The following is a 72,089-nucleotide window of genomic DNA, read 5'->3' as shown; positions in this document are numbered from 1 at the left end:
TCTTTGCACCTGGGTAGTACCAGGACCCTTGTGCCCTGGACTGCACTGTCTGCCCTATGACCCAAAACTAAAATGAGCTTTGCGACGAGATGCGGACATTCCTCATGTTGCTGTTCCCTCTGGTCCGTTCCCAGGTTGGGTTAATCTCATTAATGTAGTAAAACATTAAACCTATGAACCAAACAATCCTTTAATATACTTATTATATAACTCAACATGTTCATATATAGCCCTTAATTAGGCATCATATGTTGATAATATTAAATTAATATAATTACAAGATTTAAGAATATTCTCAGATAATAAGGAATTACTATAAATATAATAACTCTTTCTCTCTTTATGAGTGTGTTTGGTGTAATAGTTCTATTGTAGTTTAGTTTAATATTATTTAATTATAAATACCCACAATATTAATTAGAGTCTCTACTTTAGAGGCTGAGATATACTATTCTATCAGTGTACAACACATGGTAAATAATAATAAATACAAAATTATCTTTTATCTTTTATTTTGTAAACTATTTTATCTTATAAGGAGTATAGAGAATATGTCTTAATTTAATGATATTTACTATTAATTTGATTTCTATACAATTGATAAGTGCTTGAATGTTCATATTTTCTATCACAAATTAATGCACTTAGCTTGTCCGTTTTGGCAAATTGTGTGTTAATTAGTAATTAGTTCATCTCTTGTGAGTGTCCAGGCTGTAGATCATGAGCTCGAAATAATATGAGCAAAAAGGAAGCAAATCAGAGTGGAAATCAGGCAAAAAAATAAAGTTTCAAAGGAGTACACGAGGGTCCACACGACCCTATATAATCCAAGCAGTGAAGAGCAATGATACTCCTTCCTGATTTCAGAGAAACCTAAGGACTACACGGGAGTTGCACAGAACCCCATATACTAAGGGGTGTATTGTATTAGTATACGATGTTGTAGCAGAACATTATACTATAACATCATATTGTAGTATCCAAAGAACAACACGACCCCAACACAGGCCATGTAAATTTAGACGACCCCGTGTTATTGAGGGTCAACCTCGTGTTCCCCTTAGGAATTTTCAAAGTATGGGCCCCCGTGTGGACCCCGATATTTGGGTCCGATTCTTAGATTATAAAAGGACTAACACTATGGATTTTGGGATCTTTTGGTAAGGGTTTTGGCAATGATTCAAGGGGGTCTTTTAGGGGTTCTTAGAGGAAATTTTGGACAATCTTCTTGGGCATTGAAAGCACCTCCTAGAGGAGAGATCCTTGGTTGCTCTTCAGTGAAGATATTGGCAACCTAGCGTGGAGAAGAATGTGAAGCACAAGGGGTTTACTTAATCATGTTTTTAATGTCTTTGGTATTCCATTCAATTATATTCTGCTTCTTCATTATATAGGAGGTAATCCTTCTAGAGTATTTGAACATTGATAAAACCTAGGATGTAATCTTGTATTAGACTTTAGATATCGGCTAAAAGCAACAGTACAACTCAAAAATAAAATATATTATCAAACAAGAATGATATGATTGATAAGTGCTTGTGTATAACTAATACGAAGTATTCTTTTCTTACATTGAGCATTACTTTTCTCAGATTTTATAGCTTATTCATGTGTATATGTGTTCTTTTATGCATGTAGGGTTATGGAGACAATTGTGGAAGAAAAGAACCAAAAGTAGATCGTGGATGCATTTGTTGATGAAGTTCTTGGATTGAACAAACGTGAAGACACAAGTTGTGCTCAAAGACATGTGGATGTGTGCCAACCTCCATTGTGCTCAAGCAAATACGCAAAGTGGAGGGGCACAAAGGCAGTCACACTCATGTTTTCCCACTTGTGCAATACTAGCAAGATCTTCATCAATGGGATTTCATTGAAGACACAATACGATCTACCGCATGGATGTGTGCCCATTCATGTGGCCTCGATGAAAAGAGTGGATTCAGGAGCATTTTGGCGAAGTACTATAGTAGTTTACTGCACCAAATCACTGTAGTAAAGTATTGTAGCAGTTACTATTCACATCTCGCAGGAAATCAATTTCTGAAAATCCACACGCCCGTGTGGAAATTCCACATGCCCGTGTATATGCCCAACTCCAGCCCCTATAAATATCGCGACTTGGGACATTTTAAGGGATCTTTTGCTTACTTTTTGAGGTGCTCACGGCTAGGATTTGGAAAGGCTTTGGGTAGGTCTTTGGAGCTATTCTACGGCCTTCAACATCGTGTTTCTTTGGAAGAGAGTTATTGGGGGAGCTTTCGTCAACATCGATTCAGCGAGGTGTGCCCTAGGCTTGACAAAAAAACCCTTGGAGAAGACGAGGCGGCTCCGCATTACCATCGATAGTGTGACAAGGGGGTTTTATCTATGGATAACATGTTTTTACTTTCGATTTCCTTATTGAATGTGTATTGCTCCATGGAGAGCTAAATCCCTAGTGGGTGCTTGGACTTGTAAACCCTAGGATGGTTTTGTTTCATTGACCTTTGTTATGTTTCTTTAATTGATGTTTTAATTGAGTTCCAACCTTAAATGCTTGTTGAATTAATTTTCCCATAGAGTGACACTAGGGTTGAGAATCTACATTGGTAATCCTTGTGAATGAGTGACATTTCATTAGGATTAGACAAAACTAGATTGGAGAGGGTTGAGAGGGTGAGTCAAGAGGTAGCGGGATGCCCCCTTTCTCTTCCGGTGTGATTTATCCTACCTCCACGTTCCAAGAGTTCTTTATGGTCACAATAGAGTGAAGTGCTAAGAGACAAATTCCATTGGGGCTTAGTTGCATGAGTAATAGAGTGAAGTGTTGATGTAATCCTTAGTGCTGGGGCTTAATTGTGACTAGTGGTCTTTCGCCTGGACCAAAGGGTTAGATCTATATTAGGGAATAGGGTATATCACTTGGAGTCCCTAGAGCTTTAAGCAACCTTGTACAGTGTGAGGCGTCGAAAGTATTCCTTTTCCGTCGGGGCATAGTGTAGGGTTAGTCACGGTTGACCTTAGGCTTGGGATTGTGTGTATTTGGATTTCCATGACTCATTAAACATCACTTAGGAGACATAATGATTAGTCTTTCTCTTGAAATAATAGTCCTAGGGTGAGCAATGCCCAGGTGCCCTATTTTCTATCGATTGCCTCTCCTTATCTCAATTGAGTCTCTTTCTTCTTTTCTTTATTTTTACTTGCATTGATATTATTCACACATCCCTTCAATCGTTTTCACTATAGTTAAAATATAATACTTGTGTTTCCGAGCAATATTCCATGTGGATACAACTACCCACTCACCGGGGTACTTTATTACTTCGATAACCCATGCACTTGCAGTACACACACGCAAGGGGTGTGTCAATGATACTTATAATTATGTATGCAAAGAAGTATAATAACTAAAATTAGTGTTGTGGATGATACTAGTTCTCAATTATAACTTAAAAAGCATATATATATTTTTTAAAATTCTTACAATGAAAATAAAACTAAAAGTTCTATTATAAAACATATAAAATTATTGATATTATTAAACTAATGGAAAAATTACCTAAAAACTTCTCACAAGAGAGGTATATGCATGTATACTAAGAGAAAAGATGACACATAGCAGAGAAGACATTAAAGAAAAATGGAGATAAAATGAAGAAAAAAGTATATTTTTTTAAACAAGGAATTCTTTTTTAACCAAATATCTATAGATTCACAAATCCAATATTTATCCGTGTTTGTGCAACTTCATTATGTACAATACAAATAATATATATTATACAAGGCCTTGCTATCTAGGGACATTTGCAAATTTCCAATATGCAGATTTCCAAAGTGTGAGAGTTGTACTCATTGTTTTTCCGCTCTTTTAGTAGATTGTTATCTCCGGGCTTGTCCCCCTTAGACATAGGCAAGTTGTGTGCTAAACTGGGTTACCAATTCTTGTGTCTTCTTTCTCTTGTTTTTGATTGCATTGCATTATGTGTGTGTGTTGATGCTTACATATGAGATTGAGTGATAGACCAACACACATACACCCCTTTGGAACTAATAACAAATATTAATTACATCCTACTAAACATTGATTTTGAATTTTTTTATTTTTCAAATATTAATGATATTTTTACCGAATAAATTTTTTGAATAGTTTTCTCGAATGATGTGGATGGGGCATCTATGTCAGCACCCACGTCATTCTTTCTTTCTCTATTTTTTTTTAATTAAATTTCTTTTATTATCTAAATCCTAAATTTAAACTCTTAATCATAAAAGATAAACCAAAAACTTTCTCTTGAATGATGTGGTTTTGATTCTTGGGGTTTTGCTTGGCTGTGTTTTGAATGGGATCTCGACTCCTTTTCTTTGATTGTTTGGTAATTGTTCTTTTGAAGGTCTGTTTTCATAAAAATTTTATGTTTGGGGCCGATGTGTTGTTGAGGCCAATGATTTGTTTGGTATATGTTTATATTTGGAAATTGTGGCCTGTGTGGTTTTTGGTTTAATATGGCCTTGATTCATCATGTAAAAAAGAAAAGAGCATTATGTGTGTGTGTTGATGCTTACATATGAGATTGAGTGATAGACCAACACACATACACCCCTTTGGAACTAATAATAAATATTAATTACATCCTACTAAACATTGATTTTGAATTTTTTTATTTCAAATATTAATGATATTTTTACCGAATAAATTTTCTGAATAGTTTTCTCGAATGATGTGGATGGGGCATCTATGTCAGCACCCACGTCATTCTTTCTTTCTCTCTTTTTTTTTAATTTAATTTTTTTTATTATCTAAATCCTAAATTTAAACTCTTAATCATAAACGATAAACCAAAAACTTTCTCTTGAATGATGTGGTCTTGATTCTTGGGGTTTTGCTTGGCTGTGTTTTGAATGGGATCTCGACTCCTTTTCTTTGATTGTTTGGTAATTGTTCTTTTGAAGGTTTGTTTTCATAAAAATTTTATGTTTGGGGCCGATGTGTTGTTGAGGCCAATGATTTGTTTGGTATATGTTTATATTTGGAAATTGTGGCCTGTGTGGTTTTTGGTTTAATATGGCCTTGATTCATCATGTAAAAAAGATAAGAGCCCCCCTACTCTTCTCTCTCTCTCTCTCTTTGGTAGAGGCTAATTTATGATGGTGGATTATTGATCTTCTCTTACTATCGCAAGAGCAGAGCTTTTTGATGATTATTTTTTTCTTCATATGCTTGTTGAGTCTATTCTCACAATTGATGGAATCAATTAGGAGATAATAAGGTGTTATTGTAGGCTAAAATCGTGTGAGATTACCTAGTATAGTTGCTGAATATAGCTGTAGAATTTTCCTGTTTTAGACTCCTTGTACACTACAAATAGAGGTGATTACCTCGTGAGAAGAGAGATGAAAAAGCAGTTTCTTCTTCTTGTCTCTTTTTTCCATCTTCAGTGTTTATCATGGTATCAGAGAAATAAGTCGGGACTCGTTTCGTCAAGACATTTTCTTAGAGATATCATCAGGGGTCTTGTTCCATTAAGACATCTTCTTAGAGACATCATCAAGGGTCTTGTTTCATCATAACATCTTCTTCTTCTTAGAGACATTATCATCCTCTTGTCATGATCATGGAATCATCTCAGCTGTTGACGGTTAAACTTGATGGCCAAATTTTTTTTTGTGGTCATCTTATTTTCAAAATTTTCTTGAAGGGTATGGTATATAGGGCTATGTTGATGGCACTACAAAGAGTCCCGAAGGAGATGTATCCAAATGGATTATCAATAATGCAAAAAAAATCAAGAAGTGGATCATGGAATCCGTCAATTAGTCGATTACAGCCAATCTTAGTCCTTTTACAATAGTAGAAGATATGTGGGATTATCTTTGTCATATTTTCTAGCAATATAATGAGGCATGACTATATCATATAGAACATGAGGTCGTCACTTTGTATCAATGATTTCACACTGTTCAAGAGTTTTATTCTTCTATGATGATGATTTGGAATGAAATGGACATGATAGAGTCTGATATCCCAGAACCAGGGCGGGAAACAATTGTTAAGATAAGACAAAAATCAAGATCTCATCAATTCTTGATGAAGATGTGCATGCTTCTACCATAAATAGAGGAGGGATTAAAACTCTTGATGTGATTCTTCATGAGGTAATTGATGAAGAAACTCATCTCACCTCTCTTTCATCATCTACACATGTTCTTGAAGTGACAGTTTTTTGCAAGCTTTCATCTAGGAAAAGAACGTGATCTGAGTAAAGTCTAGTATTACTCTTGTCATGAGATGGGACACCTTGCAAACTGGTATAAGAAGAAGAAAGGAAGTGATAATTCTAACCTTTTTTTTTAGATATTGCAAGGAGTGAGGTCACCTTATTGATGCTTGTAAGAAATGACCACCAAAGATACAACATCCATAAGCATATGTTGCCACAACTTCTGAAAATAATCATGGGCCTTAACTCTCTCCGAAGAACAACTTTAGCAAGTTATTCAAGCTCTTTAGGCTGGTAACAATGGTATAAGAAACTCTTGGATATTAGATTCATGTGCTACTTATCATATGGCCAGAAGCTTGGATATTCTCCTTCATATATCTCCTAATTCTACATTTGATAACATTCTTGTTGCAAATGGTCAATCCCTTTCTATTAAGAAAATTGGAAATATGACTATTGACAACGCCCTTTTGCGTGTGTACCGCAAGTGCACAGGTTTGTCGAAGTAATAATACCCTAGTGAGTGGGTAGTCGTATCTACAAGGAATAGTGATTAAAACATAAATATTTCTATTTTACTAGAATAAAGATGAATCGATAGTGATGTGAACAAAATCAATGAAAATAGAAATAAGGAAAGAAGAAGGAGACACAAATAAAAGATAGGAGAGGCAATTGACAGAAATTGGGGCACCGGGACAATGCTCACCTTAGGACTATTGTTTCAAGTGCAAGACCAACCATTATGTTTCTCAACTGATGCTTAATGAGTCGTTGAAATCCTAAAACACATGGTCCCAAACCTAAAGTCAACTGTGACTAATCCTACACTATGCCCCGACGGAGAAATCGTTCAGTCTCGGTGCCTCACACTATGCAAGATTGCATAAAGCTCTAGGGACTTCAAGTGATAAACCCTATTCTCTTATGTAGATCTAACCCATTGGCCTAGGCGAAAGACCCCTAGTCACAATTAAGCCCTAGATACTAAGGATTACTTCAACGCTTCACTCTGTTGCTCATGCAACTAAGCCCCAGCGGAGTTCGTCTCTTAGCATTTCACTCTATTGTGATCGGAAAGAACTCTTGGAACGTGGAGGTAGGATAAATCACACCGGAGGGGAAAGGGGACGTTCCGCTACCTCTCGACTCACCCTTTCAACCCCCTCCAATCTAGTATTGTCTAACTCTCATGATGTGTCACTCATCCACAAAGGTTACCAAGATGGATTCTCAACCCTAGTGTCACTCTAAGAGAAAATCAATTCAACAAGCATTCAAGATTGGAACTCAATTAAAGACATCAATTAAAGAAAGCATAATAAAAGGTCAATGGAACAATAACATCCTAGGGTTTACAAGTCCAAGTACCCTCTAAGGGTTTAGCTCTCCATGGAGCATAATACAATTAATAATGAAATCAAAAGTAAAAATATGAAATCCATGAATAAAACCCCCTTGGTGTTCATGTCGATGGTCTTGTGGAGTAGTCCTGTCTTCATCAAAAGTTCCTTCGTCAAGCTTAGGGCACACCTCGCCGAATCGATGCCGACGAAAGCTCCCCTAATAAACTCTCTTCCGAAGGAACACGGTGTCGAAGACTGTAAAACCACTCCAAAAATCTTGCCAAAGCCTCTCTAAATCCTAGCCACAAGTGCCTCCAAAGATGGGGAAAAGATGAAGAAAGAATGGAAAAAGGATCCCCATATAGGCTGAAATCGCGGCTTTAAATAGGCTAGAATCGGGCATCCACAGGGGCGTGTGGATTTTCCACACGCCCATGTGAATTTCTGGAAATTCAGTTTTCTACGGCCTGTGAACAATAATTGTGACATTACTTTACTACAGTTCTCCGCCAAAATGCTCCCGAATCCACACTCTTTATCAAGACCACATGAATTGGCACACATTCATGTGGTAGATCACGTTGCTTCTTCAATAATAATCACATTTGACGATGATTTTGCTAGCTTTGCACAAGTTGGAACATGTGAATATGACTGCCTTTATACCCCTTCAAAACATGTATTAGCTTGATAATAATGGAGGTTGGCACACACTCCCATGTCTTAAATCAGAACTTATGTCTTCACGCTTGTTCACTCCAAGATTTCATCAACAAAGTGCCTCCATGATCTACTTTGGCTTCTTTCTTCTATACTCATCTTCACAACCCTATATGCACAAAAGTAACACAAATACACATGTATAAGCGATAAAATATGAGAAAAGTAATGCTCATTGTAGGAAAAGAATTCTTTGTATTACTAATACACAAGCACTTATCAACTATAACACCTTTTGATTCAGCACTTTTGCATCTTTTAAATACGTTATACATACCAGATCTATGTGCCAATCTAATATCTGTTGGCCAACTTGTAAAAAAAGATTGCCTTGTCTCATTCTCTACTTCTACTTGTATCATACAGGACCTACGAATGGGGAAGGTGATTGGGACATGCTGTGGAATGGTGAACTCTTCGCTTTGGACTTTGACAATCTTCTAATCCCTCTACTTGTTTTCTTGCACCTTCATCTCATAAAAACAGTTAGCTAATCAACTTTGGTAATTGAGGCATTGTGGCAATTATCGTCTTCTCTATTACCAAGCAAGTTAAATCCTAGATCAGACATCCATAAAATATGTGATGATTGTGTTCTTGAAAAATCTCATATTTTACCTTTCAATTTGAGTGTCATTGCATTATCTTTCTTTTTTACCTTGTCCATTCGGATGTATAGGGTCCATCTCATGTTCAATCATTAACTGGAAAATTTTATTATGTATCTTTCATTGATGATTGGTCTCATTTTTCATGGGTATACTTCTTGCATCACAAATCATAAGTGCTACATGTCTTTAATTTTTTTGCAATATGATACAGACTTAGTTTGAAAGGAAGATTAAGATATTTTGCTCCGGCTCTGGTGGATAATATTTCTCAAATGAATTTGAGACATATCTAGCCACATAAGGCATCATTCATCAAAGAAGTTGTCCGCATCACCCACAACAAAGGGGTATTGCTGAAAGAAAACATAGGTATATCATGGAAATGACTCGAGCATTGCTTATTCATGAAAAACTTCCAAAGGCCTTTTGGGCTGAAAGGGTAATGACCTCGATGTACTTAATTAATCAACTCTTGAGCTCGGTTATTGGTGATGTCTCTTCTCTAGAGAAGTTATTCGGATACAAGCCCAACTATAAACTTCTTCGCATTTTTGGATGCACTTGCTATGTCTTGAAAGCCACATTTGAATATTCCAAACTTGATGCTAAAGCTGCTCATTATATATTTCTTGGATATTCTGAAACCCAAAAAGGCTATAGATGCTACAATTGGGATGCAAGGAAAATACAGAATTTCATAAATGTTATCTTCCTTAAGAATACCCCATACTTTCCTTCTTCATGGACTACAGCTCTTAAATCTATTGTAGATGTTCCTTTGTCATCTTTTGCTAATAACTTGTAGAGCATTGTCACTTCTCAAGGAAGAGTTCACCATCCTACTCCTCCATTAACAACTCCGGTCTCAGGTACGTCTCCTCCCCTTCCTCCTCCATCACCAACACAAACACCATCTCCACCACCAACATAAACACTACCTCCACCACCTCCTATTCCTAAATTAATTAGACTTATTAAACCTGTTGCCTAACTTTGTTTATTCTGTACACTTGATCCTATTTTTGTTCCTTGCTCTTACAAAAAGGCAGTAGATAGTGTAGAATGGTCTTGAGCAATGCAAGAGGAATTGGATGCGTTACAACAAAATCATGGGACTTGGTCAAAGCACCACATGATCATCCAATAGTTGGTTCCAAGTGGGTGTATTCCATTAAACTGAAAGCTGATGGCTCCTTGGATTTGTATAAGGCACGGCTTGTTGCTCAAGGATTCAACCAACAACATAGGATTGATTACGATGAAACCTTTGGTCCAGTCACCGAGATGACCACGGTTCGTAGGTTATTTGCTGTGGTCAGCTCTCAAAAGTGGGATGCCTTTTAGATGGAAGTAAAAAATGTGTTTCTTAATGGTGATTTATTAGATGAAGTATACATGCGACCTCCTATAGGTTCTTCATTTCCTCCAGATATAGTATGCAAACTTTAGAAAGCTATCTATGGACTAAAACAAGCACCTTGAGCATGGTTTGCAAAGTTAAAGATGGTTCTTACGAAAGAGGGATATACACAAAGTCCTAATGATTACTCATTGTTCTTGTCCAAATCCAACCTTGGGAGTATTTTTATTTTGGTATATGTTGATGATATACTAATTACTGGGAATGGTAGTCATGGTATTCAAAAATGGTAGGATGCACTTCAAGACTCATTTCAAATGAAGGACCTTGGTTTGGCTCTATTCTTCCTTGGGCTTGAAATATCTCGTCATCCACATGGGTATTTTATTAGTCAACAGAGGTATACGAAGGATCTTATTTCTTTGGTAAGACTTACTGATGAAAAAGTGGTTGATACTCCTTTAGAGATTAATGCCAAGTATGGTCGTGAGGATGGAGTAGTACTTCGTGATCCAACCATGTACAACAAAATTGTTGGGAGTCTCAAGTACTTAACTGTGACTCATCCATATATTGCTTATGTTGTACAATTAATGAGTCAGTATGTTTCTAATCCTCATCAATTGTATTTGAGTATTGTCCATCGAATTATTTGGTACCTATGATCTACTCCTACCATGGGTCTATCATACTTTACTGACTCACAGTTACAACTACAAACTTTCTCTGATGTAGACTATGCTGGTTGTAAGGACACTCGTCACTCAACAACAGGGTATTGCATATTTTTGGGTACCTCATTACTCTCTTGGAAATCTAAAAAGCAAACAATATTGTCTAAATCATCCACAGAAGTAGAATATCGAGCTATGTCCTCTATATGTGCTGAAATTGTTTGGCTTTGTCGTCTTTTATCTGACTTTGACATCAACTTTGCATCACCTACTCTTCTATTTTGTGATAATGAAAGTGCTGCAAAGATTTCTTGCAACAAAGTGTTCCATGAACGAACCAAACATATTAAGGTGGATTGTCACTTTATGCGTGAGAAATTTGAGCAAGGCTTAATCACTCTTCCTCATGTTTCCTCCAAAGAGCAGCTGGCTGACTTTTTCACCAAATCTCAATCTCAAAGTAGTCACAATATATTTCTAAGCAAACTGTTGATGTCCCATCATCAGTTTGAGGGGGATGTAAACAATAGTTGTCTATTCTTATAATTGATGGATCAATTAGGAGATGAGTAGGCGTTATTGTAGGCTAAAATCGTGTGAGATTACCTTGTATAGTTGCTGAATATAGCTGTAGAATTTTCCTGTTTTAGACTCCTTGTACACTACAAATAGAGGTGATTACCTCGTGAGAAGAGAAATGAAAAATCAGTTTCTTCTTCTTGTCTCTTTTTTTAATCTCCAGTGTTTATCATGATTTGTTTGGTATATGTTTATATTTGGAAATTGTGGACTATGGGGTTTTTGAATTTAATAAGGCCTTGATTCATCAAGTAAAAACGAAGAGGCTTTTTCCCCCCTCTCTCTCTGTATATTTTTATATTTAGTAGAGGCTAATTTGTGGTGGTGGATTATAGATCTTCTCTTACTATCGCAAGAGCATAGCTTTTTGATGATTATTTTTTTTCTTCATATGCTTGTTGTTTTCCAGCAAGAAAATGATGCTTAATGAGATGAGTTTGTGTAGTTAAGGTTCTGGCCTTCTCGTATATAGCATGTATGTTGTGGATGTTCTTGGATGTTTAACTGTGTGTTTGTATTTGTGGTATATTTATGTTTATAACATATGGGTTACATGTGTGATCAGTGCACATGAGATTGTTTTTTTCCAAGAGGTTACATATGCCGAGGCTTAGTGAGAAGCTTTATTGGATTCTACTTAATTGATAATTAATGATATTCACAAAAACTTTGAGATTTAGTTACCTATCAAAGCTAAATATTTGTTTATAACAATTAATTTACTTTAATACTTAAATATTTTTAAAAATATAATTGTCACAACTCATCACTATATATATAATAATATTTATTTGCATAAATGACATAATAGTCATTTTATCATAATTTTTTTCACTTTTCCCATTCCCTATAAACTATCTCTCCAATTCTTCTAACCAAACATAGTTTAGTTCCTATTCTTTTTCCAATCTCCCTCATTGCTATTACTCTTCCACTACTCTACATTCCACTCCTTACAACCAAACGTCTCCTAAATTGTAAATAACAAACCTTTATAAGATTTTAGTGTTTAAGTTTTTAGATTTTTGGAATAAGATTTTGTAGTATTTGGATTTAAGATTTTAGATATGATTTTATAAATTTTTTTTTTAATTTTAAGAATTTAATGATTTTTAAGGTTCAAATTTGAAGTTTATATAAAAAAAAAAAGGATGACGTGGATGGCAAGTTGGCGTCCACGTCATTTGGGAAACTTATTAAGAAAACATATTCGGTAAAAATGGCATCACTCATTTTCAAATAGAAAAAATATAACTATATAACTAAAATTCAACTGTTTTATAATTATCTTCAAAATTAAAAACAACCAACATGACACAAGTTATCATGTGGAATAATACATAGATTTGATTAAATTAATAAATTATTATTTTTATTATTATTTCAAAGACACAATGACTCATCCTATTATCAATCATTTGCATTTATGACGTCAAATCCATACCTTTTTAAAATCCTCCAAATCCAGCTTGAAATAAAGTCCCTTCCGTCTATGATGGTGGCCCCAATCTAATTTCCAAGCCCAACTCACCTGGGCCTGAATGCACTGAATATATTAGCATAACTGGTGTAGTTGTGCATAATCCCAATGAATGTCTTCGTCCTAATTTTTGTATTAGCCCAATTGGGGCCAAGTATCATTTCCACTAACGGAGAAACTAGGACCAATTTTAGTGGGATGCATGATCTAAAAAACCATACCGGATTGGTCAGTTAGACTAATTCAACTTGGAACTAGTCATCAATCGTGTCCAATAACATCTATAGAACCGATATTTTTCTAAACGGAGGTTGAACCGTCTTTGGATTGAGAACCACTGAACCGGTTAGACCAAACCAGTTGAACATGGGTTTCAATTCAACCTGTTTGAATGCGAGTTTAGTCTTTAACATGATTAGATCTAACAAGAGTCCCTCTTCTTCACAATAATCCTCAACTCAAACATAATACAAGTAGCTAAAAACAGGAGAAAGTCACCCTACTTTTCGCTTTTCCATACCCTAGATTTTTATAATTTCAAAGTTTTTTCTTCGATTATGATGAGTTCTTGATTTTTTTCTCGCTCATGAGATTGAATATTTTATTGTTTCAATTGATTCTTCGTTTTGCTTAATGTCTTATTTTATTTTATTTTTATCTTTTTCACGTGATTAGCGTGTTTTATATGTTATTTTGTTTTAATTGGTTAAATGGGCTTGATAATGTTGTGAAACAGGTGGAGTTTTTTAATTAGTGATCCATTGAGGATGCTTTTCTGAATGCGATTTTGAAATCTTTTTGGATAAGTGTTATGTTTTACAATTGTAGGTTTCATGTTATCAAAGAATTTCACCGGATATTTAGGTTTTATTATGTCTAGCTAGAATCTAGTCTTTTGCTAAGAAACTTTAGTTTGTGGTGTAGAAATTTGGAGAGAAAGAAATGGCCCCTAGAATTTGAGTTTAAAAAATAAAGTAAACTTCATGTCTTTTAACATTAATTTAAAATTTTTCTTCACTACTTACCTTAATTAAATATTAGTTTCTTATATATATTACATTCATTTCTTGATTAGTGGAAGATTTCTTTGGCCAATTTAGTTATTATAAAATAACATATAAAACTTGCATAGATTTGGCAGTGTTGTTATGAGTGCAACAATTGATCCTTGGCCATGCATAAAGGTTCAGGTTAAAACCTTTTCTAATGCCATTATATTAAATTTATCTTCATTTTATCATATTAGATTATTCTTTTTTCTATTGTTTTGGTTTACATTTTTGCTATTTCAAAATTTTCTTTAATTGATTTTTTACTTGTTTAATTTGTATAAGTTTGACTTTAGAAGTTAAAATTTGGGAATGGAAAAAACTAATGGCAGCTCAGCACCAGCAAGTGCAACAATATCATCAGCTTTGGCAACACATTCAAAATTCATTTGGACTTATATCATAGAACAAAAATGTTCATTTGTAAATATTGAAAAGTGGAGATATTTATAGAATGAAAATATATCTTGCTAGCCAAAGAGGTGATGTAGGGCCATGTAAGAAAGGTCTTGCAAATGTTCATTATAGATTGCAAGAAAGTTTAAGAGAATTTCAAGAACAAAAAATTGCTAATGAACGGGGAGCAATGAATCCATTTAAATATGATTGAAGGTTAGGATACTAAAACTCTTCAAGATAGTAGATCTAATTATTTATCAAGACAAAAGAGAAAAGCTAGGATTATATTTTATTTCCCTAGTAATAGCAAATTTAGATCACAACCCACTATCAAGGTGGTATGGCATGAAGTGTATTTAGCTATTGCCCTAAGAAGCTTGTATGCTGCTAATAAATGTTGTAAATTCATTTAATCAATTTTATTAATTGATTTAATTCTAGTATTTTTTTACTTTGATATAAGTTTTGGGGCTTTGTATACCTATTTGGGTTCTCACCCTATGGACGTGTGGTTATTTGTGGCACTTCGGATCTATGGGGCTTGGTTTAGGGCATGACACTCAAGGATATTGAAAAGGCGTAAACATCCAAAATTGTCTATCAAAATTGATATATTTACTAAAATGTCCTAATAATATAAGAATAAACAGGTTAGATTGTAATTTCCTTAAAACACCCTAAAACTTCCAAATTTAAAAATAAATCCTTTGGTTTTTTAATTATACATATGCGACTACCATTGTAACGACACGTATTATATAATGGACATTGTAATAGTAATAAAAATTTGTGAAATTATCAGCAGGAGATAATTCAAAACTTCATAAATAATTTTTATAACAAATTAGTCTTTTGCAATAATAAAGCCGTTTTTTATTATGCATAAATTTTATTATTTATTAAAAGAATTAACATGTCAACATAAATAAATAAATAATATTTACTCACTATATTATATATTTATTTGTAAGAGATTAATATCCCTCACAAAAAAACTATAACCTCTAGCAATAGGTTTATAATATTAAGAATAATACTTATTTGGCACAGAAATAAACACTTTAAAAAAAAAAAAAATCTAAAAATATTTTTATATTAAAGAAAAAGAATGATATTCTCCCATAGAAATCTAGTGAATAATATTCTACAGTACTACTGAGTCAAAAATTTAATTTTGGATTTGTTATTCATTATTTATTAATAGGAGAAGAGTTTAAATAATTCAGAGAAGTCTCATTTATAATTGTTCTTTGTTAATTTAACGAAATCCTGTTCCTTCTCACACATAGAAGGTTTTTGTTTCTTGTCCTTTTCTTTCTGATGGGTTTGGCAGTTGATTCATGGAGAACCAGCCCAGAAAGTTCTCCTCAATAATGTGGGGCATCTTTAACTCTTGATTGAGCAAAGCTCGGTAAGCATTTAATTATTAAACGCTTAATTAAATGCTCTATTAAGAGCGTGCAGTGGACACCAAGTAAGCGGTTAAATTATGGGACCCACTTATGTTTTTAAAAGAAAAGAGCCGGGTCCACCCACATTTTCTCATGATTTATTTATAAAAATTCTTATATATTTTAAATAGGGAAAATTACTGTTCATCCATCATGAATTTCAAAAATTTCTCAACAGCCCCTCCAATTTTTACACACCTCGGACAACCCTTCAGTTTTAATTTAAATTCCCTTTTACCCCCTCCCGGTCACTTCAAATGGGTTAAGTTTATGAATTTTCATTTTTGCCCTTGTAAATGGTGAGAAAAAAACCGCCCAATCACATCATCTATTGCACTTTATGGAATTTTTTACTTCATGTTTGTTTTTTTTTCAGGTAAAGTTTAGAAGGCCGAGCACATCATCCTCTTCTTCATCTTCTTCTTCTTCTCATTTGGTTTGTTCAATTTGAGTTCTGCCGGTTTCCTGATAAGGTGAGAATTTCTTCATTGCTCTCTCTCTGATCATTCTGGGGGAGGGAGAGAGTAACACAATTTATAAAAATGAAGGTTTATTATGGAGAGTTTTTGTGGTATTGATAGATACAACGGGGAGGGAAGAGTGCTAATGTTCACGGCGCTGACTTCTTGAGAATCGGTGTTAGCTGAGATATATGAGCGATGGGGTATCGATGTTTCCCGTGTGAAGGTGAAGTTTATCACATCCGATGGATATAAAACGGTTTGTCCAATAGAAAACGAGGTTGACTTCCAGCGGATGTACCATTGTCGAATCCTACTGAAAACGAGTTCCTTTCGTTGTAAAGTTCTTCTCTTTTATGTTTATCTAGTTGTATAAGTTATTTATTGTTTAACTATGCATGTCTTTGTTTAAATATATTACGTTTCTATTTAAACATTGACTTCTTCGTTTAATTTATTCGTCTCGGTTTAAATATTTGTCATAACGTTTAAATATTTTATGTAACGTTTAAATTTTTAATTTATCATTTAAACACTTTATGTCTCTGCTTAAAATATTGATCTTTTTCGTTTAAACTGAAGTGTTGGTAGGAATTCGGATTCTGCGAGCGCTCCGGTCCCACCTCATGACGACCCTGACGGTGTGGGATGCCTTCCTTCCTCGTTAGATCAATCTGAAGTGTTGTCGTTGGAATTCAGAAGATCAAGGACCGGCCCTTGTACAAGATAGCAAGTTTATGGTATCCCGTGCACAAGAATTAATGACGCCATTAAATTTTCTAAAATTTAACTTAAATTTTTCTCGTTATCAGTCAAGCTCGGTCCCCCGTGCTTTTTCCTTTTTTTCGGATCTGAAGCGTCAATCGGCTTGTGGACTTCACCATAAATGAGAAGGAAAACCCCTTCCCCTGGACACCCCCTGCTCCTCCTCCTCTGCTTTTTCTCAGATGAGTTTCTTTTTTATGTATCCAGGATATTTGCTTCAGTCAGACCACATTTTTGAGATCAACTCTATCTTAAAGGATGTGTCATGGTCATCCTCTTTTGGAGAATCAATCAGCCGCAATCACGCAACAAGTTAAACTATCTTTTCCTGTTCAAGTCAGAAATCCCACGTAATTGCCTGAATGCGGAGGATTCTCTAGTTGAGGATGACGGGCAAGCAATTAAGCGGGCATTTCGACTTGGTCAGGAAAAGAGAGTTTTCACTTATTGCTTGATTGCGGAGGATTCTCCAGAGGAGGATGACCATGACACATCCTTTAAAACAGAGTTGATATTTATCACTTGAGAATTGTTCTTATCCTTTAAAAGCTTTTCCTTAATGTGCAAACATCATTATCTGTGTTTAACTATCTGGCTCTTCGCTTAATTTATAATATCACCGTTTAAATATAATTTTTTCTATTTAAGTGTTCGTGTTCTACATTGTATAGGTTCAAGTTGATGCGCATGTTATGCAACCGCCATAAGCAAGCGAACAAATGGGAGACCAACTTATGCCCAAATATACATTCGAAGGTAGAGATACTTGTTGAGGAAAGCCGAAATCTTCATGTTGGTCGTTGTGTCGATGATCTTAATAGACGAAAGAGGATCGAGTCGCAAGTGTCCGAGGTCGGACTAGGCATTGTAAATGAACAAATATTTTAAAAGAAACAAACTTATTTAAGTGTCAACTTTTGATATTTAAACAGAGACATTCTCTCTTAACGTTTTACTTAAATATTTTGAGAAACAAAAAGGGCATTGTAAATAAACAAAAAGTTAAACAAAAACATTTAGTATTTAAACAGAGAAAAAGGTATTTAAACCAAAACAACGATATTTAAATAGTGAGACAATGTTGTTTAAACAGAGAAACTTAGAAATTAAACAATGAAAATGATATTTAAACAAAATCAATTATATTTAAATGAGTTACAATGTTATTTATACGGTAATTCTGTTTTACATAATTACACATTAATCTTTTTTCACCCCGGTCGAGGAATCCCCTTTCTCAGTGATGCCGGCTGCGCTCCCTTCCTTAAATATGCGGGTAACATATTTTAAGCGCCAGTAAGGGACGTCCGCTTGCTGTAGCCGTAGCTTTACACTGTGAGTAGTTGTTTGATAAACCGCATGACATAAACGGCGCAGTCGACACTTCCTCATTTTTACCTTCGGGTATCAGTGTCGTGAATAAAGGGGATGTTGCCGTCGGGGGAGGGGGTGTTATTAAGTGAACGGCGTTGAGGGCGCATTCAATTTAAACAATAACAAATAGTTTTAAAAAATTAACTTAAATATTTAAACGATTTACATATGTGTTTAAATGATATCCAAAATATTTAAATAGTGAACCGATAATTTAAACAGTAAATTACATTTTTTAAACATAAAAGTTTGAAATTTAAACAGAGACTCATGATTTATTACCTCCTTTCCTTTGAGCGATGACAATATGGCTTCTATCGTCGCTTACTTTCTTCCCGGCGCATCTCTCTTGCACTCGAGCAACCGCTTGTAGGACGTCCTCCATCAGCCACTTGTGCGTTGCTTGCACCCATGCATATCGTCCCATGACAGGTAGGTCATCGATATAGTCAACTATCCAGTTCGGAACCAAGCAGGATGTGTTTGGGAAGAGGATTGTACCCATGAGGTACACCATCATGAGATTAACAAATTTTTCTTCTTCTCTCTTCTGCTGAACAAGCTGCTCAAGTGTTCTCTTGATGAAGTCTCTGTGTCTCTTGTAGGTTTTGGAAAAATATCTATCTTCAACACAATGTTAGTGAAAGCATTCAATTTAAACAATAACAAATATATTTAAATAGTTAACTCCAAAATATTTAAACGGTTTACATATGTGTTTAAACGATATCCAAAATATTTAAACAGTGAACCGACAATTTAAACATTAAATCACATTTTTTAAACATAAAAATTTAAAATTTAAACAGAGACTCATGATTTATTCTCTCCTTTCCTTCGAGCGATGACAATATGGCTTCTATCGTCGCTTGCTTTCTTCCCGGTGCATCTCGCTTGCACTCGAGCTGCCGCTTGTGGGAATTCCTCCATCAGCCACTTGTGCGTTGCTTGCTCCCATGCATATTGCCCCATGCATATCGTTCTATCTGTTTGAAAATCTCTTTTTTTCTAACATAATCATTTATAAAAAAAACCATAAACACAATTTCTTCTACGGTGTCCACCTTGGCTCAATACCTCACACTGCAAACTGATGAAATGCCGAATATTTGAGCGAAAATTCTTCTTCGAGACAATGGTGGAAAGCGAAGAAGAATCCCGAGAAAAGGATGCCCAGGCGAAAAGAAAAGCTGAAGAGGCAAAAAGAGAAAAAAAGTATAACTGACGCCAGTAATGGTTGTCTCTAGGGATTGCCCAAAAAAAATAACCCCCCACTTCCTTCTAAATCGGAAACATGATTGCACTGCCACAAGTTCCAATGCAAGGGGCAATTTCGTTCATAAAATTCGAAATTAACTCTGTTAACGCTGGTTACAACCTTTGGGGATTTGAAAATCATTGAGTTTAAAAAGAAGGTGTTTTTAGGGATACACAAAGTTAGGGGGTGTTTTTGTGCATATTGCAAAGTTAAAGAGTTTTTCTGGCAATTTTCACTTTTAAATTTTTCAATAATGTATTTTTAAATATATATATATATAGATATATTAATCAATTATTTTATTAAATAATTTTTATTAGATAAATAGAATATAATAAAATATTCATTATGAATAATTCAAACAGTGAATAATATGATTGTGGTTGTATATTATAATAATATAATTAATATGAGAAATAATCTAACCAATAAAAATTTAATAAGTTGATAGGGTAGTATAGCCATCAAACACACGGATAATTTAACCATTAAATACCAAGAATGAACGAGTTACTGCGTCACTTGATAGATGAGGACGTTACCTTCTTTGTCTTCCATGTCCCTTACAAAATCTGAAGCCATTGGATTCCCATGATTTTCTTTGGCCTTTTTATTTTTTTAATTTGGAGTTTTCTCTCCAATTACCTGAGCCTCAATAAACTTTTTTTTTTTCTTTTTTATTATTGTCCTTGTAACCCTTTTAAAATTGTAAGCTTTTTATTATTATCTCACTGCTTTTAAAATTTTAAGCTTTTTATTATTATCTCACTGACATGTTGTCCACTTGAATCCATGTATTGGGCATTTGGGCTTCACAAAAGAAGCCAGAACCTCAGTCTCACCTCTCTCCTGCTGCAATTAACCATGGTATTGTTGGTGTCAAGTCTGAGAAGTTCCTCCTTCGTGAGCTACAACTAATAAGGGTGATTGCAGGTGCGTAGCTTTTGGATGCTTGCAAGTTATTGTCATGCCTTCTATTCATATGACTCTGAGTCTATTTTAGTTATTTCATCAGCAAACTTTTAATTCGTGTTCTTCATGGCTTTTAAAGCATGCATAGTTGAACTAGATTCTCTATACGTAGTGTATACCTGGGCTAGAGTTAGCGTATCCTTGGTTTCTAATGCTTGCATCCTTAGATGGCAATCCTAAGTGAGTCTGAATCCATGCACAATATATACTTAAATCTTGATTATTTATTAGTTACACTCATATTGTTTTGATTTTTGGCTAGTCTGTTGTGTGTTGTCAAGCTATGTATGTTAGTTTTGAGGTTTGGTTTCTAAATCATTGCATGAGGGTCCTTGCGGTTAATGTATGGTTGTATTTTTGTTTCTCATTCTAATGGTCCTCTTGTTCATTTCTAATATACTCACCCGTGTAAAACTTTACAAGAATATGTGAAGTTTTACAAGAATAATATACACGGATAACACTACAAGAAAAATGCCAAATCGGCACGGTAAAATTTGCACGAAAACAAAATCGTGACAAATTTGTTACAACATTTGATACGGAACTAAAAAACAATGTCAAATGTATGAATTTTTTTTTAAATTTTTTTTAATTCACAGCCAAATACCGTGCCAAATATATAAATTTAATAATTTTACATGACAGTGCTAAATACAGTGCCAAACATATTTTTTAAAAAACATAATTATATTATTACAATGCCAAATACCGTGACAAAAACTCAAATATAATAATATATTAATACTGTGCCAAATGTTGTGCCAAAATACAAATATAATAGTATATTGATACCGTGTCAAATACCATACCAAAATATAAATATAATATTATATTACTTCCATGCCAAATACCGTGCCAACAATAATAATATACTAAGACCGTGCCAAATACTATGCCAACAATATAAAAAATATAATAATATAATAATATATTAACACCTTACCAAATACCGTGCCAAAAATATGAATATATTTGTATTAATACGGTACTAAATACAGTGCAAAAAATATAAATATCATAATATATTAATTCCGTGCCAAATACGGTGCCAAAAATATAAATATAATAATATATTAACACCGTACCAAATCCTGTACCAAAAATATAAATATAGTAAATTATTAATACCGTGCTAAATACAATGCCAAAAGTACTAAATTGATTAACGCCGTATCAAATACAGTGCAAAAAATACAAATACAATAATTTTTTAATACATTGTTAAACTCCTGATTTAAGATAATTATATATATACTTGATATATAATTATATTATATATATAATATATTATATAATTATAATTCCATCCGCTCCTCATCCTTTCCCTCTCTCGAGACTCCGACAAGCCGCCTCCATCTCCGCAATCGATCATGACGCCGGCGACCGCCAGGCCGCCTTCCTCATCCTCTCCTCCTCCACTTGGATCCAATCGGCGACCGCTATTGCTCCTCCGCCTGATGTCTCGGATGTTCGACAATCATCACCATTGTTGCCATGTCGAGGATTTCAGGTATGATCCTCTTTACACCCTCAACTTCGATGCCACCTACCTCGATGGAGATCTATCTAAGTATTAGCGAGATATTTTGATGACTAGGGATTGATGGAATCCTCTCTTTGTTTGATTAGGTCTCGCATTCTCTGTTGCAATGATCTTGGAGCATGGGGATTTCTCTCGGTGACGAGGGATTCATGGCTTTTTATCTCTTTTGGTATTGTTTTCATTTGATGTTATTTTGATGAATTTCTTTGAGTTGGATGCTGAATTGTGTGATTTAGGTGTTTGGTTTGATAAGATTGATGTTGTTTGATGAAATTTCTGGGTAATTATTAATTTTTCCCTGAAATTATCTCATCTCCGTTGTGTGGTTTTTGATCTGTTTGTTTGATGCATCGGGTGGGGACGGAGAGGTTGGTCTTTGAGTTGATGCATTAGTCTTTGTGGGTAATCTAGGGTTTGTAAATTGGGAGGTTGGTTCTTGATGTGTGCTTGATATGTTTGCATTCTGAGGTTTGTAAATGGGAGTAGTAGTTAGAGTGAATGTGATAGAATGGCATTGTGATAATAAAGATCGTTGGATTTATTGTTGGATCATGAATTTGCTTTTGTTCTTCTGGAAGGATTAAAATGAGTTTTTTAAGTTGAATCTATATTCAAGTGCCAAAGGAGCAAGGATGATTGGGAAAACAAATACAGTTTTTCTCACAGTAAGTGGATTGCGAATTAGTAGGTTCTTACTTCTAAGCCTTTTAAAATGTGGGATCATGTTGTTATAGTTTGCACATTTAAGTCGATGAATCCATTTTCAACAATAGATGTTACATATTAAAAAGAAGCTCTGTAAGGTTAAATGAAAACAGTGAGATCTTGAGTTTTTTTTTTAATAAATCAAACTCCTTTTCCTATTCATTAGCATGCCTCTTTAGGTTGTCTCCTTTTGATATATTTATATACAGTTGATTATGTTGTAAACTTTTTATGGTATTAGTTGTTCATTAATGTTCCTTTATTGCTGTGATTTGTTCATCTTTGATTGAATCTAATCTTAGCAAAAGATTTTCCATGTGAAGAGCCTGCCAACCCCTGCAACTTCATTTTGTTCAACAACATCTTACACTTCGCATGTATTCCCACTGCAAACATTGACAGAGGTGACGTGGGATTCATTTTAACATTCAGTGTATGAATTAAGACTTGTGTGCAACCTGCTGAATTGTTTCTTTCAAACTGTTTTAATTATTGAAGATGTTATACATAAATTAGGCATTATAAAATGTAGCTTCACTGTAACAGACTGCATTATCTTACATAATCTTTAGCTTGTTTGCAAGTGTGAACCATTTGCCTTCAGCTCTTGGATAACCAATTGTTCTGTCTATCTGATTGATTACATCCACTTACAATATATCACTGCTTTCAACTTTCTTCTGTGCAAACATTAACCTCAGGAGTTAGGGACAAATTACACATACATTATTTAGGTAATTCTTTTTCTCATATTTATAGAAGTTCTCTATTTTGAAATTTTACTTGATTCTCCAGTTCTGTGATGACGGTGATTTTGATGTTTAATTTCTAGGATTTGCTTGAACTTCTTTCATTGAATGGAAAGTAGCTCTTTTGATAGTTATATTGAACTCAATTGCCTTTAACAATGGGATGATAACATCAAACACTTGAAAATTGTTCATGAAGTTATTCTGTCTATCAACTTGACTCTCTTTTCACCCTTAATTCCACAACATCAAATTTCTTTTTCATGGCAAACATCCAATACTACTTGTGACTAAATAAAAACATTATATTTTTTTGGATAATATATAATATTAGATTCCAAATTAGAATAAGGTTTTAATTGCCTACTGTCTCTAGTGCTGGTGGTGTAAATAATTAATGTCATCTTATCTGATTGGAATTTGGTGAAAGAAATTTGCATTTTCTATTTCATTGTTCCTTAGTCTTATTTTTGAAACAATTCTTATTGGTTTGCCTTTTAATTTTTCATTTTTCAAGACTTGTTTTGCTGGTTCTGATTTTATTGTTTTGTTTGTTATATAGTCTTCACTGAAGAGAAATATGGTATAATGATGAAACTCAGATAAAATTTTTGATATGTTAATTAGACTATTGAGAAATATTTAGGCATTTGGCTTTCTGTAAATCTCTTAAAGATTTGTTATTTATTAGAATGATCTATTTTAAGTTTCTTATATTTCTAGGTGCCAATATTAAGCAAATGAGAGATACTTGTTGTAGTAATTAATTATTTGATCCTTATTTACTAACCAAAAGCCCAGAAGAAATTCAAGCAAATTAGGTATGCATACAATACATTGCTGAATCCAGACTCCAAGTACAAATATGCTTATAGTAGTAGTTCAGATTATGCCCAGACATCGGAAAGGAACAGAAAGACCACTGCCCAGGAAGAAGATTTCTATGGGCTCAGTATGAATCTAAGCATCTCAAACTCATTGTGGATTGAAAATGTTAGTCACTAATTTTTTATTATCAAAGATCATTAAATCACTTGTGTTGTAGAGTGTTGGTGCATAAACTGATATTTGGATTTAATAACTATTTCAGATGTTAATGATCTTTGTATGAGTTTTGTTGTTATTCATGATGGAGGTATAAAGTAGATAGCAGTAGTGATGGATTCATTTCTAGGGTTGTTTTGTGCTTATAAAAATGTTGGCCTTTCAATATTTAATTTCCAGTGCTTACTCCTTGTTTTTATGAATTTGAAACTTTGCTTATGATTACAATGGATGTTTTTTTGGCAGAACATAAAGTAGAAGAAGCACTTTTGGCATTTGACGCAGAAGAAAAAAGATGTGCAGAGTTGAATGACTCTGGAGAAAATTCATCTGATGAAATTTCAGCTTATAAGGCAGACTTCTTAAAAAGAAAATGTATGCTTGTGGATTAGCTTGTTGAGATTTCTGAACAGTCTTCTTGACATGAATATCAGACGGGCAAAAAAATGAGTACTTGACTTAGCACGAGATGATGACACAATGTTCTTCTCCTCAGAAACTGGCTCACCTCTTTCTGCTGCTGCATCATCAAATATTATGTTGAATAGCACTGTAAAGAAGTTCATGTGCATTGTTGAAGTAAGTGATTCTTCTCTTGAAATGTGTTGCACTACTTAGTTAGTAATTACTGTAGTAACTACTGAAAGAAAGGTTTTATTAATAGTTGACCAAACATTTTGATTTTTTACTTGTAAACCACAAAATATATGTCATGTGTAATGTAATCTATTGAATTCTCTTTAGCATGATTATTTACTTCATTTCTCATGTGACTAGGTAATGGATGTTTTACTTCACATACAGATAAGGAGCTAACTTTTGTAACTGCAGTGCAATGATCTTCTTATAATTGACTTATTCTGTGTATTTCCTTGGAATGGACGTCTCCTGATATTTTGTGATAAAAAACTGGTCACAACTATGTTTGGTGTGCATGTATGTGTCATATGGGTGTAAGTGACTTGTTTGGCAGTATATATACTCTGAGTTTAAGCTTCATGGGCCAGGAATAAGGTTCGGCAGAAGGCATTCTGAATTTTCAAATTTCTTTGACTAATACTTCAATATATTTGCTCGCTGTGCTTGTAAATGTTATGCAGCTTATTCTGCATGTCCAGTTACTTGTAACACAATTTAGAAATCCGTGAGAAAATAATCTATGTTTTAGTCAGAATTGCATAATGTTGCTTAACTACTTTTGAAAGTATTTCACTGTGCTATTTTCCTACGTTCAATGCTGTAATTTTGCCAGCCAAGAAAATTAAATATCTATATGGGAGGACAATAGCTTTCTTTTACTTATAATATCACCCTAAACAAATGCCCTAACTTCTATGTGCTTGCGCTTTTGTGGTTTGAATCTGTGCTTGTCTTAAGCTGAGCATTCATTGTCTCAATATTACATTGCCCCATTGGCTACCTACTTCAGTTCTTGTTAATTATTATGTTAATTAAATTTTTCTGGGCATTGAAACCAAAATCTAGTTGAGTTTTTGACAATCTTGAAGCCTTAGTTATTCATATTTTAAATAGGACGCTAATGGAAGAAAATACAATAGATGCTAGACTATTTTTAAAGGAGATGTAAGGACACTCCTCCAGAGAATCTCATGCCCTTTACACTTTTTTGATTGGTATCTCTTTCTTTTGGTCATTTGGCAGGATATATTGGAGCAGCTGACACCATTGGCTGTGTCGCATTTTGGAGGAACCATCTTATATAAGATTTTTTCAACTATTTGATAAATATGTAGAGATGTTGATTAAGGCGCTACCGCCTTCTGAAGATGATACTCCTATAGAACATAAAGAGGTTATTCATTTTAGAGCTGAAACTGATGAGCAACAACTTGTACTTTTGGGAACTGCATTCATGGTGTGTTCATGTGGGCTGAAGTGGGGGGAAGTGAGTTGACTTCCCCCCACTTCATATGTTCTTTTATCATGAAGTGGGGGAAGTGGGACTTCCCCCACTTCCAAAGGAAGTCAAATTTATACTAGACCCACTTCAGTGGTTTTATGGCTGAAGTGGCTGAAGTGAGGCCCATATAAAAACCTGAGTTCCCCCACTTCCCTCACCCTAATGAACTCTTGGAAGTGGAGGCTTCCTACTCTCTCTCTCCCCGATTTAGCAGTCTCTCTTTCTCTCTTCACTAGCAACGCTCCGGCAGGGTGAAAGGCTCCCCCGTTCAACAATGTCGATCCCTCCCCCTTCTAGATCCGATAGTGGCAACCCATCCCCCGTCTAGATCTGGCAGCGGCAACCCATCCCCCGTCCGGATTCGGCAGCGGAAACCCATCCCCCGTGCTGATCCGGCAGTGACAACCCATCCTTCATCCAGATCCGGCAGCGGCAACACATCATTATCAAGGTCATCTCTCTCCTCTTTTTAGATCTGTTCTTCTTCTTCTTCTTTTTATATATGTTCATCTGGGCATGGGTTATATTATTTCTTTCAATTTTCCTTCCGTTTGTTGTCTTTTAATTTGGTGATATTCACCAAACTTTTTATCTATTACAATTAATAGTCCCCTCACTCATGACTGATTTGGTCATGCCAAGATGATTGTGACACTATTGGCAGGGCAACAAAAATGAGAAGAGATTAAATCCAGGAAACAAGGTTGGTTGGTGGTTATTCTCATGCTGAGTACATGCATGAAGTGTTTGAGAACCTTAATCTTTATATGATTTTGGTAAGATTAAAGCTTAATCTTTATAAATGTGTGGTTTTGATGAAATCTAGGTTGGTGGAGTTTGAAGTGTAATAGATAGAAAGCTTTCAGAGCACATCTTTGTGTTTCCTGGAATTCATTGAAGTGTGAGGTTTATATATTGGTGGTTGAGCTGCAATTGAGGCAAGTTTATTTCTTTGTTTAATTGGTTCTTGTTTTCCTAAGAGAGCATGATCACCTTCTCTTTGTGCCTTGATGGAATTCTATATAAAATATTTGTCTCTGGCCTTGAAGAAAATTATAGTTGGGTGACATTCTCTTGTACTATTTAATTCTGATTACTGATTATTTTGAGGTTGCTTGTGAGACATAAGATGAAATGGTTTTTAATAACTGCAGTAAAAAGAAAAGTCTGTAGACTTCACTCAAAAGTTGAATTCTGAATTTGATACAGTAATTTCAATTCTGAATTTTTCTGTTATAAATATATGTGTGTGTAAGGAACTTAGTACAAAAACTTAAATTCTGAATTTTCTTGATATATATATATGTTGCAGGATATTTCTTGAGTGCTGTGTTGTTTATCAATCAAGGTTGTCTTTTTGTTAAGGTTATCACTGTCTTTGCTAATGAACAATTAGAGGTTCCGTTGATGAAGGCCTAGCTTCATTTGAAATTGCTATATCTTGAATACTTGTCAGTATATAAGAATCTTTTTCATGGTAACTTGTGATTATTCTAATTTGTTGATGAGCTGAAGTATATGCACTCTCTTGCACCTAGAGTACTGCACATCATATTTGATATCATTACAAATAATCTTTGTAATTATTTAATGTAATTTTATAGACCTTCCAAATCTAGCAGCTTCCATCTACAGTGTTGAACTTTGTATAGATTGCCTACATTGCTTGATATTTTTTCATGATACTGCTATTCTGAAGCCTTTTGCTTGGATGGCAAAGTTTTTGTTTTCTGTTTGTTGTTCTATTTTACTTTGTTTTGGTTATAAGGAAGTTGATGACAATAACTATTTGAATAAGAATAACAGAAGCCTAGGATGATTAGTATATTGGCTACATTGCTTGATGCCTTCTCATGATATGATTCTGCAAATATTCTACTCAGTTTCTAAATAGTATTATTATTATTTATAGAATCATGCAATCTAAAATAGAGAACTGTATTTTATGATGAAATCATTTGGGCTTTTATTCACAATTTTAGGCCCAAGCCACCCAACTTACTTGACAATAATATATCAAATCTTGTTGTGGGCCCATGACTTTATAAAAAGGGATAATGTTTTGCCTAACTCTCATAGTTTTAAGATTTTTTTAAAATAAACAAAATGATCAAACATCATCAATATTTAGTCCACTGAGAAGATTAAGTTTGCTAAAAAAAACCTTTCTTATATTAATTTTTTATGTTGCAAAGAGACTTAAATAAATCAAGAAGATTACACAAATATTATTTTCTATACAAATATTAATAAATAAAATATATATGACACAAAATGAGAGACTTAAATAAATCAAGAAGATTACACAAATATTATTTTCTATACAAATATAAATAAATAAAATATATAAGACACAAAATGAGAGAGAGAGAACAAATTAAGAGATAGAAGATGAAGTGGATAAGAAACATAAGGGAGGCAGGAAAGCAATTGGCACTTGTCTAGAAGCATAGTTCATCTCTTCTCTCAATTTCCCTCCATCTTTGACATCAAACACCAACTTCCAACGGTTATACTTGGATCACTATCCACATGGCATAACTTATATCAAGGTCCTAAAAAATGTTTAGTGTGTTTGTAATGGTTTGCATTATCAAATCACATAACTTATATCAAGGTCCTAAAATCTGACCATTTTAATCAAAGCACATCAACTTGATTGGAATTAATAACATGCATTGGGTTGGATCTTAATTTAGTAATATTATGCTTATTCTAGCATGTTTCTTAGATCTAACATTTTCATATGATCATTCTAAGCATGAACACAATTTTTTTTACTAGAGCAAACGAAATTCACATATGTATCAAATATTTCACAACCATATTTCACAATTTCTTTTATGATGATTATTTTTTACATATGCTGAAAGTGATTTTATCTAAAATATAGGTCGTCAATGGCTAATGATAGTTTAGATGACCTCATTTTCATCGATGCACCAGTGTTTGTAACTATCGCACTTATCTTGGACATAATGGCTAACCGGGGACGATGACAGGCACTACCTCGTGAGCCTCATTCGACTAGGAATATTCATCGGAGTGCACACATGACTCGTATATTAGATGGCGGAGTTCATAACTGCGTAGAGTACTTACGCATGAACAAAGACACTTTTTTTAGACTATGCACCTTATTAAGAGAACGTGGTCATTTGAGTGACACCATCCGTGTTGCGGTAGAGGAGCAAGTGGCATTATTTCTCCACATAGTTGGTCATCATGCAAAAAATCTGTCAATGAAAATTGATTTTATTAGATCTGGTGCAACAGTGAGCCGATATTTCAATGATGTCCTACAAGCCATTTGTGCTATTAGAGATTTGTTTGTTAAACAACCAGGCACATCGATTCATCCAGATATAGAATGCAACCCAAATTACTATCCCTTTTTCAAGGTATTTCATTTTGAAACCTAATCTCATTTTTTCCCTAAAATCATCATGTAATAGTTGTAAGACAATATGATTGAAATACAAGTTTACAGGATTGTGTTGGATTAATTGATGGAACCCATATTGATGCAAGGGTTAGTGCAAATTTAGCTGGTAAATTTCGAGGACGAAAGGGCATCACACAAAATGTGCTTGCTGCATGTGATTTTGACTTAAAATTTACATATGTTCTCGCCGGTTGGGAAGGTTAGGCAAATGACTACCTCGTTCTAAAAGATGCATTATCAAGACCACCGCCTTATGGTTTGCATATTCCCCCAGGTTTAATGATATAGCAAAATTATGTACTTAATGACATTATTATATAAAATTCTTTTGGAAAACAATTTGTTTAGAGTTTTGTCTATTTTTTGTTAGGAAAATACTACCTTGTTGATGCTGGGTACACAACAACACATGGATTCATAAGCCTTTATAGAAAAGTTAGATATCATCTGAAGGAACATGCAAGGCCGTAGACCACAAAATGCAAAGGAGTTATTTAATCTTCGTCATTCCCAGCTCAGATTAAGAATAGAGAGAGCATTTGGGATTTTGAAGAATCGATTTTGGATGTTAGACACAAAGTCATTCTACCCATTCACAACGCAAGTGGATGTTGTCCTTGCTTGTTGTGTGTTGCACAATTTTATAAAAGAAGTAGACCCGGATGACATATTGCTACAAGCGGATGTCCCCGATGAGGAGGAAGTTGATATGCATGAAAGACCTATCACAAGGGGGGAACGACGGGATGCACAAGTGCAATGGAGGCAACTTCGTGAGAAAATTACAAATGACTTGTGGCATGACTACGTTAGAGAGGGGTACAATATAGAATGACATTGTTTTTGTGGTTTTAATGTTTTATCTTGACATTAGTGCTATGTGCTTGCTATGAAAGTAGTTTTATATTATGAGTTTTGTAAAAAAGATGATGTTTGTAATGACATTATTTCAAGGGATGACATTGTTCTTCTAATGGTAATTATTTTGTGTCTCTTCATTGCCATGTACATTTGGATGATTGACTTATGATACTACGTACATTGAGTTCATAATTTTATTAATATTTTATAAGTTGCTAGTATATGTGTTGATATTATTTCTATGTGTGGATTTCATCACATGTTTTTCCTTATTGATTAGCATGTTGAATGTCTATATTCATTATTATTGTAGGATGAACAATACTGAGGGTACACAAGGTGAAAAGCGGAAAGGAACACCAAACAAAAGATGGACAAAAGAAATGGATAATGTTTTGATACCATTACTTGCAGACATGGCAAGAAGTGGCCTGAAAGTTGATAAATCCTTCAAACGTCAGGCATTTGTAGATGCAGCGAATGTTGTGAATAGTAGGTTCCCTACTGCCTCCATGGATGCTGATAATGTGGAGAATCACATGCGCACTTTGAAACAAAAATATCAAGACATTAAAAAGCTTATGAACCTTAGCGGTGTTGGATGGAATGACACTGAAAAAAAGTTAGTGCTAGAAGATGAGACCTATCGAACATATGTGGAGGTATGTTTGTTTTATTTATTTATGTTTGACACAATTATTAACACAATTATTTAGCCCATTATCTTTCATTTTTCACAGGGACAACCAAAAGCCAAGGAGTATTTAAACAAGCCTATACCATTTTTTGAAGAGCTACGTTTGGTTGCTGGGATGACCACGCTACTGGTGATTACTCATGGACCATCTTCGACCAATTTGGTGGTGCGCCAGTTGAGGATGAGAGTGCACCTCCACCTAATGCAACATTGGAAGATGAACCTATCGATACAGGAAATCAAAGACACAGAGCACAAAGGTCTACTACGAGTCGGACTACTGCTATGGCTACCCGTGCAAGGAGGACCAATGGTGATAATGTTTCAGGAGAAGACATTGGAGAAAAGATAACACAGTTGGTGACATCAATAGATAAGAGTAGAAAGAAGACATGGAAAGAAAAACTCAGTGATGCGCTGTGGGACATGGATGGTTATAGTGATGATGACATGGAAATGGTATTTAACAAGTTAATTGACAACAAAAAAGAGGCCGAAAACTTCTACTTGAGGAAGCCATCTCTCCGAAAAAAATGGCTTGATAATTTCATTGCTTCCATAAGAAACTCTAGCCCTTAAGGAGGTCATCACACTAGGTATATATTTTTTTATTTCTAATCAAACTACACAAATTACTTTCTTTAAAATTTATATACTTAATGAGTTATTTTATGGTCTTTGTCATGAATGCATAGGTTGTTCTTTGGAGGTGTGGATGGCAAGCCTTTCATGTTGAAGGAAGTTTTATCATGAATGAGACAATTGTTATTTTGTTATGTATTGAAAGAGTATTGTATGGATTTTATGTTTGACATTATGTATTGGAGTTTTGTTATGTTTTTTCTATGATTTTTGTGTGATGTATTCATGAACTTAGATTTTCCTTTTAAGTTGACCCTTTTTTCCATTAATTTTGGTTATTGTTCATCATTTATTATTTGCTAACAGATGGTTGTTGTTTGGTTGTTGAGATTGGTGTTTTCAAGATGAACTTTAAATCATAGCCATTGGATTTAGGTTGGAGGAAAGAAAGATGCTTTCTTATTAAGTGAGAGCTATTGGTATTTTATAAAGTCAAGTCATTTGAATTTTGTTAGAGTTTTTACTTATCAATCAATAACAAATAATGGTATTATTATGTTTTTATTTTTCTTATTATCTCCAGGAGATAAATTTTTATGTTTTGACTTGAATTTCAATTCAGGTAAATATATATTTTAATTTTTAAGAAATATATATTACTACATTAAAAAATTCCTTAGAACCACCACTTTTTTATTTTAATCGTGGTGTATGTTGTTAGCAAGTTATTAACATGTAAATATAAAGTTTGAAATAGGTAAAAAATTTCTAAACTTTTTCTATAATGTTAGGAAGGAATTTTTTTTTTAAATTTTAATCTTGGTGTATAGAGTTGCAATTAAATTAAAAGATGCAAGCATCAAAAATTAAAATTTAAATATAAAAAAACAAATAAACTTTCATTTAAACTATAATATAGAGTTTTAATCATGTTTAATTATAATTTTATTGTAATGTTATTATTTTTCAGCACTTCCCGCACTTCCATTGAAATGAACATGCCATGGAAGTCATTACAGAAGTGGTGTCACTTACACCAAAATGAACACCGGAAGTGGAAAACTGGACACTTCAGGAAAGTGACAATTTCTGCAAAATGAACACAGGAAATGGTAGAAGTCAAACCACTTCCACCACTTCAGGGAAGTGACACTTCCCCCACTTCCTGACTTCCCCCCACTTCAGCCCAAATGAACAAACCCTCACTATTGCTGATGAATTATTACCAATGGTTGTTTCAAGAACTTTTACCATACATGCCGACAATAACGAAGAAAGTAGTGGGTACTCTGAGAGCATTGGTTCTTTTTTTTTTTTTATGAATGTATGGAATAGAGTCTTATTCATTAGATCATGAGTTTATTATTGGACAACTTCTTTCTTTCCAACTTCCAGCTTTCTCAAAGGTCTCACATTTTTTGTTTTATGTAGGTTGTTCAATTCCTCTCGCTGATCCTGAGACCATAGTAATCCCAAGGAGAACTCCTAATACCATTCCTAAAAGGTTGTCATATATCACAGTGCATGGTTAACAAGCTTAATCTATTTTTTCAGAGGTTGTAATAAGCCAACCATTTGTTTTTCTTCCTCTGGTGAAGAGTTTGTTGCGCTCTGATTTTCATGTTGCTGCACAAAATTGCTGGGTAAAGAAAGGAGGTGCTTTCACTGGAGAGATTAGGTAATCTTCTCCTGTCTTTCTAAGTACTTTTGTTGTCTGGCTCCTTTAAAATGTTTCTTTATATTGTTCTATTGATTCTCTAAAACTAATCTAGTTTTCAGATTGTTGGTTTTTTTTCCACTATAATTGCTAGATTTGAATCATATAGAACCCTTTTAATTCTAGCTGAATTCCTGACTTGTTCTTTCCTTACAACGGTGATATGCTTGTTAATCTGGGCATCCTATGGTCATTCTTGGTCATTCTGAGCGAAGAGCATTGTTGGGTGAATCAAATGAGGTAATTCATATAGGCTTGCGGATGCTTTGAAGTGTAGTAAACTTGAATATGTCTATGGTCCAGGGAAATATTCATTGACAACAGTAAAATCTTGCCGAAATTTTCTGGTTTCTAGAACTTGGTTTTCCACTTACCAAAAATTAATGACCCACATGCAAACCTAGGAGTAGACAGTCATGGCTCATAAAATACATTGTTCACGCAGCAGATCACATTGTGCACGCAGCAGATCCATTGTAAAGTCGACTTATTTTCACAGCTAATCACTCACATGTACCACAAGATTATGATATTTCAATGGTTCCCCTGTTTCAAGATTCAGAAGATCTAAAGACTGCACATCTCAAATGCATGGACATTTTTCAGTAGATAATATCACTAGAGTTAATTATATAACTTTTACTTATAAAATAAGCAAAACAGTCGATGAAAAAATTATTAGTTTGACACACTTTTTGAATTATTTTCCATTTCAGTTCATGATATCGATTCTTCAATATAAGTGTTCACATAAGGAGCCTTAAGGTCAGTCGGACACTCAGGAGAAGTACATACAGAAAAAGAAAGAGAAAGAGAGAGAGGATACAAATTAATGAGCTTTTCTGGGAATTAGTGTATTAAAATTAGAGTTAATATAAAGAGCTTTTTGTTAGCATTAATTTGGTATAGTAGTGTTGAGTTGATTTAAGATGGAGAAGATGATGAGGAATGAGATGGATAATGAAGTGATGCTTCCAGGGTTTAGATTTCACCCAACTGATGAAGAACTGGTTGGTTTTTATCTTAAGAGAAAGATTCAGCAAAAGCCTCTCTCCATTGAGCTTATCAGAAAACTAGACATATACAAATATGATCCATGGGACCTTAGTTCCTAGTAAGCATCTACTACATCTTAATTTCTAACTTGTTTCTTTTTAAATTTTCTTGTTCTTGTTCTTGTTCTTGTTCTTATCATTGATGTGGTGTTGTTCTTATATATATTATTGTTGATATATAGAGTTTGCATCAACTGGAGAAAAAGAGTGGTATTTTTACTGTCCAAGAGATCAAAAATACGAAAACAGTGTAAGGCCTAACAGGGTCACTGGAGCTAGGTTTTGGAAGGCAACTAGAACAGATAGACCTATATTCATCAAAGGGATCAACTAAATGCATAGGACTAAAGAAATCACTGGTTTTTTTTATAGAGGAAGAGCTGCTAAAGGGATTAAAACTGACTGGATGATGCATGAGTTCAGGCTTCCTTCACTCATTGACACTAAAAAACCTTTAGACAAGAACATCCATCCCAATGTATATACTACTACTCACTTTGAGTATATATATATATATATATATATATCCATGCATTGCGTGCATGAATGCTAACCATATATATATATATCTTATATTACAAGATTCATGGGCTATTTGTAGGATATTCAAGAAGACTAGTTCAATGGCACAAAGAGCACTACAATCTCATGTATGAGATTGCAACACCTGCTCAGGCCCAAGAGGTATGTATATTTTTTGTGCTGCCCAGTGCCCATTGGTCCTTTTTTATTTTTTTTTTGCATCAACTATTTTACAACTTGAATCTAGGAAATTCCTAAAGAATCCCCTTTTTTAGCAAAATGTTAAAAAAATCAGTTGCTACTTGTTACATCCTTCACATTTCACTTGTTTTATGGACGCGATTTAATTTACTTTGCACTAATAAATACTCATCAAGCACTTCTAAAGAAGAAAACTTATGTTTGCCCTTTTACCCCAAGACAATTTCTTCTTTAGCTATTAGTATGGTTAGTGTAGTAAATCTTGCTGAAAGCCACATTCTTTATTTGCTGTTGAAATGAGCAGTTCTTGCGGACCTCTTTTGATTAGATCTTAATCTTAATCTGAATACTTTAAATAACACTAATATGATGGCAGCAAGCTACCATCTAAATTAATTGTGAATACCCTCCATGAAATTCATTAGGTGCATGCCGACTTAAGTGGTTCGAAGCAAAAGTTAGTGCTGAAGTTGCTGAATCAATCAGGATAGTGTATAGAGGTAATTTTCCTCCATATTTGGCACCTTCTGTTGCATTTTTATTTTTTAATATGATGATTTTATGGGCATTAGTTCATCAATGTTGTGTTCATGGTTATTTCAGGTTCCGTTAGCGGTGCAAACTGTAAAGAACTAGCAGCAAAGCCTGACGTAGTTGGATTCCTCATCGGTGGGGATTTTTTGAAGGTACTACTTTTCCTTTCATCTAATTTACATCAAAAACCATTGGAGAGGATCTGGCTTTCGACACTCTGCTTGTCAAGATTAGTTTGTTTAACTTTCACTTGTCTAATTTTTGTTCTCTTTGTGTTTCCTTGCAGCCGGAGTTCATAAACATCATCAAATCCGCGACCGTGAAATCATCTACCTAGAGTGCCACTCTTAATGTTCATTATATGAATTTCCGGGGAAGAGACCTTATTTTCGGTGATCAAAATAATCTAATTAAAATTTTTGTTCTGCAAATGTTATCAGCCTGGATCTTGTTTGTTCCCTAGCAACAAGGCTGCAATACTGAATTTTAATGTTGCATGTGGAATGGAGTTTTAATGTTGTTTTGATACAAGTGTTTGCATAGTTATACTACATGATTTCCAATGTATATATAGGGCATCTATATGTATTGTTAATTCAATAAGATGATTTTTGTTTGGCAATTCAAAATTTTTAACTAGTGCAATTAAAAAAAAAATTAATTTCATATAAATTATTTTTTTTCACAGATTAAACAAAAGTGTGTCAAAAGCCGTAATAAAAAAGTTTTATTAAAAACTGTGCCAAATACCGTGAAAAAAAAGTATATTATATAAAATCGTGCTAAAAATCGTGTCAAATACTGAACCAATAAAATAGTATCAAAATAGTGCCAAATGTAGAATCAAAGTCCGTGCCAAACATCAATGGCAATGGTTGGCACAATAGTAAAAAACCATGCCGAAAACAGTGACAAAGTTCGGCAAGGTATTAAAAAAATGGTGACAAAATGTATTTGTGACGGGTGCTATAGGCACGGTTAATTTTTGGTGCCAAATACAATGCCAAAATCAGTTTGGCACGGTTTTTAACTCCATTTTCCGTGCCAATTTTACCGTGCTAATTTATGATTTTTCTTGTAAATCTACTATGAACGAGTTCTAATATACTCATCCGTTTGCAATTTCTATGTTTAGTCAGAATGTAATCTTGTTCCTCAATTTTTATATTCTCCAGATTGCTTTTTATTATATTGAGTGTTCATGTATGTTTCCTTGAAAATATTCACTGTATATGTTACCCAGGTTATTGGAGTTATTAATTTACTTGATATTGTGAAACTCTTTATTAACAATCTCTAGCCCAAACGATTTTATTCCATCCTTTCTTTTCAAGGGCTGATCAGCCCTTTCAATTTTAATGGCTAATTGTGCATTTCTGAGTCTTGTTTCAATGTTGAACGTGTTCTTTGCCTCTAATTAGATTATCATTCTTTCATTCTTTCTTAATTGAAGTTATCCACCTGTTCTTTTATAGTTATCGGGAGGTGAAGTGGAGTCGATCAGGTCCAATCTGAATTGCATGTTTGGTTGGCAAGATACATATGTTTGGGCACCTTTCTGGTTTTATGTTGCAACTGAGCGTGTCTAGTAAATTTTTTATTCATGCTGCTATTAGAGGTATGAGTGGATTTTGTTCCATTTTCGTAGAGTATGTGTAGTTCTTGAAATAAGGCACAACACTCTATGCTTAATGCATATTATTTTTCATTTACTGGTGTAGTAGATTAAGAAAGTCTGTTTCATGTTATTACAGGACTTTTCCTGGGGGGTTTTGGGTTTACTGTTGGGCTGGAATTTTGGAATTTGAAGATTTCTATGTAGTAAATTTACATATAAATTAATGTAATTTTTGACATTTATTTGTTATGCAATTATTGTTCATTTATTTAATTATGTATTTATTTTCTATTTGCTTACTTAATTATTTCTTTAAAAATAATGGGGTTAGTTTATCTGGGATCATGCAAATTTTTCTTTTTGCTAAAATGAAATTTTAAAATTGTTTGAATTATAAATTTCGGCATGCTTTTTAGTTTTGAGAAAGGATACGATTATTGTTATTTAATTTTGAATATATTGATATTTTCAAACATCGGCACTAACGCTATCATATTTTTTATTGTCTCATTTCCAAATTAAAAATGCACTAATTAGGTAAATGAGAGTTAACATTGATCATATTGGCATGAATTTTTCGGAAAATTAAGACTACAATTTTGGGTTAGGCCATAAGTGGAACAATAATAGTTTTTAATAATCTGACTTATATCTCCAAAGTAAAATAAATGGGTTAGATGTTTAGATTTGAGCCATTGACATAAAATGAATTATGATATTTTGACTAGGTGCCACAAAAATAAAATAAATAGACATAATAAGTGGAAGTTATATATTTAGCAATAGGTTTTGTTCTAAAACTTGCATTTTTGTTAAATTATTCTAGTTATAAGGCTCGTATTTATGCTATTATTTTTTGGCTTGTTTGAACTTTGACATAGCTATTTTCTATTGCATATGTGCACACTTATGTACATTCCAAAATTCTGGACAACTGTATTATGTATTTTTAACTTTGGACTTGTAAAACTTTACATAGTTCTAAATATCATAGTAGATTGCTTATTAGGCTTGAAGCTTATAATAGCATTATTTTTCTTTTTCAAATAAAAAATAATTTTAGTCTGGAGGACATATATAGTAGATTACTTATTAGGCTTGAAGCTTATAATAACATTATTTTTCTTTTTCAAATATAAAATAAATTTAGTCGGGAGGATGTAGCTTAGTAGGTACAATATCTTTACCATTTATGTTACAATATTTTCTGCTCTCAGACAGATTTGAGGCGATGCATACTAACTGGATTTTTCGCCGTGGGGTTGTACAGCTGTTTATTTGAGTTTCGAGTTCCCCTAGCTGGGTTCGTGGTGTGATAGGAGATATTTTGTTTCGTAATGGTTTTTGTTGTTATCTATTTTGTTGTTTAAATATATATACCTATGGAGTCTTAAATAAAAGAACAATAATTGCAATTAATGGAGTTCTTGTAGTTTTCTTATAATTATGTTTGTCTTATATATCAACCTTTTTTTAATCAATTATTGGGGTGCCTATCAGCATCATTTTAGGTTTTTAATGGACATGATACTCTCTTTTATGTCTTCCTCAAAGGAACGAACAAATAATTTTTCTCATGGGCTATATAGATATATAGAGGGAGGAAGAAAGCCTATGGAATGCATAGTTCAGTCCTAAGTCAACTTCCACCCTTATCATAATGAAGGGTTCCATCTTAATCCTCTTCTTCATCTTCTCGTTTGTTAAGAGCGAACATGCTTAACAAACAAGTGATATTGTTCTTTCATCAGTGGCTGATGAGAGTAAAAATGGCAATGAGATCAAGACGTACATCATTTACTTAGCTAAGCCCGAGGAGAGGAAGCTTCTTGGCTATGAAGAGTTGGAGAGCTGGCACAAGTCCTTCCTTCCAAACTTGACATTAGACTCGGGTGAACCCCGGCTAGTGTACTCCTACTTTGAAGTGATGACTGGATTCACAGCAAAATTAACACCTGATGAAGTGCAAGTCATACAACGCATGGATGGCTTCTTGCATGCAGAGGGTTAAGTGATTAGGTTAAGTGATCCATCAACTGGAATATGGCACAATGAATCTAACATGGGAGAAGGCATCATCATCGGTGTGATAGACACAGGTATCCCTCGAAACCACCCATCATTTTCTGACCATCAAATACCTACAAAGCCGCCCAAGTGGATGGCATATGCAACTTCCCCAACTTCTCTTGTAACAATAAGATCATCGGCGGTGCCACATTTAAAAAAAAATGAATAGTTCACCAGTGGACACAAGTGGGCATGGTAGCCACGTGGTGAGCATAACAACAGTGAATTTGGTGAAGGATGCCATGGTGGTTGGCAACTTCAAGTACACAGCCTCAGGGATGGCACCCCAAGCTTACTTGGCTATCTACAAGACTTATGATTCCAGTGAAGATTACTTGAAAAGCTATGATCAGGCGGTGATTGATGGAGTGAGTATCATCAATTATTCTTTTGGTGATGATTGATGGGCTTGAAAAACCATTGTAGAAGGTTTGAACAATCATCCACTCCGGGAATCCGTGTTGCGGACACTTTCGCAGGAGTTCCTTGAACCTTTACCATGTCTCAAATAGAGACTCCAATTCCAACTACATAAAGGATGAGATCTCATTCCTAAGCTTTGCTGATTTTCCGGGAGGGAAATAACGGGCTAGAAAAGCTTCTACCATCTCCTCCCATGCAGTGATTGATGCTCTAGGTAATGAGTGTAGCCACTGCTTTGCTTTTCCCTTTAAGGAAAATGGGAAGGCTCTCAACTTGATGGCATCATCCGTCACACCATTTATCTTCAGCATGTCACACACCTCGAGGAAGCTCTCTATGTGACTATTTGGATCCTCATCGGCCAAACCGTTGAATTGTGCAGACTGCTGCAGCATACGGATGAATGCCATCTTTAGCTCGAAGTTTTGAGCTGTAATTGGGGGACGCACAATACTCGATTGGGTCCCCAACACTAAAGGTCTGGCAAAATCGGATAGTGTTCGTTGTTGCTCATTTTGTTCTGCCATGTTTTCAGATCCTCTACTTCCAAATCAGCTGGATTAGGCTGTTCTTGTACAGGTTCTTTCCCTTTCCTTCGAAGTGTACGTTCAAGCTCAGGGTCTCCTTCAATCAATATTGATGGATTCCCTCGGGTCATAACCTGGAGCTGCACCAAAAATAAGGAAAAAGAAAATCAGAACGATGATAGAATAAGAAGATATAAAATAGAATGTGTAGTGAAATAGCTAAGAAAACAAAGTGCAAAGTATCTCTAAACGCCTAGCTCCCCGGCAATGGCGCCAAAAACTTGACAAGGTCCCCTTGCTTATATCCCGCAAGTGCACGGGTTTGTTGAAGTAATAATCCCGGGTGAGCGGGGTCGAATCCACAGGGAGTAGGGAGTAAAGACACTTAATTCGATTCTTAGCTATGTGGAGTATCAACAATGATAAGTGTGATAATGATTCAATTCTCAGGAATTAAAAACAACAAGTAAGAGAGCGAAAGTAAGGAGGAGGCAAGGCAATCGATAAAGATGGGGTACTTGGATAATGTTTCACCTAGGATAATCGCTTTAAGTGCAAGAACTCTCTATTATGCTTCCTAATCAATGCAATGGTGAGTCGTGGAAATCCTTACATACATAGTCCCAAATCTAAGGTCAACTATGCCTAACTCTATACATGTCCCGGAGGAGAAATCGAACAATCTCAACACCTCGCACTCGCATAGAGTTGCAATAAGCTCTAGGGATTCCAAGTGATAAATCTCTTCCTACATTTAGACCTAACCCTTTGGTCCAGGCGGAAGGTCCCTAGCCACAATTAAGCCCTAGATACTAAGATCACCTCAACGCTTCACTCCATTGCATGCGCAACTAGGCCCCAGCAGAGGTTCATCCCTTAGACCATTCACTCTATTATGGCCGCAAAGAACTCGAGGAACGGAGGTAGAATCTATCACATCGGAGGGGAAAGGGGACGCTCCTGTACCTCTCGACTCACCCTCTCAACCCTCTCCAACCTAGCTTTGTCTAACGCTCGTGGTGTGTCACTCACTCACAAGGTTACCAATAGGAACTCTAAACCCTAGTGTCACTCTAGGGGAAATGTTCATACAATCAAGCATTTAAGGTTGGAACTCATAATAAACATCAATTTATTGAAAGCATAATAAAGAAGTTCAAAGAAACGAATACATCCTAGGGTTCACAATCACCCAAGTACCCACTAGGGGTTTAGCTCTCCATGGAGCTAAGTACAATCAAAGAAATTGAATGTAAAAGCAATGAATCCATAAAGAAACCCCCTCGATGGTCGTGTCGATGGTCTTGTGGAAAGTCCTCTACTCGTCGTCCAAGGATTCCTTCGTCCGGTATAGGATACGCCTCGATCGAAGCTCCTCTACCAACCTTCTTTCTAATGGAATCACGATGTCGGAGCCGTAGAACCTCTCCAAAACCTTGGCCAATACCCCTCGAAACCCTAGCCGAAACCCTCTCGCAAGTTGGGGAAAAGATGGAGAAAAGAATACCAAAATCGGTGCTGAATCGGCTTTAAATAGGGCTGAAATCGGGCAACTCCACGGGCGTGGATGCTACACGTGCCCGTGCGGAATTTCCACACGGGCGTGGATAATTTCCACACGCCCATGTGGATTCTCTGTTTCTCTGATTTCTCGGCCGGCTGTGAATAGTGCTGCTACAGTAATTGTTACAGTGTTGCTACAGTGCTCTGCTACAGCTTCGGCATGAATAACTTCCCAATTCCATACTTTCATCGGGGTAACGCAAACGGGCACACGTTCACGTCTTGAATCACTTGCTTCTTCAATGATATACATGTTGGTGGGGTTCTTGTTCTTATATGCATAGGTCTGAATGCTCGAGCATGACTGCCTTTGTGCCCCTCCAAATGGATGTGCTCACTCGAATGCGAGGAGGTTGGCACAAACTCTAGCATCTCACACCTGTCCTATGTCTTCGAGTTTGAACTTTAGTAAGATCTCCTCCAAAATAAGTGCATTATGATCCACATTGGCCTATTTCCTTCATACTCGGCCTCACAGCCCTACCTGCGTAAAAGTAATATAAAAACACACATATTAATGTAAAAACCTGAGAAAAGTAATGCTCAATATAAGGAATGAACGCTTCGCATTCATATCGCACAAGCACTTATCATAAAGCTTGATAGCTAGGTCTTTTGAAAGGGACTTTTAGCAAAAGCATCTTTGGAGGCTAGGATTTCAAGAGGTGATCAAAGGAGGCCAATCAGAGATGAGTTGACGAAAGGCCTTCTGCCTGATGGGTACTAGATTTGACTACAAGATCAACTCCAATTTAGGAGATTCCATCATCCACTGGAGAGAAGCATTAAGGGAGTTCTTCAAATGCTTTCATTCATGTATCTAGTTTTGGATTTTTATTATGGGTTCTTGTAATATGATAGACTAAATCTTTGAAGTTGCCTTGGACCATTGAACCTTGAGATGATTTGTAGTTTATTTATCTTTTTAATCATATTGACTATTTGTGGTAATCTTATGAATCTTCTATGTTGCTTTATGCCTATGTTTGTTAGTGTGAAAGTGCAAAATACCTACTTTATTTTTATGATTAGGATTGAGAAATCAATCATGTATAGATCACATATAGAAGATTGAGGTTGAACGCCTAGAGATAGGGTATATTGTGTTGAACTCTCCGTATAGGGTTACACCTAATAGAGGGATTCTAGAGTGTTCTAATTCAATCATAGGGCAACTATTATTGTCGCATGGGATTAGGGTTTGATCACCTTGAGAAATGGGTTAACCTAATTTAGGAGTCTCCATGGTCCAAGAATATTCAATATTTAACTACTATAAGGAATTAAATCCAAGATAGTCTCAAGGGGAGTTGAATCCAAGGTACCATGCTCTTGTCATGATTTTATCCTAGATTCACCATCTTAGTCTCTTTGGTTCTTCATTTTCTTAGTTTAGGGTTTTAATAACCATCATTCAATTTTTGTTGGCTAGTAATAAAGGAACAACTAGTACTACGAGCATCGGTCCTTGTAGGATCGACTATCCTACCTTAGGATACACTTTAATACTTGCTCTACCTATATACTTGCAGGATTATATGCGTAGTTAGGGTGTTTACGAAAGGTACCCGGGCATGCAGATGCTTGTGTATCATAATTTTCTACTCTTCCTCCACTGATGATGCACAAAGCTAGATAAAAAGGAATGTGCCAAGCTGTGTCTCCTCTATTGTGTATAGAATTGATAATTCTTCATCTCTTCTGTATTCTTTCAACACACAAGCATTGGTTCACCAAATTATGAAACAAAGATGCACCAAAAATGAACTGATAGAGGAGCACAGTAATAAGCGTAGAACTAAACAATTGATTCAAACAAAAAGAAACTAAAAATAAAAGGTTAGTTAAATCTAAACTACTAATTACCATCATTTATGCATTTAGATGCCTTGTTCAATGTTTCCCAAATTGTAGAGGGTTGCCTCAGGTACTCTACTTTTTAGTAAATGTTCTTTATTAACACCTTTGGTATCAAATTTATTTATATAGTCTGTGAGGGTAATTTCTGATTGTCCTTACCTTTGTATAATTGTTAAGTATTAAATAGTGCTTTAGGTGACAGGATAATACTTTGGGAATTTTGAGAAATAACACTCTTATAAAGGATATTATTAGCCTTCCAGAGGCTAGGAAGGGTTGTAAATGATATGTTGTCTTAGTGCGTCCAGTTGCATATGCCAATGCCTTCAGCTAATAATCATTAATCACTAGAGAATTGTCTTTTACTTAGGAAATTAAGTTAGATAAACCTTATTATGTAGTATTTTCATCATGGTTATGTTGGGGTTCATACCATGTTTTAGAGGTTTTAATTAATTTATTGTAGACTTTGTTATCTAAATTCAAAACTTATGATTGTTGAAAAAATTCAAGAAAATTTAGATTGGTGGATACTTGTTGGTAGTCAAAGTAATGATCATGCAAATAGTGTTGATTAGGCCAAAGACATCATTGAACAACAATTTTTATCAAGGTTTTGATTCTGTGGTGAGGAAACTATTGTAAACTTGTGTCAATTAGAACATTTGTCTTTTACTCCTGTTTTTAGTGATGTTTTTGATTGGTAATTTTGGTCAGTTTTTAGTTGAAGATAAAATTAAGAGTAATCCAATATTTGTTTTGGACATAGTCATATATGTGTTAGGATTATACCCTCTAATGCCAATGAGGATACTTGTATTAGGGCATTTCAGTTGTATTATACATTCTTGTTATTACTAATTAATAGGCATTTATTTTTATGTTCATATAAATCTTGTGATGAGATTTTAATTAGTTTTGAACATTATAAGTTAATCCTTCTACCCTTTCTGGGATAAGGAAGAGGGCACTAAAAGGGTTTACTACTTATACACTAAAATAGCTCGTACATTAGAGAATCTTTAATTGGGCATTGATGATTTGCAAGGATTTGTATGGCTTATACTTTGACAAAGAGTGTTAGTTGAACACTATGAGATAGTGTGAACATATGTCATAAATAGATCGATGGGATTGGTGTATTCGAACATGAATTGCAACAATTCAATCGCATGAGTTTTACTCTTTCACCGTCAATGATTAGGATTGTTGGTTATGATCATATGAGTGGACCTTGAGGTATCATAATCACAATGTGCTTGTGACGTCTAGTCTGTTACTAGAGTAGTTATGCTTAGTTCACCCTTTGGTAAGGCCACCCTCGGAATACGGCTATGTTGGCAAAGTAGCAGTTGTGAGTGATCACTAAAAAAGAATTTTGTTCTCTCAGAAGTAAACAAGTTAGTATTCTATGTGATCATGAGTAGGTGAGATTAGAAGATATTGGCTAAGATAGTAAAACTAATCGTGTGGAACAAGAAGGGTAGTTCAATGATCCTACTCTACTATGGTTATTTTCATATGATCGAGTTCAATGGATTTGATGATCACCATAGCTCTTACTTGGTCAAGATATAAGAATAAAAGGTTTATACACATATGGTAATCATAATCAGAAAGGTTTACAATGATCTACTTATTCGTATTTGATTCGATTATGACGTGGGGTCACATGGTTGGCTAGGTGTCACCTATGTCCTTTGGTATCCTTCTATTGTCAATCAGGTTAAGCCTAGAGAGTCATGCTCAATGGAATTGAGGTTCAGTTTTGTTTTGAGTATAGGGGGAAAATTGTTAATTTAAAATTTTACTTCATTGGATGAAGGCAAATTGTGAATTGGTCTAGGATTTTATCTTAAGTTTAAATTTTAATTAAAGTTTGATGGAGTCGAATAATTAATCAAAATTACAATGGTTTGAAGACAGAAGTTGTTTTAGTTGCTTTAGGACTCATTTTTAGGTAGGTAATGTTTATCATATTTTATGAAGTTCCTATAAATATGACTCCTCTCTAATCCAAGAGACAACACATGTAATTCTATTCTCTGTTGAGATTAGCTCCCTAATATTTCTCTCTTCCTTTCTAACCCTAGATGCTATTTTGGAGAAGAAGAGTATGTGATTTAGAGACGTGGGACATTTGTTCAACACAAGAAGATCTAGGACGATCGGAGGAACAAATTTGGCACATCAACACACTACAACAAAATTGATAATAAGTGGCAAATTTAATTTTGACATAATGGTTTTTCGTTACAAAAAGAATACATAACATGACGAAATAATTATTTAGTCACTCATTTCTCTTGTTTGAGAATTTTATGTGACGATAATTTAAATTGTCACATGATATTGTCACAAAAGGATTAGCTCCAAATGCACCCGTACTTTTAGCGACGGCTTAAATATTAAGTGACAAATATAATACATCATTAATATAATATTTCATTTGTGACAAATTTTAAATTTTCTTATTTTTAAACTAAATTTAATATAATATCACTAATATTAACATAGATTATCAATGACAATTTGAATATTTTCATCTATCTTAATTTATTTTTATAACACATACATTCGTCACCAAAATATAAGTAATAATGACATAACAATATTATCACAAATAAATATCTCATTATGTGAGGATATTGGATAATGTCGCTATTTGTTACTAAATTTAATGACATTAATCATCTCTCATTGATAATTTTTTTTACTAGTCAAATACTAAATATCATTGAAAGATAAAAATACTAAATGACATAAAAATTCTTCTATGCTTAAATATTAATTTAGGATAAAAAATATAACAAAGTTATTTATATAAATTAACATAGATATGAGTAAAGATATATCCATAAATTTTTTAGGTGGGTCACGTAAAACATCAAGAGGCCAAACAACAATTTTCTTTTATAAATATTTTTATAAAATATAATTTTTGATATTATGAATACCAATTTTTTGAAGGTAAGAGCAAACAATAGACTTTTCTAAAATTTTTTCTAAAACCACATATTTTTATACTATATAAATAACTCTTTCAAGTAAAAAAACTCGAGAAAGGTAAACAGTATATTTTTTTGCAAAAGAATATAAATTTTATGCTATATAAATCAATTTAATACCAAGAGGGTAAGGGCAAAAAAAAAAAAAAGATTTTCGCAAATGTTTTTCCTAAAAAAATAATTTTTTAAACTTTATGTATCAATTTGTAGATTGGTTTACTTTAAAAAAAAATTGTGAGGAGGTTGTAGCATCCCCATATTAGTTTTATTTCATATTGATTTATTTTAGGAAAAATTACTGTTTACCCCTCGTGAATTTCAAATATTCCTAAACAACCCCTCCAACTTTGCCAAACCCCGGACACCCCTTCCGTTATTGTTTAAGTTCCCTTTTACCCCTACCGTTCACTTCAAATGGGTCTATGTTATGAAATTTCATTTTTGCCCTTAAAAATGGTGGGAAAAAACTGCCCAATCACATCATGTGTTTGCTTTTTGTCAAATCTTCTTCTTCTTCTTCTTCTTCTTCCTCTCCTCATTTGGTTTGTTCAATTTGAATTCTGCCAGTTTCCTGATAAGGTGAGAATTTCTTCGATTCAAGTGCTAATTTTCACGGCTCTGACTTCTTGGAAATCGGTGTTAGCTCAGCTGAGATATGTGAGTGATGGGGTCTCAATGTTTCCCATGTCAGATGAAGTTTATCACACCCGATGGATATAAAACGGTTTGTCCAACAGAAAACGATGTCGACTTCTAGTAGATGTGTCACATGGACTCTATCTTCAAATGCGCTATAGTTGATCTTGTCGAGACAGATGATGTGCCATTATCGAATCCTACTGAAAATGAGTTTTTCTCGTTGTAAGATTCTTCTCTTTTATGTTTATTTAGTTATATAAGTTCATTACTGTTTAACTGTGCCCTTCTCTGTTTAAATATATTACGTTTATCTGTTTAAATATATTACGTTTGCATTTAAACATTGTCTTCTTCATTTAATATAATTGTAAGTATGTAACTATTTGAATTAACGTTTAAATTTATAATTTACCACTTAAGAACTTTATGTCTATGCTTAAAATATTTATCTTCTCCGTTTAAACTGAAGTGTTGGCAGGTGACAGATGGCAAGTTTATGGTATCCCGTGCACAAGAATTAATGACGCCATTAAATGTTTTTAAATTTAACATAAATATCGGAAGACCCCTTCCTCGTTAATGAGAAAAGCTCAGTCCCCCGTGCGTTTCCCTTTTTTTTTCTCGGATCTAAAGCGTCAACTGGCTTGTGGACTTCACACCATAAATGAGAAGGAAGACCTCTTCCCCTGGACACCCCCTCCTCCTCCTCCTCTGCTTCTTCTCGGATGAGTTTCTTCTTCATGTGTCCAGGATTTTTGCTTCAGCCAGACCACATTTTTGAAATCAATAAGTTGAACTATCTTTTCTTGCCCAGGTCGAAATGCTCGTGTAATTGCTTGAATGCGGAGGATTCTCTAGTGGAGGATGACGGGGAAGCAATTAAGCGGGCATTTCGACATGGGCAAGATAAGAAAGTTTTCAATTATTGCTTGATTGCGGAGGATTCTCCAGAGGAGGATGACCGTGACACATCCTTTAAGACGGAGTTGATATTTATCACTTGAGAATTATTCTTATCCTTTAAAATCTTTTCCATACTGTACAAACATCATTGTCTACGTTTAAATATCTCGCTCTTTGTTTAAATATAATTTTTCCTATGTAATTATCAGTGTCTTTGTTTAGCATTGTTTAAGTGTTCGTGTTCAACGTTGTACAAATTCAAGCTGATGCGCATGCTATACAATCCCCGTGAGCATTCGAAGATAGAGATACTTGTTGAGGAAAGCTGAAATCTTCTGCTGGCCATGGTGTCGATGATCTTAATAAACGAAAGAGGATCGAGTCACAAGTGTCTGAGGTCCAACTAGGCATTGTAAATGTTTAAATATTTAAATGAAACACGGTTATTTGAGTGTCAACTTTTGATATTCAAACAGAGGGCATTGTAAATGTGTAAATTATTTTAAATGAAACAAACTTATTTGAGTGTCAACTTTTGATATTTAAATGGAGACATTCTCTCTTAACGTTTTAGTTAAACAATTTTGTTTAAACAGAGACAATGTTTTTCAACAGATAAACTTAGAAATCAAACAATGAAAATGATATTTAAACAATGTCGGGGGTGCATTCAATTTAAACAATAACATTAAACAGTTAAAATAAAATATTTAACGGACTACTTATGTGTTTAAACAATATCGAAACTAGTTAAACAATGAACAAGCTGCTTAAGTGTTCTCTTGATGGAGGCTCTATTAGTGAACACAATGTTAGTAAAAGCATTCAATTCAAAGAATAACATATATTTTTTAAACAGTAAAATGATAATATTTAAATGGTTTATATATGTGTTTAAATGATATAAAAAGGTCGTAAACAGTGGACCAATATTTTAAACACTAAATCACATTTGTTAAACATAAAATCTTGACGTTTTAAATAGAGACTTGTGGGACATCCTCCATCAGCTACTTGTGCGTCGCTTGAGCCCATGCATATCGTCCCATGGCAGGTAGGTCATCGACATAATCAACTATCCAGTTCTGAACCGAGCAAGACATGTTTGGGAAGAGGATTGTACCCATGAGGTACATCATTAGAAGCTTGACAAATTTTTCTTCTTCTCCCCTCTGCTGATGGAGGCTCTGTGTCTCTCGTAGGTTTTGGAAAAAAATCCATCTTGAACACAATGCCAGTGAAAACATGCAATTTAAACGATAACATATATTTTTAAACAGTTAAATGATAATATTTAAAGGTTTTACATATGTGTTTAAACGATATAAAAAGGTTTTAAATAGTGGACCAATAGTTTAAACACTAAATCACATTTGTTAGACATAGTAGTTTGAAATTTAAACAGAGACTCATGATAAGGTGAGAACTTTCCTTCTATCATCTCTTGCTTTCTTCCCGGTGCATCTCGCTTGCACTCGAGCGGTCGCTTGTGGGACGTCCTCCATCAGCCACTTGTGCGTCACTTGCAAAGACTTCACACTGCAAACTGATGAAATGCCGACTACTTCTTCTAGACAATGGTGGAAAGCTAAGAAGAACTTCGAGCCAAGGATGCCCGACAGAAAAGAAAAGCTAAAGTGTTGGAAAGAGGAAGAAAAGTATAACCGGCGCCAGTAATGATTGTCTTTAGGGATTACCCCTTTTCAGTCACTTCAAGTGAGTCCATGTCATTAAATACCTTTTTTGCCCTTGAAAATGGTGAAAAAAATATTGCCCAATCACATCATGTCTGACCTTTATGCATACAATTGTGTACTTTTTTTTGTTTGCCTTTTTGCTTGCTTTTCTGTGAAACAAAGTTTAGAAGGCTGTTTACACATCTTATTCTTCTTCTTCTTCTCGTCATTTGGATTGTTCGATTTGAGTTCTGCCGTTATATTATGGAGAGTTTTTGTGGTATTGCTAGATACAACGGGGAGAGAAGAGTGCTAATGTTTACGACGCTGAATTCTTGGAAGTCGATGTTAGCTGAGATATGTGAGCGATGGGGTCTCGATGTTTCTTGTGTGAGGGTGAAGTTTATCACACATGATGGATATAAAACGGTTTGTCCAATAGAAAACGATGTCGAGACAGACAATGTGCCATTGTCAAATCCTACTGAAAATGAGTTTTTTTCATTGTAAGTTTCTCCTCTGCTATGTTTATCTAGTTGTATAAGTTCATTAGTGTTTAACTTTTCTAATCTCTGTTTAAATATATTGCATTTTCATTTAAACATTATCTTCTTCGTTTAATTTATTTTGCATTAATGTTTAAATTTTGATTTTATCATTTAAACACTTTTTGTCTCTACTTAAAATATTGATATTTTTCGTTTAAACTGAAGTGTTGACAGGAATTCTGATTCTGCGAGCGCGCCCGGTCAACGGCATGGTGACCCTGACGGTGTGGGATGCCTTCCTTTCTCGTCAGATCATTCTGAAGTGTTGTCATTTTATATCAGACAACGTTTTGAAGGCATTGAACATTTCAGAGACGCACTTTGAAATTTTGCAATCAAACAGAATTTTGACTTCAAATTCGTAAAGAACGAAAACACCGGGTGACTGTGGAATGCGCTGCCGTTGGTTGTGAATGGCGCCTTAATGCATCAAAAGAATATAATAAAAATACTTTCAGAATAAAGACAATCAACCCGTCACACACTTGCGGTGGTGGACTAGGATCGGCCTCACATCCGAAAGCGTCCAAAAAATGGGTAAGCGCATGAGTGATTCAGAAACTCAAAGACCGGCCCTTGTACAAAGCCATCGATATTCCGAAGGACATGTTGCGGGAACATAGTGTCCACATTCCATACAAGCAGGCTTGGTTGGGAAAAGTGCATGCCCGGGTGGTCCTCGACGACAGCGACATCTCTAGCTACAATTTGTTGCTTTTGTACGTGAATAAGGTGGTTGAGACAAACCCCTGCAGGATTGCGATTGTGGAAAGAGACGGTGAGCATTTTAAATGTGCATTCTTTTCTTTTAGAGCGTGTATTGTGGGATTCAAGAGGGCTTGCAGGCCGCAGCTGTTTGTTGATGGTACCCACCTCCTTGGAAAGTATCGGGGTACTCTACTGGGTGCCATAGGTAAAAGATGGAAATAATGGTTTCTTCCACGTCGCCTTCAGTATTGTCGACAACGAGAAAAATGCCAATTGGACTTAGTTCATATTCAAGTTAGGTGATGCTTTATACGAGGAAGGAGATTATCATGAGATAATTACATTCGTGTCGGACAGGTCCAAGGGCCTTGTGAACGCTATTGCGAGAGACGTCCCTTCTTTCCCACATGTATACTGTATTCGTCACTTGGAGGCTAATTTTATGAAAGCCAACATCAGACTTGGGAAGGCATTGAGGGAGGAGTGCCGGTCTAAATACTTTTGTATTGTGTAGGGCATCCACGGCTAAAGAATTCGATAATACCATGAATGAACTGCAGGCCACATCACCCGAAGCCCATCACTGGTTGATTAATAAATCGGATATGGCACATTGGTCGAATTATCTGTTCAGGGGTGAATGTTGGGGTGAGATGTATTCAAATGTCGCAGAGTCGTTCAATGCTTGAATCAAAGAAGCTCGGCATTTACGTGTGACAAAAATGGTCAACTCTATAAGGTATTCGAATGTTGATTTACACTTAAGAATTGGTCTTATCCTTTAAAACATTTTAGAAATGTTCAAATATTATTGTCTGTGTTTAACTTATTATAATACCGTTTAACCAGATATGTTTATGTTTAACTATCAATGTCTTTGCTTAAGCTTGTTTGAGATTTGTGTTCTACGTTATACAGGTTCAAGTTGATGCGCATGTTATGCAACCGCCGTGAGCAAGCGAACAAATGGGAGACCTACTTATGCCCGGACATACATTCAAAGGTAGAGATACTTGTTGAGGATAGTTGAAATCTTCGTGTTGGTCATTGTGTCGATGATCGTTATGAAGTGATTGACTAGTGCAGCAACTCTATAGATCTTGCTATCTGAGCATGCTCATGTCGCAGGTGGCAAGTTTATGGTATCCCATGCAAGCACGCTTGTGCTGCAATAATGCAGACAGACACCAATGTTCAGGGATTTATTAGCGGTTACTTCACCGTCGACCATTACAAACTGGCGTATAAGGAATCTATATTCCCCATACCCGACAATGACAAGCCTACGGACGGAAATCGTGAACTGTGTCTGCTACCGCCTGTGACGAGAAGGCAACCTGGGCGTCCTAGAAGAAAGAGGATTGAGTCGTAAGTCTTTGATGTCCGCAAGTTACATTGCAGCCGTTGCCACGGCTCTGGTCACAATCGCAGATCTTGCAATGAAACTGTCGCTGACTAGCCATTATAAATAAGCTGATTTTTAAACAGAGAAACTCTTATTCTTAACAATTAACACATATATTTAAATAGAGACATTGTCAGTTTAAACAGTCAATACCTATTTTAACAAGTAATTACATTATTTTAAATGGAAACACTGATATTTAAACAATGAAATTGAAAGTTAAACAATGAAACTGAAAGTTAAAAAGAAAAGAGTCAAGTATATAAGTATAAAGACTAGTAAATTTACATTGAAAAATTTGTCATGTTCTTCCAAAACAATGAATTGATTTTAAACTGGCTTACATTTGAAAACAAACAAAAACAAGGAATTCTATCAACCCGCTTTCGAAGGCCCCCCTTTGTTAGTGATGTCGGCTGCCCTCCCCTCCTTTAGTATGCAAAAAACATACTTTAATCTCAGATAAGGGACGTCCGTCTGCGGTAGCCATAGCTCCTCATTGGCGAGTAATTGCTTGATAAACCACATGACATAGACGGCGCAGTCGACACTTTCTTGTTTTTGTCATGGTTTCAATATCATGAACTAGTGGGTACTTTATGGTTGCCCTCTCATCTTACCTTCGAGCAAGTAGTTCCGGAGCAAATATATCTTCATCAGCATTCGCCGGAACCAGCTCAGGAAAGTAACATATGTAAACCAAACAATCTTAGCGAATTCATTCAGTTTAAACAATAAAAACTATATTTAAACATTTAACTTATATATTTAAACATTATAGCATAAACGTAAATAGAGAACAAAATGTTTAAACTTTGAAGAATACGTTTTAAACAGTAAATAAACATAGTGAAACACTAAATAATATGTTTAAACATTAACGACTACTATTAAACACACTGTTCATGATTTATTACCTCTTTTCCTTTGAGAGATGACAAATTATTTTCTATCATCGCTTGCTTCCGGTAAGTATTTTCACCATAGCACAACATCCTTGGGATCTTGCCGAAATGGACTTTCTTTCCGGTTTCGGTCAGCTCGTAAAATCAGATGTTAAGCGCGACCGAGTAACCCTTAATATACCCTGTGTTGGTCTTCTTCCCCGAGCATCTAGCTTGCACTCGAGCAGCTACTTGTGGAATGTCCTCCATAAGCCACTTGTACGTCGCCTGCTAGGTAGATCATGGACATAATCAACGATCCAGTTCGGAACCGAGCATGAGGTATTTGGGAAGAGGATTGTACACATGAGGTACACCATCAGGAGTTTGGCAAAATTTTCTTCTTCTCCTCTCTGTCTAATGAGTAGCTCAAGAGTGCTCTTGATGGAGTCTCTGTGTCTCTCGTAGGTTTTTGATAAATACCTCTCTTCGAAAGCTGCGCGTGTTTTCTTTTTCTGAAACACAACTACATCTCCATCACAACGCAGACCAAGAACGAGGGCCACATCTTCAGGCCTGAAACCCAGCAGGCTTTCCCCTATCCCGAATTTATTGGTGTGGCCATCATACCTTTGCAATAGAGAATCAAGAAGGGTCTTCTCTTGGAATATAGCTTCCAGCTCAGTAAATGCTGCAAACGGTGTCCTTTGGATGATCTCCCAGTGTCGAGGGGTCATGTGAACTTTCAATTTAGCCAAGGTCTCCATTACCTGTGTCAAGTAGCATCGCCCATTAACTTGATTGACTGCTATAATCACAAGCCTGCAACAATAACAACATATTCAACCAGCAGTATTCACAAATGTTTAAGGGTCTGTTTGGATACGCCAGAATTATGGCATAATTTGTACAATATGTCATAATTTAATATTTTTTGAGAATTATGCCATATTGGCTGTTTGGGAACTTATTTTAGAGTATAACATTATGGCATAATATAGGCATTATGGAATAAAAAAATATTCTACTCTTAGTGGAATATTTTTTTATTGTAAAAAGTCTCTCTCTCTTTTGATCCAGCAACCAGCCACCAGTCCACCGGTGGCTCAGCCAACCTCCGGCCACAGGCCACCAGTCCGGCCGGCGGTCCAATCGGCCTCCGATGACACGCCGGTGATCTACCGGTGGTCTGGTAGGCTTCCGGCAACTAGTCACCGGTCCAACCACCGGTCCACCGGCCTCCAGTGACACGCCAGCGATCCATTGGTGGTCCGCCCGGCTAGCCTCCGGTGACACACTGGTGATCCACCAGTGCTCCGGCCGACCTCTGACGACTGGCCACAAATCCATCGGTGGTCTAGTTGCTGATCGGTCGATCTCCATAATTTTTTTTATTTTGGTAACCAAACACTCATTCTGTAGAATTAAAATATGTTATAATTTCTGTAATAATCACTTTCACTTCCTACATAATAAAATTATGCCATATTTTTTTATTTTGCAGCCAAACAAGCCCTAAGTGGAAATATAAGGTTTTAAACGGTAACCTCTCAATTCTTAAATAGAGATATCACTTGTTAAACAGAGACAACAATACTTAAACAGAGACAACAATATCTAAACGGTAGCCTCTCATTTCTTAAACGTAAACCTCATTTGCAAAATTGCAACCATATCAAATGAAAGGGGAAACATACATGATAAATATTACAAAAATCATAACAATCGAAAAAACTATTTCGATAGTGTATACAAGCGAAAATGTAAAACAAAACAAAACCTTAGCCGAGAAATTGCCCTACAGACTAACAAAACCCCAGCCAAGAAATCCCCCTACAGACTTCAATATCTTCCAATAAAACCAGAACCACAAAACAAAACCGAAAAATCTTTCTTTGTAACAAAATAGTTAACATAAAACCATAATCAATACTTTAGATTGCAAATTGATGAAATGCCGACTACTTGCGCGGGACTTCTTGTTCGAGACACCGGTGGAAAGGAAAAAACTGAAATTACAAAGGACGTACCGGTAGAGACAACTTCGGAAAGGGAAAAGCTAAAGAAGCGAGTTGAAAAAAAACAAGTATACGGCTCCAGTAAATTCGTCTCTTGGGGTTACCCTAAGAAAAATCCCCCACTTTCTCTCAAACCGCCGAAATGGCTGCAACCACGACTTCCTATGCAAGGGCATTTTCACCCATAAAATTTAAAAATCACTCCGTTAACCACCATTACATGCTTTGAGGGGTTGGAAAACATTGAGTTTAAAAGGAATGAGTTTTTAGGGATTGCAAAATTAAGGGGGTGTTTTTGGCAATATTGCAAACTTAGGGGATTTTTTTTTGGCAATTTTGCACTTTATTTTAAATTATTTATTGTTTATTTCAATTCAAATGACTCTCTTTATCTCTTTTTTATTTTTTTATTTTTAAAGATTTTATTAGAGATATTTTATATTAACACTTTTATACATATTATAAGTTATTTTATTGATAAGGACTAAATTGTAAAAGTTCTTTAGATTATTGAAGTAATTTTCTATAGATATTAATTTTTTTTATAATTATAGTACTAATTTAAAATTCAAGTTTCATTGTTTTAAATCTATTAATACTTTGTTAATATTTTTTTAAAAAACATTATTGCAAATTTTATTCAAAATGAGATTTTATAAAAATATGTTAGCTTTTATATAGAATTTTAACAGATTTTAATTCAATAAAAAGATATATCATATAGATATTTTTGAATAATTTTAATTTACCTAAATTTAATTTAAATTTTATAAAAAAATGAAAAACAAAATTCTATATAAATTTCTCTCAATTTCTATTCTCTCTCCCATTATCACTAGGCTACACTATCTTTCTCGTTTTTAAGTGTCGATACTACAGTCTCTTTTTTTTTTTTATCTTATTGTTGTCTCCTATCTTAAGGCACATCACCACCTTTTATTAATTCTTGACTTTTTTTTATAATGTTTGTGTAAGTTCATACTTCATCAAAGATCTCATGAATCTCTAAGTATTTGTATTAGTGTTCCAATGTACTTAGTTCATTAAATTTTCTATTCGATTTTGTTGATGTTATTCTTTTAATTGCTTTATTTACTTCTAATTTTGATGTTGGTTCGGTGGAAGAGGGAATATTTGATCGACTATTTCAATGGGAAAAAGATTGACATCGGCTACAATCATTAGGTTAAAGTCTTTTTTCCAAAGGTTTGCCAATAGTATTGATTCTTGCATTTTTTAATTAATTTATGTATTCTTTTTCATTATTATTGTTTTATAATGGAAGATTGTTATAATTTTGATAGTTGTCATAAAATAATTAATTTTTGTTATGACTATCTATTGCGTTTATTATTAATTTTTCGGGTGCATATTAACATATATATATATATATATGTATGTATGTATGTATGTATGTATGTATATATAATTATATTTTGAACTTTAATTTTATTAATTTACTCTTCTTATAGATTAATATTTATTATTTTAACAATATTTATTTCAGGTTTTATTGAGGCAAGCTCTACATCAATAAAACACCACAAATCCCAACGATGCAAGAGTTGTATCAAGATTTGATACTACAAATAAATTGTCATATAGTAACGGTGTAAAATACATTGGTAAAAGTCAAAAATCCGTTGGTAAAGGTCCCAAAACCCTATACCGACAGTAAAAATAACTATTCCAACACTTATTTTACCATCGGTAAAAGCCTTGTAGGTATAGACCTATACCAACGGATATACCATTTGTTGAAATAAATTTATTAGTATTACTGAAGTAATATAATTGTAACTATTGGTCATACTGTTGAGATAACACCGTCAAATTGCTTAGCCTATACCAACAATAAAAACATTTATCCCAACAATTTTTTTTACCATGAGTAGAAGTCTTGTGCACATACATCTATACCAACGGTTATAGCTTCTATTGGAAAAAGGTTTATGGGATTTACCAACGGAATATAACTGTAACTATTGGTCTCACCATTGGTAAAACATCTCAAATTTATTTACCTTATACCAATGATGAAATGCATATTCCAATATTTTTTACCTTCAATAAAAATCTCATTAGCATAGACCTATACCAACGGTTACAACATTTGTCGGAATAAATCCATTTGATTTATCAATGACTACAACATCCATTACTATAGATGTATATTCAAGAAGACATGTTTAGCTTTAGCAACGACTATACCATCAGTAAAATTTTTTATATTAATAATTAATCTGTCAATAAAACTATTATTATTACACTTGGAAATATATTATGAATAGTTTAATAACTCATACACATTAAATTAATTTACAATAAATTAAAAAAATCAATGGCATTAAAAAACACAAAAACTTTCCACTAAAAAAATTACTATTACATCACCACAAACATATATTTATAAGGTACATGTCCAAAAATAAACTACCATTTAATCTTGACAACCAAGAGTTCTTGCCTCAATTCCAAATCTAACATAAAGGTAAACTACTTTCATTTAATGTCTAACAACCAAATAAAGTGACAAGAATTTTCCGAAGTAGAACTGATGTCATCTTCTAAACGACATCACCTACAATTGTATAAAACACTAATAAGATGTATACAATAATAAAACACTAATATAAAAACTTGAAATAATTAACTGAATAATATAGAAAAAAACTATAAGTAAAATAATATACAACATGCCATGCCTTCTTTTAAAAAAATTACAATTTATAAGATGTATACAACAATAAAACACTAATATAAAAACTTGAAATAATAAACTGAATAATATAGGGAAAAAAAACTATAAGTAAAATAATATACAACATGCCATGCCTTCTTTTCATTTGCAGACAATAAGAGCTTACTCTATGCATTTAGATTTGCTTGATCACTTGATTCAAGAGAATGATTATTCCCATGGGGATTTTGTTGAGCACTAAAAGCATCAGATGCCAAAAATTATGTAAAATAGAAGTTAAAATTGTTTACACAACAATAGCTAAAAGGGCTTGCAAGCTAGTGATAAACTTGTAAATATTAAAAACAATGATAAATATCAAAGACCATTAAAAAATTACCAACAATACCATCAAAATCGTACAACAAACCAAAATAAAATAATTGAATATGCAACCATCAAAACAAAAGATGAACAAAACTTATATATGACAATAAGGAAAAATAAATGTATTTAAAAACAATGATAAATATCAAAGACCATTAAAAAATTACCAACAATACCATCACCCCCTTTTTTCCAATATAGATCATTGTGTGACTATAGACTAACAACAAATTTGCTACTCTAATTTAAATATAAAACTAAATATACATAGTATCACATACGTCTCCATTGACTATGCCAGTAACAGTGTTTAGGACCTCCATGTTCTCATTAGGAAATTGTTTTTTAAGTAATAAGATCACAGTAGTTAAAGCTTCCTTCAATCCTTGAACCATAACCTTCAAACCTTGTACTTCATTATGATATTTGATTTGAGAACATGAAGGACCAGACTTGCTTGATGAAGTAGAAATTGTTCCCATACAATGAATACACCCTCTTTTCTCTGGTCCTTTAACTTGTGAATATAAATCATTTTCACATGAACATCTTTTAGGATCTTGTGAATTACTTTCACATAATCCTTTCTTCCTAAGTTCCTACAATATAAATCAAAAGCATAAAATCAAAAAATACTAGAACCTAAATTTCCTTGCCATCCATAATTCTACAAACCATTAAATCTAGTATAAGTGTCAAGTTACTAAAAAAACAACCATTAATAAAAAAATAGTATGAAGTTAAATAAATACCACAACAGAAGCTGCCTTTTCATTCACAACACTTCCATCTTTACAAGTATGAGTTCGTATATATATTTGAGCACGTGATGGTACAATTCCATTAGATTTTTCACTCTATAAAATTACTTTTATTTAAGTAGATATAACAAACTCAATTTCCAAAATACATAATATTAGTCAAAAATCAATAAAAAAATTGTAAATCTGTACCATAGTTTGAATAATAGTAGGGAATGATCTTGTTCTTGCACGATGGGGTTCATCGGATTTTGAACTATTTGTTCTATTTGTCTCACTTTGTTCCTATACAATTTTTTAATATATAGAATATAACATAATATATCATTATATTTTGATTATCAAAACAATATAAATGGTATATAATGTGAAATATATAGATATAGCTTCACTTTGTCAGTCAATTAATAAGTAGCAATTACCAAAAATTGTTGTTTGTCTACTTGAGGATCATCAATCTTTGCAGCATTTCCTCTACTGTCTTGTGTTCATAATATTTGGACTTCAAAATTTTCTTCCATTGCCTCTACTTAGTACTCATATTAGACACTATCCAACTCTTAACCATTTGAGTTGTATTTTCATTAAAAGACTTATCATTCTCATGTGAATGAAACAACTCAAATGTGAATTTGGTCTAAAATTTTAAGAAAAGAAAAGAAAAAGAAAAAAGTATTAGTTGAATGTTAATATATTGAAGTAAATTAAAAAATTAACTTGAACATAATAAGATTTAATACCTCGATTACTTTCCATATTTCTTCCCTTGTAGAATCTAGGAACTCATGCCAAGTTGTGTAAGTAATAGGTGCAAAGTTAGGCATTCGCATCATACTATAATTAATATAGTAGCTTCTTCTTCAACTGGTATATGGTGATCGTTTAACTTGACAACAACTCGTTCTTCATTATTCAAATCCCAAATATCAACCATACGTGTAAAACTTTGAACATTTTTGGCTTAGCATTACCTACATAAAAGAATAACACAAAAAAAAAATTTAAGTCATAGTTAAATATAAGTAAATGAAAATACATTAACTAATGCGTTAGGATGTATACAAGAAGTTGATGGTTGTTTAGATTGTTGTCTAGGTTCATTTGGTGAAAGCTCAGTTCCTAAAAATATAGATTGTTGTTCAGATAATGAGCCTGATTCAGATTGTTGTTGAGAAGTCGAAGTGTGATTTGCCTTAGTGATATTCAACTATTTATGATTTCCCATTTATTTGAAATAAACAATTAACATGATAATTCATTTCCTCATAAAAAATGCCTTAAATAAATCTTAGTTAAAGAAAAATAAATAATTTACCTTCATATGCTAGCTCTTAAAGTATATGCATTAACCAATATAATCAAAATATAATAACATTCAAACACAGAAATTAAACTTCCCACGTAGTCACATCAACAAAATAAAATGAACAAACTTGGTTCTACAATCGACATCTATTACACGAAATTAAATCATATAATAGATCTTCATTTTGTTCATAAAGAGCTTGTTCTTCTTCATGCGCCGTTTCCATCTCTTGTGTGACATCCACTCCATCAACTTCATTTTGAACATATTTTGTAGTGTCATGTGAGTCATCAACTTGTACTTCTGCACTACCTTGACCTCTGTCAAAGGATGATCCACCACTTGTATCATATATGTCCCTAAGATTTGCATGCTTGACAATAAGCCAATCTTTATTCTTTTCATCTAGAACATAAAAGACCTTCTTAGCTTATGATGCAAAAACAAAAGAATCATCAACCAAATTAGTTCCACTATGAGCAAGATGTGAAAAATTCACAACAGTAAAACCAAATTTATCTTTCTTCAAACCTTTATTTGGATCCATCTAATCATATTTAAATAAAACAACCTTGAATCTACCACTATAGTTTGTTGAATGATGTTAGTTAAAGCCCCATAATAGGTAATTTCTCCTTCAATAGGTCATGTATCCTTTGAACTTGCATAACTCATCATCTTAGTTGTTACAACTACCCCACTATTTTGAGTTCTCAACCATCTTTCACGAGCCTTGGTGTGAAATCTAAAACCATTAACAATGTATCCAGTGTATCTCCTTGCTATATCCATTAACCGTGAGCAAGTAGTCTAACTTCATCAGTGATGTTTGCATTTCCTTGTTGCTCCAATTGTGCAACCTGTTTAATATCATACATAATTAATTAAAACTTAAAACATATTATAAGTAATCCAAACGTGAAATTACAATTACATGATCATGAAACCAATCATGAAATGTTTCACTTTGCAACTTTTGTATCTCATAACTTGAAAGATGTGAGGAGTGATTACATCTCTTTATAATTGCTCATGCTTCCTAAATACAAAATTAAATATACTAAATAAAAGAATTTCAACTAATCTAATTTAGCACACATTAATCTTAATGTAAAAATGGAGCAACTACATTAGAATTGAACAACACATAACGATGTGCTTGCACCAAAGTTTGGTTGTCAAGTATATGTTGCAAATTAATTTATATAAAATAATATGCTAAGTAATTTTCATAAATATGTAAATTAATTGATTAATTTATATATCCAATCAATGTTCATTAGCTTGTTATTTTTACGGATGTGCTTGTAATTTATAGAGTAAATTATCATGACATTATTTTTTATATTTGTTTTATAATATTTAATTTTTTTAATTTAATTATTATTCTTAATATAAATCTCAAATTCAAATATGATAATATTATTATAATTAAGTCATGCTCTACTAAACATAAATATTAAAAGTAGATAAAATTCAAAATATATAGTTCTACCAACAGAACGATATCCATCACTAAATGTTTGACCTATTCTAACACTTTTAAAGATTCATTGGTATAGATAATCTATAGCTACTACATTTGACCATTGTTATAGATAAGTATAAGTATAGAGTAGTAGTTATAGCAATGGAACAATATCCGTAAGTAAATGTCATATTTATTCTAACAAATTGAATGTTTCGTTGGTATAGATAGTCTATAGTTACAGATTTGACTGTCACTATAGATAAAAGTCTATCTATACCAATAGAACAAAATATGTCAGTAGATATCTTATATATTATGACGGTTTTAAAGTATCCTCCGTAAAACCTGTTTATAGGTACGGAATTTGATTGTTACTATAGAGAAGCGTCATTATATGTCAATTTTTTTTTGTAGTGATAGTTATCTATTTTGATATGATTTACTTAAGAATTCTAAGGTTTTAATGTTATTGGAACATTTTACAAAATTGAAATTTGTTTGTCCATAAGGTTAACTTATGACTGTAAATTATCATAATTGTGTTACTTTTTTTTTTTAATAACAATATTGATTTAAGTTTATTTATAATATATTATCAAAAATTAATTTTTTATAATTTATATAATTTATTATAAATATTCACTAAAATATGTCACAAATAATAATTACATCAGAAAAACATAATTGTTTGTGACATTATAAAAATATCACAAATAATATAATATTCAATTAATTGTGTCATTACAAAAAATTAATTTATGGCATATTTTTAAACAATTATGCATGCCACACAATATTATTTTTTGTGACATCTATATTTTTGTCACCTTAATTAAATGATCAATATGTTTAGTGAGGAAATTATTTTTCATTAGTGGCGCATTTTCATCATCACGAAAATAGACTTTTGTCACTAAATATTATATTTTTTGAATAATATATAATGACATTCAACACTTTTTATGATGCTATTATATTAAAAAAGGGTGACAAATATTTTTGTAATTTATTATTTGAATATCAAACGAATGTCACAAATGATAAAACTTTACCTCATATTTAGTGACAATTCATAATATTTTATGACAAATTGGCACAATGTTTTGTGATAAAAATGCATGTCATTAATGATTATAAAATAGGTAATGTATAACAATTTTGTCAAGTAAAAAGTATCATTGTGACGAAAATGTAAATTGTCACATTAACCCTTTAGTGACGGTAGGCGATAAAATGTGGTGACAGCAAAAAAGTGTCAAAAAATATTTTTAATGACAAAAATATATTATTTTATGACATTATTGAATATGTCAATAATTGACAAATATGTTGTAGTGGCAAAAAGATTTGGAAAATCTACAGGTAATGTTTCAAACCTATGTTTAATTAAATTAATAAGTTAGGGTGTTCATCAAATTGAATAGTTAATAACGCATTGTTTTTTAGTTCACATGCTTTTAATTGTTTTTGTACAATTTTGCAATGTTATCTAATATTATCTTTATAACTTTGGTGTTTCCTAGTATTTTCACATGATGCTTGATGGTTGCAAAAATAGGTCTTTGGTTTTTATAACAAGTGTTGATAGTGAGTTTGAGGTATTAAATCCATCTTAGATTTGGATGTTTGAGTGAAGCTGGACAGTATAACCCTTACTCTTGTATGTTGTATACCTGAATTTTCGTATGTCTGGGCTCATAGTTACATTTCTTGCTCACAACAGTATCATCAACAGATTCTCGGATTGGTAATTAATGGATGATATTAAGGGTATTGTAGCTTTATTTGTTTTATTCTATTTTTTTTTTTAAGTTGTGTTTGAAGTGAGTATTGTAGGAGGAAAACTTAAGATAGGTTTTACTGCTTCACTTGTTGTAACAAGCTGTCCTTATAATTGTGATATAGATAGAATATTTGTTTAAATATCACAATTTAAAAGGGTAGCCAAATTTGAGTTTAGTAAATTCCTTGCTAAATTAGATTCATATCATGATTACTTTATTAACTTCCTATACCAAAACTTATCTTGTTTTTTTGGAACACCTACCCACGTTTCGCTTAAATCTAGTGGCTCATTGCACTCTGTGATGACCGACTGGTGCTTTCAAAAAAGGGTTGCCATAACTCGGTCAACTCTTCTTGTTAGTGTCAAGACGAGATTTTATGGATATATAAAAGCATTGGAGATCATTCACGAGTTGCATCCAGTGAGGGTGATTGCAGTACACATTAAGGAGAAGTTTGGTTTAATCGTAGGTTTGGGAATATTTGAATTTGTGTCTTAGTTGAACACATTAATCTAATTAATTATAGACTTAGTTAGGTAAGTAAATCTGCATAAATTTATATAAATTTGTATCTCTTTTATAGAATTATAAAATTCTTTGTAAATTATGCATTTGTTTGTTTAATTTTCGCCTTATTTAGCCATGGGTATGGTGTGTGTCTATATATATAAATCTCTGGACATAGTACACGCACTCTTTCTCACTCTAACAAATACTTGCCTCTTTTCATTTCCATAATGTCGTTATTTATGATATTGACTACTCTTTTATAATTTTTTTTTTTAATTTTGAAGTTAAAAAATTCGAATATTATGACAAGCTTCCAATAAACAAGCTCTCGATTCATATATATATATATATATATATAAGACATTGTCACGTTTGAAATCTGTTAAATCATCATCAAAATTTAGTATATAAGACATTGTCACGTTTGAAATTTGTTAAATCATCATCAAAATTTAGGACTCTAAGATAATTTTGAAGTTTAAAAATAATTTATTATAATAAAATTGATCCTTTGCAATAACAAAGCCACCTTTCATTTTATAATTAAAATATCATTATTTATGAGAGGAATTAATTTTCATCACAAAACAGTTACACATAGTCACAAAATATGTTTATTTATGACTATTTAATATCCCTCAAAAACCTTTATTTTTAGGGACAAGTTTGTAACTCGAAAAAATAATTCTTATTTGGTACAAAATCAACAACCAGCAAAAATAGAGAAATCAAAATATATTTCATAGCCGAGAGCAGTGGTGGGATTAGAAGCAATAACAAAGAGATGCTGATTTCAAATTAAAAAAGATTATAAATATTTAAACATTTTATAGTGCTCATTGTTTGACCTAAAAAAAAAAAAACATGGTTTAGAAGCATATAGTTAGACCTAAAAATAGAAATTCTCTCAAAACCAAGTTATTTTTTTTTTTAAAAAAAAATATATTTAGTCAAGTTATCTTTAGCTTTAATTATTAAAAATATGACTTAAAAGACAAAAACAAAGGAATTGAAAAATATATTAAAAATGACAATTTGTGAAATAAACCCTAAACCAAATTTTCTTTTCTCCATTGTTTTCTTTTTAAAAACTAGAACAACAATAAACAAGGAAAAGAAAATTTCACTTTATTTCAATCTCTTTGTTAATTATAAACAATAATAGCCCAACATTCATTAAGAAATCGATCACCGTTTGTTTTATTCAAAATTCAATAAATAAATTCATAAAAATTAGCTAGAGTTCTTCAACATTTTAATTCCTCTCATTTTGTGACATTTTTGTGTAGTTGGTGGTCCAATCAATCTTGAAACTTAGCAACCCTCAGCGGCTTCAATAAAAAGGGAAGACGGAGCCTGAAAATTTTCTTACATGACTCAAATCAAAAAATCAAAGGGCCAACAATAGATTTTAACAAATATTTTATTAAAATATAAAATATAATATTTTATACACCAATTTATAAAAAAAAATGTCTAACAATATATATATTTGACAAATAGGTAATAAGCAACACTATTTAAGTGAAGTTAAGGATGTGCATAGCTATAGAGCAAACTCAACGAGCACATATGCAATCACCTTACGTGGGCTTTTGGATTTTGATCTTAAGTTTTTTATAAAACAATACTCTACGTAAGGGATCAAGTGCTAATGGGCCAAGAGGCCATTTTCACAAATATTTTTTTGGAAATAATTTTTTTATACTGCATAAATAAACTTTAAAAAATAAAAAGGGTGCATTCATAGAACCTTTCTGATTGTTGTTTTCAGAAATAGTTTTTGTTTTTAAATACAAAAAAAAAAACTTGTTTGGGGCCTTATTTTTTGAAACTGTTTTAAAAAACTAAAAACAAAAAAAAGTGTTTTTAAAACCAAAAAATGAAAACAACTTGGGGATATTTCCAAACTATTGTTTTTAAAAACAACCCAAAATAAAAGTGAGACTTATCTATAGGGCTTTCAAAACAACCCAAAATAAAAGTGAGACTTATCTATAGGGTTTTCAAAACAAGCCTTTCTCTCATACATCTAAATTGGCCTCCACCAACCCCTCCACTCCATCTCCGGCAGGTTTCTTCCCGTTCTGATTCTGGCACCTCCAGCGTACTTCCCCTCGGCTACACCTCCAACAGGGTTTTTTTCTACAACATCATCCTTTTTTCATAGTTTTGTTTCTCTTGTTTTTTACGATAAAAACAGTTAAATCAAGTTTGTTAATTAGGTATATTACCTATTTTGTAATCTTTTGTTCTCATAATCTTTTATTCCTTATATGACATACAATATAGATGGCAACTAGCAAAATGGCAGAGGAACAAAATAATTTTTTGTGGTATAAAAATGTGGTTAATTCCTACATAGATATCGTGGTGGAAGAAATTAAAAAGGGAAATATGAACAATGGAGTGTTTTGTCCTAAAATTTGGAAAATTATTTTAGAAATGTTGAATACCATTGTGAGGCATAGTTTCACTTTAAAACAAATAAAGCAGAAGTTTAATAGATTGCGTCTTAAACATCGAGAATTTTCTTTACTATTACAACATTATGGGTTTGGTTGGGATGCCGAAACTAATACAGTCACTACAGATGAGGAGGTTTGGAAGAAGTACTTACTGGTACATGACTATTTCAAGAATTGCGATTTTTTTTAGATAGCATATATATACTAAACCTGATTTATTGAACATATTATAAGTAATATGAAGTATTCTTTTTTTACATTGAACATTACTTTTCTAAGATTCTATCGCTTATTCTTGTGTATTTGTGTTCTTTTGTGCATGTAGAGTTGTGGAGACAAGTGTGGAAGAAAGAAACCAAAAGTAGATTGTGAATGCAATTTGTTGATGAAGTCTTGGAGTGAACAAACGTGAAGACACAAGTTGTGCTCAAAGACATTTGGGTGTGTGCCAACCTCCATTGTACTCAAGAGAATACAAAAATTGGAGGGGCACAAAGGTAGTCACACTCATGTTTTCTGACTTGTGCAATACTAGCAAGATCTTCGTCAATGTGATTTCATTAAAGACGCAACGCGATCTACCGCATGGATGTGTGCCCATTCATGTGGCCTCGATGAAAAGTTTGGATTTGGGAGTATTTTGACGAAGCACCATAGCAGTTATTGTAGCAAATTACTGTAGCAGTTACCATTCACAGCTCGCAGAAAATCAACTTCTAAAAATTCACACGGGTCTGTGGAAATTCCACACGCCTGTGTGGATGCCCGATTCCAGCCCCTATAAATAATGCAATTTCAGACGTTTTGGGAAATTTTTTTTTCCATATTTTCCCCATCTTTGGATGCGCTCACGACTAGTGTTTGAAGACGCTTTGGCTAGGTCTTTGGAGTGGTTCTATAGCCTTCGACACCACGTTCCTTCAGAAGATAGTTATTGCGGGAGCTTTCGTCAGCATCGATTCGGCGTGGTGTGCCCTAGGCTTGACAAGGGAACCCTTAAAGAAGACGAGGCAACTCCATAAGACTATCGATACGGACTACGAGGGTTTTTACTTATGGATTGCATGTTTTTACATTCGATTTCATTGTTGATTGTATATTGTTCCATGGAAAGCTAAACCCCTACTGGGTGCTTTGACTTGTAAACCTTAGGATGATTTTGTTTCATTGACCTTTTATTATGTTTCTTTAATTGATTTTTTAATTAAGTTCAAACCTTGAATGCTTGTTGATTTGATTTTCCCTTACAGTGACACTAAAGTTGAGAATCTATATTGGTAATTCGTGTGAATGAGTGACACTTCATTAGGATTAGACAAAGCTAGGTTGGAGAGAGTCGAGAGGGTGAATCAAGAGGTAGCGGAACGTCTCCTTTCCCTTTCGGTGTGATTCATCCTACCTCCATGTTCCAAGAGTTCTTTGTGGCCACAATAGAGTGAAGTGCTAAGAGACGAACTCCACTGGAGCTTAGTTGCGTGAGCAACAGAGTGAAGTGTTAAAGTTATCCTTAGTGCTGGGGCTTAATTGTGACCAGGGGTCTTTCGCCTGGACCAAAAAGTTAGATCTATATTAGGGAATAGGTTATATCACTTGGAATCCCTAGAGCTTTAAGTAACCTTGCACAGTGTGAGGCGTCGAGAGTATTTGATAAATGCTTGTGTATTAGTAATATAAAGTATTCTTTTTTTATGATGAGAATTACTTTTAGCAGATTTTATCGCTAATATATGTGTATTTGTGTTACTTGTGTGCATGTAGGGTTGTGGAGCCAAATATAGAGGAAGGAAACCAAAGTAGATTGTAATTGCACTTTGTTGATGGTATCTTGGAGTGAACAAACGTGAAGACACAAGTTGTGCTTGAAGATATGTGAATGTGTGCTAACCTCCATGCGCTTAAGCAATTACATGGTTTGGAGGGGCATAAAGGTAGTTACATTTGTGTATTCTGACTTGTGCAATGATAGCAAGATCTTTGTCAATATTATCCCTTATTGAAGAAGAGACACGATCTACAGCATAAACGTGTGCCCGTTTATGTTACCTCGATGAAAAGTGTGGATTCATGAGTGTTTTTGGTGAAAGTATTGTAGCAGGTATTGTAGCAAATCACTGTCGCAATTTACTATACTAGTTACTGTTCACAAGCCGCTGAAAAACCAAGTTCTGTAGATTCACACGGGCGTGTGGAAATTCCACACACCTGTGTGGATTCCCGTTTCTAGCCCTATATAAAGCAGCGATTCAGCTTCTCGATTTCAGAATCCTTCTTTCCATCTTTTCTTCATCTTTTTCACAACATTGGAGAGGCTTGCGGCTAGGGTTGAGAGTCTACATTAGTAATCCTTGTGAGTGAGTGACACACCATGAGGGTTAGACAAAGCAAGATTGGAGAGAGTCGAGAGGTAGCGGAATGTCCCCTTTCCCTTTCGGTGTGATTTATTCTACCTCCGTGTTCTAAGGGTTCTTTGCGATCACAATAGAGTGAAAGTGCTAAGAGAGGAACTCTGCTTGGGCTTAATTGCGTGAGCAATAGTGTGAAGTATTGATGTAATCCTTAGTGCTGGGGCTTAATTGTGACTAGGGGTCTTTCGCCTGAACCAAAGGATTAGACCTATATTAGGGAATATGGTTTATCACATGGAATCCCTAGAGCTTCTTACAACTGTATACAATGTGAGGTGTCGAGACTGAGTGATTTCTCCGCTGGGGTATAGTGTAGAGTTAGTCATGGTTGACCTTAGGTTTGGGACCATGTATTTTAGGATTTCCACGACTCATTAAGCATCAGTTAGGAGCTTAATAGTTGGTCTTGCACTTGAAGCAATTGTCCTAGTGGGAGCAATGTCCGGGTGCCCCACGTTCTATCGATTGCCTTTCCTCTCATTTTATTGCGTCTCTCGTTCTTACCTTCTTTATTTCTTTACATATTGATTTTGTTCACACTACTATCGATTCATCTTCACTTTAGTTAAGTAGCAATCTTTGTGTTTCTGATCACTATTCTCTGTGGATTTGAATACCCATTCACCGGGGTATTATTATTTCAACAAACCTGTGCACTTGCGGGTCACATGCAAGGGGTGTGTTAGTATTCCTTTCCGCTAGGGCATAGGGTAGGGTTACTCATGGCTGACCTTAGGTTTGGGACCGTGTGTTTTAGGATTTCCACGACTCATTAAATATTAGTTAGGAGACATAATGATTAGTCTTGAACACTTGAAACAATAGTCCTAGGGTGAGCAATGTCTGGGTGCCCCATTTTCTTTCGATTGCCTCTCCTTATATTCTTTTGTGTCTCTTTCTTCTTTACTTTATTTTTACTTGTATCGATATTGTTCACACCACTCTTGAATCATCTTCACCATAGTTAAATAGCAATTCTAGTGTTTCTGAGCACTATTCCCTGTGGATACGACTACCCACTCACCAGGGTACTTTATTACTTTGACAACCTATGCACATGCGGTACACACACCGCAAGGGGTGTGCCAACTTACCATGATTTTATTTCTACTTTTGCTCTTAGCTTTCATTCCAAATTTGGCTCCTATGACTTAGTTTAGGCTAATTGACTAGCCGTAAATTAGTATTAGTGCTCCCCCAGTTCTTCGTGTATCGACAACCCTACTTTAAGCACACTATAGTACTTGATCAGCGCGTGCATTTGTGTTTCATAAGTAGCATTAGTCTCTGTTAAGTTTTTGGCACTATTGCCGTAGAACTTAAGGATATTAAAAACATTTCTTTTGTCTTGTTAAATTAGCCATTTCTTTTCTTTTTTTGCCCCATTTGTTTTTTTTTTTTTCTCTTACATACTATGATTTTTTTGCTTTATATTTCATTTTTAGTACATGCCAAAGAGTAAGTCATCAAGGATAGTGGAAGACTATGCCAACACCAAGCAATAGATTGGAACATGGTTAACGACATTTTTTGTTGAGTGAGATAGGTTGAGTATTAGTAAGGATAGAAGGAGAATAATCTGGAGCAATGGTAGATCAGGGGGACCGTCAAAGAACCCTATTTGACTATGCTAAGCCAACTTTAATTGGATCCCAATTCAGCATTGTCATTCCACCCTCATGGCCAATAACTTTAAGTTGAAGCTTGCTTTTGTTAACATGGTCCAATAGTCAGTTCAGTTTCATGGACTACCAGATGAAAACCCCAACAATCACATTGGGTAATTCTTGGAGGTGTGTGACATGCTCAAGTTGAATGGAGCTTCCAAAGGATGTAATTAGATTGAAATTAAATTTTAATGTTGTTTGGTGGTTATGTTAACATATTTATTTTTAAATTTTAAGTTTTTTAGTTATTCATTTTTGAAACCCTAGCCACTTCTCCTTCCACGATCTCACGCTCTTCGCCTTCTTCTGATTTAGTGTTGTTATTTAAGAAAAGTGAGACCTAGCATCTCTCCCTGGTTACAACCATGTTTAGGTGATGAAGACGAGGAACTCACCTCCATGGGTGCTTTATTGTGAGTGGTTGAGGTAAGGTTATGATTTATTCTTTTTCTTTTCTTTCTTATGATTTTTTGTGAAGTGATACTAGTTAGGATTATGGGTTTGGTGAGAACC

At 34.0% G+C, this 72,089-nt stretch overlaps 2 protein-coding genes, 1 non-coding gene and 1 pseudogene across 3 annotated transcripts; all 4 read left to right on the top strand.

Moving 5' to 3' along the window:
• The first annotated feature begins 22,017 nt into the window (after window positions 1-22,017).
• LOC120261625 lies at window positions 22,018-25,656 on the top strand. The gene is made up of 4 exons (XM_039269575.1): window positions 22,018-22,218; window positions 22,338-22,420; window positions 23,280-23,360; window positions 24,996-25,656. Exons 1-4 carry the CDS (start codon window positions 22,079-22,081, stop codon window positions 25,139-25,141), a joined length of 450 nt encoding a protein of 149 aa, XP_039125509.1. The 5' UTR covers window positions 22,018-22,078; the 3' UTR covers window positions 25,142-25,656.
• Window positions 25,657-26,908: 1,252 nt separating this feature from the next.
• LOC120261626 lies at window positions 26,909-32,563 on the top strand. Its single transcript, XM_039269576.1, has 4 exons — window positions 26,909-27,121; window positions 31,290-31,638; window positions 31,717-32,269; window positions 32,369-32,563. The coding sequence occupies exons 2-3, from the start codon at window positions 31,291-31,293 to the stop codon at window positions 32,023-32,025; spliced, it is 657 nt and encodes a 218-aa protein (XP_039125510.1). The 5' UTR covers window positions 26,909-27,121; window position 31,290; the 3' UTR covers window positions 32,026-32,269; window positions 32,369-32,563.
• Window positions 32,564-34,901: 2,338 nt separating this feature from the next.
• On the top strand, window positions 34,902-39,913 carry LOC120259948 (annotated as a pseudogene).
• Window positions 39,914-40,425: 512 nt separating this feature from the next.
• LOC120262590 lies at window positions 40,426-40,532 on the top strand. The gene has a single exon (XR_005536855.1). It is a non-coding gene; the product is annotated as a small nucleolar RNA R71 (small nucleolar RNA).
• The last annotated feature ends 31,557 nt before the right edge of the window (window positions 40,533-72,089 follow it).

Source organism: Dioscorea cayenensis, chromosome 5 (genome assembly GCF_009730915.1).
Source record: "Dioscorea cayenensis subsp. rotundata cultivar TDr96_F1 chromosome 5, TDr96_F1_v2_PseudoChromosome.rev07_lg8_w22 25.fasta, whole genome shotgun sequence".
Lineage (NCBI taxonomy): Eukaryota > Viridiplantae > Streptophyta > Magnoliopsida > Dioscoreales > Dioscoreaceae > Dioscorea > Dioscorea cayenensis.
The sequence above is the reverse complement of the archived record's forward strand: the minus strand, read 5'-3'. Positions and strand labels throughout refer to the sequence as shown.

Bases quoted from the DNA above. Each gene is read 5' to 3' on its own strand.
- LOC120261625 (XM_039269575.1), top strand. From the start codon at position 22,079: ATGACGCCGGCGACCGCCAGGCCGCCTTCCTCATCCTCTCCTCCTCCA. The intron at 22,219-22,337 runs GTATGATCCTCT...TTGTTTGATTAG, and splicing joins TGCCATGTCGAGGATTTCAG to GTCTCGCATTCTCTGTTGCA. The intron at 23,361-24,995 runs GTGACGTGGGAT...TTTTTTTGGCAG, and splicing joins CACTGCAAACATTGACAGAG to AACATAAAGTAGAAGAAGCA.
- LOC120261626 (XM_039269576.1), top strand. From the start codon at position 31,291: ATGAACAATACTGAGGGTACACAAGGTGAAAAGCGGAAAGGAACACCA. The intron at 31,639-31,716 runs GTATGTTTGTTT...CATTTTTCACAG, and splicing joins CCTATCGAACATATGTGGAG to GGACAACCAAAAGCCAAGGA.